The following is a 72,089-nucleotide window of genomic DNA, read 5'->3' on the forward strand; positions in this document are numbered from 1 at the left end:
AAACTTATAACTGACACGACCAAACTAGACAGAGGTTAGGAACTGAACAGCCATCACTAACAATTATGTGAATAAAATGTGGTAACTGCTATAGACTAATAAATACTGTACTGTATATATATATTAATACATATATATACAGTACTGTACATATATACATATCCTCAAATTATGCTACAATGTACCTGTTGATAACCCTTCAGTGTACCTACTATCTTGTCAAATTTTTATACAATGTATTTTTGTATACTTTTTTACAATGTACTTTTTATACTTTCTTACAATGTACCTGTAAACATTTTTTTTCAATTTTGCTAGAAATTACCTACATAAAATTATCTGTTGGATTAAGGACCTGCCCGAAATGCTATGCGTGCTAGTGGCTTTACAAGAATGTAGAACATCAATACTATGTACTCTCATAAACCTAATGTACCTTTTTGTATATAAATAAATATACAGTATATATACTGTACATATATATACATACTGTATATACAGTACATACATACACACACAATGTAGCAGAGTTACCTCTTAGAAGTTGGTTCTGTTATTACTTCTGCTTGAAGATAATTCATCAATTCAAGGTCACTTTCACTATCTCCAACATAAGTTGGACCAGTATCCTGCAAATATTAAGGAAGTACAGTAATGTGCAAAACAAGAGAAACATGAAAATAAATTGGATTAAGTTTGAGATGCATATTAATTAAAAGAGCATCTGATACAATGCATGCAATTTTATGAAACAATAAAATTTTAAAAATTCTTTTAGCCTGTCTATGGATATATGTATTCCAGGCAAGACTTTTTACAAAAAAAAAAAAAAAAAAAAAAAAAAAAAAAAAAAAAAAAAAAAATACTTATGTATGATACTCATACATATAAACCTGTATGCTTTTCCTAGCTGAATATAGAACTACAGTACTGACAGCTTTATTTTTTCTAAAATAAAATTCTATATTTCTAAAACAGCCAATCATGATATGCATCCTTGTCTCCTTGGCTATATCATACATATCTCACTATTCTTAAACATGCAAATTCTATCTAATAATGCAAATAATAATAATAAAAAAAAAGTCTCTTTGACTTGAAGTGGTGGGCATCTAGGCCACGAGGATGGACTGGAATGCTGGCACTCCGGGTCAAGCTACAGACACACGCTGGCGCTCCGGGTCAAGCTACAGACACACGCTGGGGCTCCGGGTCAAGCTACAGATATGTGTCTGTTACAGTAACCTGGACTGAGCTACACAGCAGTAACAGTATAGGACTTAAGTGTGGGAGTGGTGGAGGATTAGGTTATTACACTCTGTATTACTACTCCTCGGTGTCTACCAGTTTGTCAACCTAAACTCTGGGGATCCTACATCTGCCTGATAGGAACAAACACTAAAATTCTACACTGTATTTTGAATATAATAATATTTAAATATAAGCATATTTCTTTTAGAAAAAAATTTCTTTACAATCCTCATAAAATAAACATACACATGGATGTAAAAAATATTGGTCATACTCTTTCTCTCGAAATGTTTATTTGTAGAATTTGATGTTGTTAACACAGCCCAACTTCCAGCCCAAGCTGTAAGTCAAATGTTGACCTGAAGATATTAACAAATCAGTAACAGACCCATACATTATGAATTAAAACTGCAATTTGTTGATATTGGGTTATATTAACATATGCACTTGCAAGATGTATGCACTTGCATGATATAAGCATTTTCTGATGTGTATTGGACATCGCATCTTCAGCCACATTATTGTGACTTCATCTGCATGAAAGCAGAGGCTAAGTTTTATTTTAGCCGAGACAGCTGAGTGGACAGCGCTTCAGATTTGTAGTCCTGAGGTTTCGGGTTCAATCCCTGGTGGAGGCAGAGACAAATGGGCAAAATGTTTCTTTCACCCTGATGTGCCTGTTACCCAACAGTAAATAGGCACCTGGGAGTTAGACAGTTGCTACGGGCTGCTTCCTGGGGGTGTGTAACAAAAAGGAGGCCTGGTCGAAGACCGGGCCTCGGGGATGCTAAGGCCCGAAATCATCTCAAGATAACCTCAAGAAGAAGACAAAGGTGACATTTTGGTTTGGTTTTGTAATTATCATCAAAAAGGCACCAAGCCGACTCGTTTTGCTAAACGATTCATGAAATGTTTTAAACCACCGATGTCTGGAGACAGGCAACCTTACCCTAAGAAGTACACCTGCAATAAACACATCCACAATCCTTAGGTTTGGTTAGTATATATTATTTTAAAAGATTGACAAGGTAAAAAGGGAACAGTGCATAACATTTTCAGTGGGTTTACTATTGAAAATGGCCCTGACTATTTTAACTATCTCTGGACTGCTGGTCTTCCAGTACATCATGGCAAGTCACATGAGGCTTTACATTCAATATACCAAGTCAAAAATTTGTACAATTTATAAGGGGACCTTTGACAAGACACTGGCTTCTTGTCCCCACTGTAGCCACTACACACAGGGCGGTCCACACGTATACTGAGGTAAATTTATAGTGACATAAGCCTCCATATGCTACTCACCAACTTAAGCTGAGTTGAAATTAACAAATAAGGCATGCTTGTGGTGGCGCCTGTGCTAGACACACAGATACTTGGGGCTGGGATATCTCTCACTATTATCAGCTATCGTGTTCCTCCTGTTATCTGAGCTGTTAACGAGGTCGTCCTGCTGGCCTAGGCCTTGACTAACGTCTGCTTCTGATTATCTGCGCTTCAGGGGTGACCGTCCTCTGCTTGCCTGTGCTTCAGGGTGGTGTCCCTGATGTCAATGCTTTAGGGTGGTGTCTAAGCTTGATGTCAATGCTTCAGGGTGGTGTCTAAGCTTGATGTCAATCTTTCAGGGTGGTGTCCAAGCTTGACGTCTATAACTGAGACCGAAGACCGGACTGTAAAGTTTATGTTACACGGGACCCGTTCACACCTGCTCCTCCTCAGGCAATTTTGCACAACCTGAACCTAGTCTGCTCTGACCCCGCTAGCTACCCACCTGACGGCAGTTAACCCGATGTCTCCATGTCCCCGCGGTAGTGGGTCATCGCTGCTAGAGACCTAGGGAGGCTGGGGCTACCGCTGGTGCCAGGACAGTGAAGGGGAACAACAGTGCCACTAGAGGCACCTTATGGAGAGGTTGAGGCGCCCACTGGCCTCACAGTGTTGCTGTCTCAGACCCTGTTTATTTTTTATTTTATTTTATTTTTATTTATATATATACAAGAAGGTACATTGGGAATATACTGTTGTTACTGTACTGTATCTGTTGTTACTGTTACTGTACAGTATATCTAATATACTGTACTGTTGGAATATAACCAGTCTGTCAATCGGTCAACCCAAGTGTTGCGTTTCCATGCGTTTCCAAAAGGGTCGCCCATGTTGGAATCGGTGAACGCCCTAGTAATATTGTTGTAAACATCGTAATAACTTATTAAACCAAAGGTCTTTTTATGTCAGAAGAACGGCAGAAACTAGATCTATATAAAAAAAAGGCGGGAAACGCTGGCGGCTGGCACCGGCTCCGACACTGCTGCTGAAAATTCGTGTTAATTTCGTCTCCACTCAACGTTGCATGGCCTAACTGCTGCCCAGCGCGAGTTAAGTGCATGGAGACTTAATATGCCATAACTCACAGTGAACCCTAACAGTAATCAACCAAAATTAACCATTTTTCGCCTGCCTATCTACGACCCTTCTGCCAAGCGTTCCCCATGCGCCCATCCCTACTATAATTCATCAAGTATCTACCTTTAGAAACACTACCAAGAATCTATCGCCGAAAACATGCCCAAACATAACAACAAGCAAGGTAGGGGTGCCTCTCGCTCTGGATCCATTACTCCTAGAGATCTGAATGGAACACTGGCAACGCTGCAACCCTCGCCCATGTTGGTAAACACAGCATCCGCTCCCCCTCCTCACTCCGGATACAAGACACTCCGTACATTGACAACATCGCACACTAATATTTTTACCACTTCGGACACCAGCTTTAGACGTTTCGCATATGTGTACGTGTTCCATATTAAAACGACAATATAATGCTATTAACAATTAAAATCTTCTATTTAACAGGCATATAGTTATTAAATGAAGTTTAGTGATGTAATAGACATAATCCGGAGTTGGTAAGGACGCCGCCCGCCAGCGTAAACACAACACACCCGAATGCCCACAAACACGATACAACGCACAAAACACAACACTTCTGTCAGTTTTTGGATAAACTCCTTTTATATTTATTATGTGAGAGTTATACATGTATAAAATGATAACTATTATAGGTAAGCGCCTAATATTTAATATTAATCAATAAAAAAGAAGTCAGAAGCCACACGCCTGTCTGTACATGTCTTTTGTGTAAAAGTATTTTGGGCACTCATGTACTTGTGCGCTAGCTGGCGTTCACAACTGTTCTCGCCTACAAGCATTAGAATTAAACAAACATTTATTTTTTCATTTATATACAAGAAGAGAAGGCTACCCTTGAGTCTGTAATATTCATCTGATCACTGGTCTCCCATTTGGTCCTCATTGCTTTATCTTACTATTATTGAATGTCAATAACCGTATTATGCAATTTCAATTTCTTCTATTTCTTTCTTTATTATGCACCCCATACCCATCCCGTGGGCGGTGGTGTAAAGGATTACAGAGGCACATAATCAGTTCAGGAACTGAACCCTCTAGTTCGTTTAGCTAAGCAAATAACAATGTTTGACGCTAGTTACAAAATTATTAATGTTGTATACACATGTACACACACTCATACATATATATATATATATATATATATATATATATATATATATTTATATATATATATATTTATATATATATATATTTATATATATATATATATATATATATATATATATATATATATATATATATATATATATATATATATATATATATATATACGTATACATATATACATACACATACATATTTAATCACCTACACAAATACACACATCAATAATCTTTGTGTCACAGGTGATCAACAAGAGGCTCACAACAGTCACTATAAAAGGCACTTTGCATCTATAGTGAGTCACACAGTTACTAGTCTTGCTGCAAACCCACCCAACTGGGCGGCAGCTTTACAGTCATGTGCTCCACACCCACCCAACTGGGCGGGAGTTTTACAGTCATGTGCATGCATTACCTACAGTAAGCAAATTTTGGATTCTTCGCTAAGATTTCGGGCAGCATATCATTATGAATGAAGTACTTACACATTTCATTATGCAACTTTAATAAAGTTGTCCTTCAGCCTTTTGTAGTGTTCAGCTACCCTTATCTTCTGTATGTTCCTCACATTACCAGTATACACAAACATTGACATGTAGGGATAGAGACTCTCAGGTAAGTTAGTAATTTAAATGCACAGTAGCAGTCCTAGGCGTTCAATCCCCGACCGCCGTCCAAGTGGTTTGGCACCATTCCTCCCCATCCCATCCCAAATCCTTATCCTGATCCCTTCCCAGTGTTAAATAGTTGTAATATATATATATATATATATATATATATATATATATATATATATATATATATATACTGTATATATATATATATATATATATATATATATATATATATATATATATATATATATATATACTCTTCACACCTTACTCTGTACCCTTACTCTTCTGTCTTCCAGTGTCATGAGGTGCATTTCTCGCAGCCTGTCCTCGTAACTCATGCCTCTTAGTCCTGGGACTAGCCTATTGGCATACCATTAAACTTTTTCAAGCTTCGTCCTGTGCTTGACAAGGTGTGTGTGTGTGTACGTGTATAACACACACGTACTTATGTGGTACGTATGTACTACATAATTGTAAGGCGTTTGCTGAATTAGAAAAGTCGGCTAGCAGTCCACCCATAACGACACAATTAACTCATTACATAAAAAAAATACGTGGCTGTGCAACAGTGTGTGGGAATTGGGGAACTGGTGTGCATTTAGACGACTGGTGAGGACCAACAATGACGTAGAAGGATGGCACCAGCGTCTGAATCAATGGGCAGTGAGGGACAACTTGGCTTTATATATTTTAATCCCCTTACTGTACCGTGAGGCGTCCCTGGTAACCTTGCAATACCAACTGGTTTCTGATCAAAAGCTAAAGTCCAGTCGCCGCAAGAGCAATGAAGAGAAACAGGAACATTTGTGGAAGCTTTGGGACCGTTACGAGGAAAAACAGATAAGCACCTCACAGTTCCTCAAGGAATGTTCGCGTTTTATCCCAGGAAGTGCCTGAACTAGAATTAGAAAACAGCAGTCTGTTTACTGGTTGTTATTTAACTTAAGTTAGTTGTAAATGATAATGTAAAAATAGCCACTGAGAACTGATGAGTTGCCCAAGACTTTTGCTCGTAAAGAGGGAATTGATTACAAACTTGGACTGCCTTTGAGCAGCCTGAGGGCAGCAATATCCAGGAACATCAGCTAAATTTCGGAGACTTGAAGCAAAGTGAAATTCACACCAGTTACTCATCTATCATCATTCTATTATGCAGGAAGAACCGCACGTCTATGGGTCATCCAATAATGTTAGCAGACTTCTAGATGTTACCACTGCTAGGCTTAGGTTCGGCTACAAGTACCTCTGGGAGTTTGTAACATCTGCTGATGTAGATTTGACTAAATGTAAACTCTGTCAGCAGAACTATTCGCTTACTTTGCGCCATTATATAATGGAATGTGAAAAAATCGCGGAATTTAGGGATAACACCATCAATAGTGTCCAAGAAATGTGTAAGTACTTCGTTCATAATGATGTGCTGCTCGAAATCTTAGCGAAGTATCCAAAATTTGCTTACTGTAGGTAATGCTGCACATAACTGTAAAGTTGCCGCCCAGTTGGATGGGTGTGGAGCAAATGACTGTAAAGCTGCAAGACTAGTAACTGTGTGACTCACCATAGATGTAAAGTGCCTTGTATAGTGACTGTTGTGAGCCTCTTATTGATCACTTGTGACACAAAGATTATTGATGTGTGTATTTGTGTAGGTGATTAGATATGTATGTGCATGTATATATGTATACGTATATATATATATATGTACATGTATGTATGAGAGTGTGTACATGTATATATATAATATTAATAATTTTGTAACTAGCGTCACAAATTGTTATTTGCTTAGCTAAACGAACTAGAGGGTTCAGTTCCTGAACCGATTATGTGCCTCTGTAATCCTTTACACCACCGCCCACGGGATAGGTATGGGGTGCATAATAAAGAAAGAAATAGAATTGAATTGATCTGATTAAGATTTTATGACTATGTAATCTATGTTTTGCTCCACTACTTACTGGTTGAGTATGGGGTGCATAACAAATAATAGCCTCCTTCGGGGGCGCCTTGTTTCTAAACGTGTTAGTCTTAAATCCTTTAATCTCAAATCTTGCTACAATGTACCTCTTAATATATGTTATGTACTCTCGCAACCCAATGTACCTTCTTGTATATAAATAGATTTCAACTGTAAGGGGGTATGGTTTGCACCTTGTTATTCTAATAATGGATAAATAATTCTAATAATGGAAGCGCTAATTATATGAACAAATGCCATGTATTTATTCAGATGATAACAACAGCGAACACAAACCAGCGCATATACGAACGGAATGGTTTGTATGTACAAACTTCTCAGTGAACGAAGTTGTTTCTAGCCCGGTATCCGAAATTGCAGTATACGACTTGACCAGTCCCCGTTGGGGATATAACCAGTCTGTCAATCGGGTCAACCCAAGTGTTGCGTTTCCATGCGTTTCCAAAAGGGTCGCCCATGTTGGAATCGGTGAACGCCCTAGTAATATTGTTGAAAGCATCTTAATAACTTATTAAACCAAAGGTCTTTTTATGTCAGAAGAACGGCAGAAACTGGATCTATATATGAAAACTCTTTCAGGACAAAATTTAAAGTAAAACTAGATTATGTAAAACTAGATTAAAGTAAATTTATGTTCTATCTTTCTTGAGACGTATAAAAATCTTACGTTTATTAACGATTCTGCGTGAAATAAGCATTGTTCTGAGATGAATATTGCGGATTTCCGGCTCTACGACCGATGAAAAATGCAACTTTTATACAACTTCAAATATCTTTAGTTTTACTTTAAATTTTGTCCTGAAAGAGTTTTCATATATAGATCCAGTTTCTGCCGTTCTTCTGACATAAAAAGACCTTTGGTTTAATAAGTTATTAAGATGCTTTCAACAATATTACTAGGGCGTTCACCGATTCCAACATGGGCGACCCTTTTGGAAACGCATGGAAACGCAACACTTGGGTTGACCCGATTGACAGACTGGTTATATTCCAACAGAGTCTGAGACATTTGCACTGGCGGGCGGCGTTCGTGCCAACTATATGGCTGTTAAGTCAGGGGGGTAGAAATAGCCTAAGCTACTCTATCCCTTTGAGATGTATTATTGCTTATCTCAATAAACATACTTGAACTTGAACATAAATGGCTGTTAAGTTGAAAATTGTAACTGTTAAGATCATTCTATTGTGGTTTTAATATTGAACAATTATACATATAAGAAACAGACAAATCTGGTGTCCGAAATAGTAAAAATATTAGTGTGCGATGTGATCAATGTAAGGGGGATATTGGGTGTGCCTCGTATCCCCTACAACAACAAGAAGTTCGAGAGCGATGAGGCCGCCACCTACTAGCTTCAGGATGTCGTCGAATCTAAATCAACAATATACTACCGCCGCTACTTTCTCGGAAACGTAAGTACCTGCCGCTTTACTTCTCTCACCCTGCCTAGCCTGGCCTGGCCTGACCTGGCCTAGCCAGACCTGACCAGACCTGACCTGACCTGACCTGACCAGACCTGACCAGACCTGACCAGACCTGACCTGGCCTAGCCTTACCTAGCCTAGTCTGACCTGACCTGGCCTAGCCTTACCCAACACTAATCACCACACGTGACAGCCCAAACGAATCGCAAATAAGTACACGTAACAAGTCATATGCCCGGACACTCTTTCACCTTGGGGACTGAGTGGTAACTATTGTATAGAAGAGCCGGCTCCCTGAGAGTGGTAAGAGGGCGTGATAAGAGGCTAACGTGTGGTCTTGAAGGAAGTCGATAAAGCAGACAATTTCAAAAAGGAAGGGCAGCATAACGAGCAGACAGGAATGGACATACAGTCGGTTATCCCATAATGTGTAATACACCCCGCACAGCATGGGTGGAGTGGTGGGGGGGGGTGGTGTAGCAGGGCACAGTATGGTGATGGTGCGGGTGAAGTACACACCCACTGAATTCCTGCCATCAATAATTGTTTTCATAACCATTAGAACAATGGCATCCCTCCAGCCACCATCCTTCCACTGACCCCCTCCTCTGGTCCTCCACCTCAGACAATAACCCCCCACACCCCCTCTCCCTTCCAGACATCAGCATGTCAAAATCAGTACCATAGTGTGTTTAAACTATTTAAACTAAGTCATTGTGTATCAAGGTATCTTAATTCATTTGAAAGTGTACATGTGCATTCGTTCATATACTCGCCTAATTGTGCTTGCTGGGGTTGAGCTCTGGCTCTTTAGTTCCACCTCTCAACCGTCAATCAACAGGTTGTACAGGTTTCTGAGCCTATTGGGCTCTATCATATCTACACTTGAACCTGTGTTATGGAGTCAGCCTCCACCACATCACTTACTAATGCATTCCATTAGATATAATCATATATGATTACACATAATCATAATCATTCCATACACATAATCATATATGTGTACGTCAATGTATACATACATGCGTATATATACCTCATATTAAAATACTGATAACGAATGACCATGAACAAATTAATTTATAATTGTAGCATTATATATAATTTTAATAGACTAATTACGTGTTTATACATTTGAATGGTCCAGACAGGTGGCCAGCCTTGGACATATACACTTCTGGTAGGCACAATGACCTCATGTTAGACCCTTGATAGATTATGTGAGAGAGAGAGAGAGCTGGGGCAGGGAGGTGCGTGCCCCAGGAAGATAATCCCATGCCCATGCCCCCGCCTCGAGGTCAGTTCTCGAGTCACACCAAGAATAACAATCGAGCAAGTTGTCCTGACCAGGATGTGGCATATTAGGGAGGGTTGAGGAATAGGAAGCCTGTCTGATAGGGCTCTTGGCAAGCAGCTCTCCCTCAGTCTACCTATCTATATGGAAGAAATGTATCTAGGCCCTCCTCCCCCCCTGCCTATTCTCTCTCCCCCACCTTTCTTCCTTCATTTCCTCCCTCCTTCCCTCCACCTCACTGGTGAGAGAGTAGGAGTGTGAGAGTGGTTAGAGAACTCGTTAGTTCTCACGCTCGTGAAATTGTCTGCGACCCTGGAGGAGTAGAGCGGAGGGGGGGGTGAAAGTAGGTGACGATGGAGGAGTAGAGGGGAGCATTATATGCAGTGAACGTAGGTGTCTATGGAAGAGTACATCATAGAGGAGGGTGAAAGGAAGGTGACGATGGAGGAGGAGAAGGGAGGGGGTGTGAAGGTAGGTGATGATGGAGGAGTAGAGGGGAGGAGGGGGGCAAAGGTAGGTGTCTATGGAAGAGTACATCATAGAGGGGGTGAAGGTAGGTGGCGATGGAGTAGAGCAAAAGGGGTGGGGGTTGAAAGTAATCCTGAGTTTAATTTTTTTAGTTATATATAGTGGACACCTCGGCTTACGAATGAATGATTTATGAACTTTTCGTGGTTACGAGCCTAATTTCTTCGAAAAATTTGAATCGGGTTACAAACTTTGCCTCGGGAAAGGAGTTTGTTGATATACGTATGGGCTGACCTAGCGCGTGGTGGCATGGTGATCGCGCCTCAGTTTACCAGTGTCTCCTGCCTAGTAAGTATCGCGCCTGAATTCTTTGTAAAGCATTACATTTGTTTTGAGGATTTTTGGCTATTTGAACATCAAATTTGTTATGATATATCTTGCCATGAGTCCCAAGAAAGCCAGTGGTAAGGTTCAAGCCAAGAAAACACATGTGAGAATGACCATAGAGGAAAAACAAGAGAGCATTCATAAACATCAAAATGGTGCACAGGTTGTTGAACTAGCTAGGCAGTACAACAAATCTGTCAACAATATGCACTAGACTTGCTAAGAAAAAGGACATTATGAGCATTAAAGTGGCAAAAAGGCATATCAACAATCCCGAAACAAAGAACACAAACACTTGAGGATGTTAAAAAGTTTTTATTAATTTGGATACACAACAAGGAGTTAGCAGGTGATAGCATTTCAGAGGCCATCATTTGTGAGAAACCAAGGCATTTGCTTGAAGACCTTTTAAAGAAAACCCCTGGAACGAGGGGGAAAAAGATGAATCAAGTTTGAAAATGTGAAAAGTTTGTGTGACAATAGAGCCTCGGGGAAAACTTTTGCTGTGGTCATTACCTGGTGGAATGCACCCAGGATGGAGTATCAGGGCTATACATCTTTTAAATCATAAAAGTAATAAACATTTCCCATCAACCTTACAAACCATATTAACCTATTTTCATGTATTTCCCCCATGTGCATTTTAACAAAGTTACTAAATTGCCTTTATCATTCTGTAAAATTTCAATTACAGTACTGTATGTATAATTTTGTTAGTATAAATGGACTGAATATTCTGAAATTGCTATTAATTTTACAATTTCAGATTCAAAGGTGGTCTGGACACCCAATTTGGTCAGACAGGTGAAGAGAGCATTTAGGATAGTTCGAAGAGATGAAGATGGTCACAATTGTGTTCGAAGAGGCAAACGCCCCCCTTTGCTCCTGAACATTATGTTCAACCATTGACCTCTGCACACCTAACACAAGGTAGGTTGAAAACTCCTCCTTCATGTCATTGGTACATTAGCCAGAAACTCAGGGCTCATGTAGGAATATCCCTAAAAAAAAAAAAAGTGGCCCCAACAATGCATCCTCCAAGTCTGGAGGATGAGCAGGAGCATTGTCGAGAAGCAGGACCTTGAGTGTCAAACTTTTCTCTTGCAGATATTTTTTGATGGCAGGGCAAACCACTCCACATCACAGTTTTTCTGCACGTTATATATTTTTTAAAACTCTTGGATTTTCGGAATGATACACGAGCAAGGGTTTAATTTTCAAATCGCCACACAGCACAAGAGTTAGCCTATCCTGACACAAGTTAGCCCAAGTTAGCTTGTGTCCGGGCAGTGACGTCTCCTCTTGGGTAATGTATGACCTCTTCGGCAATTTTTTCCAGAATAGCTATGTCTCCTCACAATTAAACACTTGTTGTGGAATGTATCCATCAATACAGCACAGTGTATCTACAAAATTTTAATTTTTTACTTATATATAGTGTCACCTCGGCTTACGAATGAATATTTATGAACTTTTCGGGTTACGAGCCTAATTTCTTCGAAAAATTTGAATCGGGTTACAAACTTTGCCTCGGGAAATGAGTTTGTTGATATGCGTATGGGCTGACCTAGCGCGTGGTGGCATGGTGATCGCACCTCAGTTTACCAGTGTCTCCTGCCTAGTAACTATTGCGCCTGAATTCTTTATAAAGCATTACATTTGTTTTGGGATTTTTGGCTATTTGAACATAAAATTTGTTATTATATATCTTGCCATGAGTCCCAAGAAAGCCAGTGGTAAGGTTCAAGCCAAGAAAACACATGTGAGAATGACCATAGAGGGAAAAAACAAGAGAGCATTCATAAACGTCAAAACGGTGCACAGGTTGTTGAACTAGCTAGGCAGTACAACAAATCTGTCAACAATATGCACTATACTCGCTAAGAAAAAGGACATTATGAGCGTTAAAGTGGCAAAAGGCATATCAACAATCCCGAAACAAAGAACACAAACACTTGAGGATGTTGAAAAGTTTTTATTAATTTGGATACACAACAAAGAGTTAGCAGGTGATAGCATTTCAGAGGCCATCATTTGTGAGAAACCAAGGCATTTGCATGAAGACCTTTTAAAGAAAACCCCTGGAACGAGGGGGAAAAAGATGAATCAAGTTTGAAAATGTGAAAAGTTTGTGTGACAATAGAGCCTCGGGGAAAACTTTTGCTGTGGTCATTACCTGGTGGAATGCACCCAGGATGGAGTATCAGGGCTATACATCTTTTAAATCATAAAAGTAATAAACATTTCCCATCAACCTTACAAACCATATTAACCTATTTTCATGTATTTCCCCCATGTGCATTTTAACAAAGTTACTAAATTGCCTTTATCATTCTGTAAAATTTCAATTACAGTATACTGTATATAATTTTGTTAGTATAAATGGACTGAATATTCTGAAATCACTATTAATTTTACAATTTCAGATTCAAAGGTGGTCTGGACACCCAATTTGGTCAGACAGGTGAAGAGAGCATTTAGGATAGTTCGAAGAGATGAAGATGGTCACAATTGTGTTTGTAGAGGCAAACGCCCCCCTTTGCTCCTGACATTATGTTCAGCCTATTGACCCCTGCACACCTAACACAAGGTAGGTTGAAAACTCCTCCTTCATGTCATTGGTTCATTAGCCAGAAACTTAGGGCCCATGCAGGAATATCCCTAAAAAAAAAAAAGTGGCCCCAACAATGCATCCTCCAAGTCTGGAGGATGAGCAGGAGCATTGTCGAGAAGCAGGCCCTTTAGTGTCAAACTTTTCTCTTGCAGATATTTTTTGATGGCAGGGCAAACCACTCTACATCACAGTTTTTCTGCACGTTATATATTTTTTAAAACTCTTGGATTTTCGGAATGATACACGAGCAAGGGTTTAATTTTCAAATTGCCACACAGCACAAGAGTTAGCCTATCCTGACACAAGTTAGCCCAAGTTAGCTTGTGTCCGGGCAGTGACGTCTCCTCTTGGGTAATGTATGTCCTCTTCGGCAATTTTTTCCAGAATAGCCATGTCTCCTCACAATTAAACACTTGTTGTGGAATATATCCGTCAATACAGTATCTACAAAATCTTTAAAATCACGAACAAATCTTTCAGCCCCTACTTTGTCTGAGCTGGCACCCTCACCATGCCTCACAACACTATGAATACCACGTCTTTTTTCAAAATTTCTCAAACCATCCCCTACTCACCTTAAACTCTTTCGTATCTGCAAAACTCGTTCTAGGGGTTTTCTTTATAAGATCTTGCATGAAGATTTCATTGTTGACCAAACCACACACTGGAAATTGAATAGACGACGACATTTCGATCCGTCCTGGACCATTATAAAGTCGATTGTGATGAGATGAGGGAAGCAAGAGCATTAAGGTGGCAAGAGAGAGAGGTGAGGAGATGGCAAGTATGTACGTATGTACATGAATAAAACATGTACATACTTATACATAACGTGTGTAAATAGTGTAATAAACACAATAACAGTATTTTGGGAGGAGGAATGTTGGCGAGTAATGTGTTGGAGGAGGGAGGGAGGACTGGCAGGGTGTGGCAGCTCACTCATGTTTTTTGGGCTCACCATACCAAGATAGTGGATCGTTATGGTGAATACATACGTAGATGGGTATATACAATGTGTGTATATAGTGTAATAACAGCAAAAACACTGTTTGATTGTAGAATATGTTGCATATATGAGGCTCATAATTTTGAGCATAGCGATGTTCTATACTTTGAATTATATAAATTCCACAAATTACACACTTTTAAATAATATTACAGCAAAAAAAAAAGAAGAAATGAATGAGAAACTTCAAAATAATTGCGCAACATTTTATTCGCAGCAACTGCCATCGCACGGGGTGGCGGGGCCGACAGACCCCCATCGCTCCAACGCTCAGCGCCCATAATTTGCTCAACTTCCCAGCTCCATCGCAGCTAAAGTAAGTCACATACAATATTTTTTGTTTAGTTTCCCCGTGATCAGACTCTGCATTTTAACAATATAAGAAGAGAAAAAAAAATTTTGGAAAGAATTTATTTCTTGTGCACCAGGGTGTTATTTGGAGACAGAGCAGTTCAGTGGTTAACTACTAAATTTTTTTTTCTCCCACACACACACCCCCCTAGGAAGCAGCCTGTAACAGCTAACTCCCAGATACCTATTTACTGTTAGGTAACAGGGGTCATCCCCTTTTGTACAAAGAATCTGCTAAAGCTTTTAGGGCTAATCTTTGACACTCGTTTGTCTTTGTCGCCCCATATTTTTTACGTCCGAGTTGAATGCTCTAAGGCCCTTAGCTAACTTTAGGTCATGTCCCATACTTCTTGGGGAGCTAATCGACACTGCTCCTCTCTTTACATTCCTCTCTCGTTCTGTCTAAACTCGATTATGGCCCTGTTTACTCGTCTGCTTCTCCTTCTACCCTTCACCATCTGGACACACTGCATCATACTGGGTTACGGCTCAGCTCTGGTACCTTTCCTTCGACACCTACCCTAAGCCTGTATGTTGAAACTGGCGTCCTGTTTCTACAGGATCGCTACTGTCTTCTCCACCTTGCACGGTCCTTACAGCACCCTCACTCTTGCTTATGTCATGCCTTGACCTTTACCCATCCTGTGGTTCCTGTTCCCCTTCACCACCTATCTCTTTCTGTACGGTTGTCTCTTACAAAATGCTCTTTCAGTTTGTGTTACCAATATTTCCCCTCGTGTCAATTCCGTCTTTGCCCCTATGGAGGGGTCCCCGTTCCTAAATTCTGTAAGCCTTGACCCACATGACTAAAACTTTTACCCCTCCTACAGTTCTAAATCACCTTTTCCTTGAACACTTTTCTTCACACTTCCACTCTATTTCCATCTTCACCAATGGGTCTTAAGTCTGCAGACGGTGTAGGCTACTCTGTTGTTTTTCCTGACTGCACCTTTGTGTCTCCTGCCTCCGGAGACTAGCATCTTCATGGCAGAACTTTATGCTATTCTCTATGCTCTTTTCTCGCTGTCAATCCTCCTCTGTGTTTGTAGTTGACACTTGCAGTGCCCTCATGGCTCAAGAATCCTTTAATCCAGTCCATCCTTTGGTAGTTGAAATTCAACATTGGCTGTTTCTTATCTCCAGTAGATTTAAGACAGTGGAATTTCGCTGGATTCCCACCCATATTGGTGTGTTCTTAAATGAGCGTGCGGACACTGCCGCTAAGGAAGCTATCCGCACCTGTCCCATCTCCCGTAAAGGTATTCCTTATTATGACTTTTACCCAGTTATTCATTTCCCCATTCTTGCCCGTTGTCAGGGTTGTTGGTCTTCTGTTACTGGTAACAAATTGCGTGCTCTTAAGAGTAGTGTGTTCCCGTGGCCTTCCTCTTTCCACCGTAACCGGTGGTGGGAAACGGCTCTGGCGAGGTTGTATATTGGTCATACACGTTTAACTCACGGGCACTTAATGGAGCGCTGCCCTGCTTCTTATTGTCCAAACCGTTGTCTCTACGTGTCCTGACTTCCAGGACTTACGTGTCTTGCTTCCCGACCATCCCTCACTGTCAATTGTCCCTCGATAAAATTCTTGGTAAATTCAATACCTTTGATATTGTTCGCCGTATGCGTTTTTGTTCTTGTATTGGCGACGTTAGTGATATTTAGCGCACTATGATTATCACACACATTTGATGGTTTGATAATTACTGTACTGTACAGTACTTTGGTTTGGAATGTATCAAATAAAGTTGTTTCATGTATTCAAATGTGTGAGAAAATCCACTGGGGCTGTGAGATGAAGCGAACCTGTAACAAAGGCATTGCCAGTTGCATACTCTACCACCACTGATGGTAAAAGTCTTACAACTGGATATCTTGTGTGACGGGTTATGGTATCACAGCTATACTGAACCAAGATGGTATGGCTCTCCCTCACATAAATGAAAGAAATGCTGCTATTGGCCTTGCAGTGTGTAAGTTGCAGGTGGAAACGAATGAAAATTATCAAATAAATAATTAAACAATTTACTGAAATAGTAATGAACAAAAATAAGACATGACAATACTTGACTATCATGTAATGCAAAGGTGAACAAGTTAGTATGACCTTAAATGCAAAAAATAAACTATAAGCAGTGAATAAAAGTATGAAGATATACTGGTGTTCTGAAGACAGCTACCATACCACCATGGCATCAGTCACACGACGTTGGCTGGAAGTGGACGACGGGTTAGAGACACGAAGGTGATCCTAGAGCACTAAGGGAGAGATTGCCTCTCCAGGGAGGCAGCGCTCTTTATATAGTCCGGCGGTGATGACTCATCCAGTGTCAACACGAGGTGGACATGTGGTCAACTAGCAAACTGCTCGTTGTGGCTGGCGGTGCCTTTGTGTTGAGCTGTACCACTGTCAGTTGAAGGCGGCTAACTGCTTGTTTGTGGGGACAAACTGCCAGTTAGCAGTGGCGCCCGGCTTGCATCTGAGTCGTACCAGGCCGTGCCAGGCCCTGGGGGGTATGGAGAGGTGGCAGGACTGATGACTCTTCTGGGCTGGTGTAGATGTATACTTCCAGTGCAGAGGCATTGAAGGTGAAGGGAAAAGGCAGTTCCAGTGCTATGCAGGGGATTCACGTGACACTTGTGAAGCCACAGAAAGTCTGGAGGCCCTACTGAAGCCAGTCCAAGTATTAAATAAAACCCCTGAAGTACGCCGGTGAAGGGTGAAGCAAGACCGTATGCCCCAACTTCAAGCACACACAGAAAATCACGTTTTGGTCCCGCCTCTCAACTGTGTATTTGAAGTTGGGGCGTATGGTGTTGAACTGCTTCAGCCTTCACCCGAGTGCTTGTAGGTCTTACGTAAGACGTTGACTCAAGGAGGGGCCTCAAAACTTGCTGTGATTTATGGGGAAATCCGGTTGTAAGACTTTTACAAAGTCAGTAATATACTGTGGTAGAGTATGCAGCTGCCAGTGCCTTGGGCAAGGGTTTACGTCGCCTCACAGCTCCAGTGGCTTTTCTGCTTGGTGTATATCAGGTTGTGATTTTGTGTGTGTACCGTATTGTTATGATCGCCGTCTGATAAGTCCTTTCTGGCCTCAAGAGTCATTTTTACCCACCTAGAAAGATTGCAGATGGCCAAAGCAGTTATTTAAGTTAAGAAGGGACAAGTCTTAAACAGAATTTTGCATAATATTTGACTGTAAAGGGGTAAATTGAGGTACTGTAGATTGAAAAACAAAATGGTGAACCGGGCAGGCGGTACTCACAATTAGGCGAGTACACTCGAGAACTTTTAAAGTGCAACCAAACATGCTTTAGGCTCTCACAACAAGAGGTGAGTGGTGGTGGCTCAGGTGCTCAGCCAATCAGAGCACCTAAGGAGGGAGGGCAGGAGTGAGAGGGGGGTGGTATGTGGAAGTTTGGTGACAGTTGTGTGTAGTTTGTTCATCTTCATTGTAAGTTTCATGGCTTGGTGTGCATTTCCCTAGTAAATTTAATTAGGGAAAAATTCAGGTGTTTGATTTTTTAAATCCACTTTTTAAATGTTGAGTTGTTAAAGGCTCAAAGTGCATGGAGTTTGTTTGGGAGTATGGCATCCTCATGCTGTTGCGTGCTCGCGTGAGGTAGCAAAAGTGATGTAAAGTTGTGGGGTGTACATGCTTGGGACGTCCTCTCTCGGGATGGCTGGTGTTAGACCTGCGTGTTTGTCGGTTGTTGAAAAGCCGTCATCCTTTGCTGTTGTGGTATTGATTTTACATTGTTCATCTTGTAATTAATACTGTAGTGCGATATCTAGGGCTACCATTTGTAGGTTTAAAATGTCTAATACAAACAGTTGTCCAATGAGTTTTAATAGGAAATATCATCCACCAAGCACCATTGTACAATTATATTAATTGATAGTATATGGATTGTGCAGAACTGCTTAGAATGATCTTTAACACTTGGCTATATTGGTCATGTCAAATACCTGCACGGTGAATGCTCCAAGACCCTTTCTTTATTCAGTGTTGTCACATACCTCATGGGGGTATGGATAGGCAAACACTCATTCGGTTAAACTTGCCTTGTAGTACTTTCAGAGCTCAGTAATTTGGAATCTGGTTAGCACTTTCCAAATAAATTGACCTTTAAAGTGAATTCCTATTTAGGTTTAAAACATTATACCGAATGAGAAACTCGGATTATATAGCCGAACACCAGAAATGTTGTTATTCAATTTGGTTGCCTAAAGCACATTCAAGGACTACACATTACATGGCATTCCAGGATTCCTCTATACCTTGCCTTATGCTGTAAACATTGCCACAACCCTGTGTTTTATTGATTTAAATGGCCACAGGGAGGCATACAACACTGCAGATTATGATGTCATTAGTTATCCACTGTGCTGACAAGTGGGCTGACTGATGTTCGTTGACACCTGTATCGTGCTTCAATTTAATCGCCAGGAGATCACCCTCTCACTAGACTCGTCTGTAGGAAGTAGAGTATAGTATCTCCAATTACCTTGGATCATAAATAGCATAAGACTTGGGGGTAGGAGAGGGTTGCAGTGTTTGTCATGGCTCTCAGTTGTTCCTGGTATTAGGCAATTTAGTTCTGGAATCATTTTTGTTGGCCAATGTTAAACTTTTTCGAAAGTAGATGTTTTTCTGAAAGGGAAGGAGGGGGGGGGGGGGAACGTCTATGCTTGGATACAGTTATCTAAGTGAATACTTAGATTTATACAGTAGAATAACTACCTTCTTTTCCTTAGTCAAAAAGGTTGCTTGTTTATTTCTAGGGACTTGTATTTTCTTTTATTTTTAACTGCAGCAACTTTCAGTGAATGATAGATTCTTACTGAAAGGACCTTTACTTCATTGTTGTTGCTTTATGGTCATCTCATTGTGTACAGGGATTCCGCGAAGCTTTTGGGGTTAGTCTTTGACACTCGTTTGTCTTGGTCAGCCCATATTTCTTGCCTCCGAGTTGAATGCTCTAAGGCCCTTAACCTCCTTAAGGTTTTGTCCCATACTTCTTGGGGAGCGGATAGGCGCACGCTCCTCTATTTGCACTCCTCTCCCGTCCTGTCTAAACTCAATTATGGTTGCCCTGCATACTCTTCTGCTTCTTCTTCTACTCTTCGCCATCTTGATGCTTTGCACCATACTGGGTTGCGTCTCGGCTCTGGTGGCTTTCGTTCGACTCCCGCCCTTAGTTTGTATGTTGACACTGGCTTTCTCTCTCTTCAGGACTGCCGTGATCGCTACTGTCTTCGCTATCTTGCGCGGTCCTTCCAACATCCTTCCTCTCACCTCTGTCGTGCATTGACTTTTCCTCCTCCTGTGGTTCCTGTTCCTCTTCATTGTCTCCCACTTTCTGTCCAGTTATCTCGCTTACAGGATTCTCTTTCTGTTCATATTTCTAATGTTTCTCCTCGTATTGTTCCTTCATTACCTCCGTGGAGAGTCCCCCTTCCCAAGTTTTGTACGTCCTTGACTTGTATTACTAAAGCCTTTACCCCTCCTACAATTCTGAAAAGCCTCTTCCTTGAGCACTTTTCTTCGCACTCCCACTCTATTTCCATCTTCCCTGATGGGTCTAAGTCTGCGGATGGTGTGGGCTACTCTGTTGTTTTTCCTGACCGTACTTACATGTGTCGCCTCCCTTCGGAGGCTAGCGTCTTTACGGCAGAACTTTATGCTATTCTCTATGCTCTTCGTCTCTTGCTTTTTCATTCTCTTTCCTCCTTTGTGGTTGTAGTTGATTCTCGTAGTGCCCTCATGGCTCTAGGGTCCTTTAATCCTGTCCATCGGGTGGTCATTGAGATTCAACATTGGCTGTTTCTTATTTCTAGTAAATTTAAATCAGTAGAGTTTTGGTGGGCTCCCAGCCATATTGGTGTTTCAATGAGCGTGCGGATGCTGGCGCTAAGGAAGCTATCCGTTCTTGTCCCATCTCCCGTAAAGGTATTCCTTATTCCGACTTTTATCCTGTTATTCATTCTTCCCCGTTGGCAGAGTTGTTGGTCCTCTGTGGTTGGTAACAAGCTGCGTACTCTCAAACTTAGTGTGTCCCCGTGACCTTCCTCCTACCACCGTAACCGGCGGTGGGACACTGCTTTGGCACGGCTGTGGGTTGGTCATACCCGCTTAACCCACGGTCACTTAATGGAGCGCCGCCCTGCTCCTTATTGTCCGAATTGCGTTGTCCCTCTTACAGTTGTGCATATCCTTGTTGAATGTCCTGACTTCCAGGATGAGCGTGTGTCTTGCTTTCCGACCGTCCCTCGCAGTCACTTGTCCCTCGATAGAATTCTAGGTGAATCGGATACTTTTGATATCGTGCGCCTTATGCGTTTTTGTTCTCGTATTGGCATTCTTGGTGATATTTAGCGCCCTCTGATTATTTCGCACTTTGATGGTGCTACATGGCCTTCCCAGTTTGGTGCCTTCTTTTGGTCATTACCTTACCTTCATTGTTTTTTCATTTTAATGTGGTAGTTGTGATATGGATTGTTCTGGCTCACGTGCAAGGTCTTGGATTTTTGTCTGTTTTATATTAAGAAATTGCCAGTCTTTTTACTATTTGTAGAGTTAGAGATCTGCATTAAGGCCTCAATATTATTCTTTATTTTTTTTTATAACATGTTATCAGCAATTTTTGTGGTTGGTAATATTTAGATTGTCAGTGATGTATGACAAGGCTTAAGACCCCTTGTGGTATGACAGCATTTTTCCCCAGTCATTTCTTTAACAAATGAAAGGGTCCTCATAACCATTCTTTTGTCCTTTCTACCATGTACCTGTTTGTTGCTTCTTGGTCTTTCATTTGGTACTTTGGCTATTAAAACAATGGCCTTTGGTAATGTTGCAATTACCATTTCTAAAAAAAAATGAGCAGGTTCATTAGGCAGGGTTTGTTTTTAGCAAACAAAGTTTGACAAAAAAAAATTCCATTCCTTCAAGACCTTGCAGATGTTAGGTCAAACTAACCAACAGTAATCTGTTTTGCCCTTTCAAACAATGATGGTTTTAATCTAGGTAAAATTTCAGAATATCAGAAGTTTGGCAGACAAATTTAAGAGCTTTGATTAAATTTAAGTTACCAAAGACTTTGTGAAAACCATGTTGTATAGATGCTTAGTGTCACTTTTCTAATGTTTTGTAAATTTAAATGACCTTTAGTTAAGTTAATCATAATTTGTACAAAGCTTAGGTGTTGCATAGCTTTAAATTTACTTTCAAATATGGAAACTAAAATATTGACTAAAGTTTCTTCCACTTTAATATTTCAGACTAATTTGCAATATTTGTTAGTTTATGTAAATTGAATAGGTAGTCCACTTTTACATCTTTTCAATGCATTTTGCATGCACCTATGTAACAAGTTACAAATAGGTGTAAATTTTACCAAGTATTTATTTTCAAAGTAAAAAAATTTCAGATGTTTAAACATTGCATCAATAGTAGTAAACAATTTCCAGCATAATTTCAGGACAAGGTATATAAAGTAGTTTCATTAAAATTGTTTTATTTAATAAGTTTTACATATAGTACTTATAATACATATAATATTTATTACTGTTTCAGGTTGTGGGACAGGTGCTCCTAGATGAACAGAAGATCCAAAAGGCCAAGACAACTCCAGAGACAATCACCTGTAAAAGAAAAATAAACATTAAACAGGGACACTACTTTTATTATCACCAATGCCTAATAATAAGCACAAAAAATCCTAACATCCTATCTTTTAAGATAGGCTCAGCAAGGCCTATCCCTTCCTCTGGTTTCAGTGCAGAGCTTGTTCCCTGAATGGGTGCATTACATCCACCACTTTAGTGCCATCAACACATGGTACATATGCTTTACTGAAAGCACTGTACAATGCATGCCAGGCACTAAAGTTTTAGATGCATCCACCCATTCAGCAAACAAGCCCTGTGAGAATTAACAATGTAACCATTGTTAAGGGTCCCTACACCTATGCAAATCTAGTCCATCTATTAGATGGGTAGTAGAGCAAAGCTCTGAAAAAGCCAAGCCAGGGAAGTCTGCAGGACTGCCTGGTCCCCTTTTATGAAATGGGGTAGGATCAGTACAAACTGCATCATCCCCTGTGGGTTGTAACAGTAGGACATGGTTACACACCTATAAATGGACTAGATACAAGAATTAAGATTAGGTCATTGATATAGCTAAAACATCAAATTCAAACTCACCCACTTTTGTAGATTTCCTTTTGCAGAGTAAAGGTGCCTCACTCCAAGCCAGTCCATGCATCATAATCACCTGAAAAATATTTCAACAAATTAATATCAGATTTAAAGCCAATCTTGCTTTACTTCACAAATTCAAATAGAACAAATTTCTTTAAGGAATTTACCTTTCCTACACATTCTAGTAGCAGTAGTAAAGATCTAATTTAGCAATATAAATATATATGGCATCAATTTGCCAAGTTTCAGTAAATGTCATTTGAGAAACTATCCACAACTGCACTTCAATGGCAAATTACATTTATCTTTAGCCAATGCTATATTGTTTAAGTTATTACTATTTTTTTTTACTTATGCAAATCTATTCAGATTAACCTACAACTCACCTGATTCTGTTTAACCGATGAACTCTTCCAACTGACAGAGGGACTTCTGGACTTTCCAAACCACATTCTGGAAAACTATATAAATTTAAAAACCAAGCTAAACTAAACATTGATTATTTTTTTTACTTTCAAGGGAAAAATACCATCTCTTAGAACAAAACTTTTCCTGCCATTAACTTTGACTCATGATGACCCTTAAGTGTTATACATTTATAGATTAAAGCTCATTTAACAAACATTTAATGTTAACTAAACAAGATTTATATTTCATTAAAAGTATTAATAAAACACCCTCAACTATGCTGTTTAAGATCTAATGCCCCACATTACAATTTTCACAATTTCAACATACCATTCTATTCAATACATTCCTGAAAGGACTAAACTTGCAGATATGGTACCCACTAGCCTAAGCCTAGACTTCCATACCCCTAATATTTAATAGGTTTTTAGCAATTAACCTGTACCCTCTAATTCCAATGTACACAACACTACTTACTGTAGATCTGCAAGTATTTTCCTGCAGCTCTGTTGCCAGGACCTTCCACAACCTGTCATGTGAACAGTAAATATTACTAAAAGGTTATTTGCATAGCGATGTTATTTTGTTCATACCTGTACCACCAGTTTAACAGTTGCCGTTTTAAATGGCACACTAAGTATCGTGTTGTCCCATCTTTACTACAAACAAAGCTATAGTCATTTCAAGTCAACATCCTATACAAATTTTATTTTCCAACAACTTTAGTCATGAACATTTTTCTGGAACACTGCAAACAAACTTTAATTTAACAACCATGTATAACATTTGAATAAAAGCAATACAAAATTTATATATACAAATTTATTGTGTCGAATTATGTACCAAGCTTTTTAGTCTAAATTCATAATTAACCCAACTATACTACCAAGACAATGTGATTTTACTAAATTTAGTAATTTTTACACTAGCAACTATACAAGGCCATATTCTCTCCAGTTATCACCACACTTCTGCAGGTGTAAGGTTCTATCTCCCCCATCTGCAGCACTTAGGACCACACTTGGTCTTTATTATAAATTTCTTTATGAACCTGATACAGTACTGTTGTGGGAACAATTTAGCTACAGTTCTGCCAAAGGAATGATTAACACACCATGCAAGCCAACTAATATTAAAGTTAGAAGAATGGGTGGTGTGGTGGTCATGTTATGGTTGAGTAACATGGTACAAGAGGGCAAGTAGTTGCTGAGCAAGTATGCCAATTTCAATTTCTAGCAAACTGGCAGATACAGCAGAAGTGCACACTTTCTCCATGGATTCTAATGTCACTAAAGTTCCTACTAGAGAGTTACTGGCCACCATTCACTAATGAATAGGGGAAGTTAGCTCAGAGCATCTTTGATGTGCTTTGATGGCAACGAAAATGTTGCCCCCCCCCACCCCTTCAAAAGTTGAGCTTGTCTACAGCATTTCTTTTTTAATTAACTATGTAAGGGGGAGATTCTGAATAGCAAGTGCCAATAGGCACTGTCACTGGCTTATGGCAAAAGATTCTGTAGCAATAGAACTATAAGCCACACTTTCTCCCCCCCCCCCCTTCCTCCCAACTGTTCAGTGTCAAAAGGGAGGGGGGGGGGTGTCCTTTTACTGTACCACTTACATTTTAGTGTGGGCTTCATCCACTATTCTGATGTTAGCTGGAACATTTGTGCCAGCTGCTGGTTTGAAAGGGAGGCATACCATGTGCCAATTCAGGAAGCTTTCCACGTTCCTCACTGCATGTCAGCTCAGGACCTCACTACCATGTTGGGAGGCAGTTGAAGACTAACCAATCAACATTCCAGGCTGGAGAGCAGTGCCAGCTCGGGAAGAATTTACCACCTGCAAAAATTTTAAAACTCTTAACAATCTACACCATCTATCTCATCTTTACCTAGCCCCCAAACCTTACATTTGTCAGCATTAAACTGCATCTGGTAGTCTTAACCATTTCAAAACTATATAGGGCATCGGTATTTTCTATTTGCCAATTCTGCAACTATTGCAGTCTAAACCATAATCTTGCGAATAACCGAGGTCCAAGGAGAGCTTTTAGGCACTACTTACAACACTTCTCCCAACTTAACCCCATTTATACCGATTTCCTTTGGTATAGCCATGACCTAATCAACTTCAGTCAGCATTCCCAATGATCCGAGCCCCTATCAATGTTGCGCCACTATCAAAATCTCTGCTGAAGTCAAGGTACACAAAATCACAAACCTTATCACCATTTCCTCAACTATGCAACCCAATCCATGAACATTTAGTAATAAAACTATGCGATCCATGTATCTAGCCATGTTTCTCAGAAAGAGTAGAGAAATGGCACTTGCAATGTTAGATTCTAGTAACTTTCCTCACAATAGACTAAGCTAATTGGTCACTAACTTAAGCGTTAAAGTTAACTCAAACTTTTCCTTTAAAACTTGCTATATTAGGAACTTTCCACGACCGGCCTTTACCCGACATAATTAAATAGGGTAAAAACGGTATATTAAATGCAGTAAAACTACGGTAAATTCAATATGATAAACTCTCATTCTTTAAGCATGGGCTGCATAGTACGTGAACTAAACTAAATGTTAAGCACCCTGGCAAACCACTTCGTTCTATTTAATTTCTTTATTTAATCACTTTGTCCGCCTAGAATTTTTAGATTAGATTAAAGGAACACCCTCCCTGGTAACGGCTGAACTAGTTAACCAAATACAAATATTTAGGTAAAATACTTGCATAAAACCCGTCTACTTCCCCCACCAGTAGACTTGTTCAGCTAAAGGCATAATGTAATGTTCCACTTTAGTAAATAAAGACTTAAACACTACCCCATCTGTGTAGTTACCGGTTACCTGACATTCAACGCCTAAAATAACCCATCTATTCCCCATAATTGTTCGATATAACTTACCTCTCACCCGCTGGTCGAGTACACAGCAGTATATATCCTCCTCCATCACTCACCGCGTGGATACTATTTCACTCTGGCCGCAAATTGCCTCAAATCACCTACGTTGTCCATAAACATATATAGAAGAGCAACTGACCGTAACATCCGTATAGCGATCATCACATAACGTGGGAACATTAGTAGTACTGCTGTCAAAACATAGATGGCGCCAGGACAAACGGTAATTCCTATGGACTCGCCTAGTTATGCGTAGGGAATTGAGCTTCAGCTGTTTGGTCCCGCCCCTCAGATGTATTCACCTAGTTGTACTCACCTAATTTGTGCTTGCAGGGGTTGAGCTTTGGTTCTTTGGTCCCGACTCTCTCTTAAAAACTTTCGTTTATTACAGTATCTACATAAAATTAACATTTATCTTCATTAGGTTGTAGTTCTCATCAATAGGGAGAGCGTCGGTAAAAAAAAAAAAACATTGTTTTTTGCTCAGGAACCTGTACACCTGTTGATTAACGGTTGAGAGTCGGGTTGTGGAAGGTCCTGGCAACAAAGAGCTGCAGGAAAATACTTGCAGATCTACAGTAAGTAGTGTTGTGTACATTGGAATTAGAGGGTACAGGTTAATTGCTAAAAACCTATTAAATATTAGGGGTATGGAAGTCTAGGCTTAGGCTAGTGGGTACCATATCTGCAAGTTTAGTCCTTTCAGGAATGTATTGAATAGAATGGTATGTTGAAATTGTGAAAATTGTAATGTGGGGCATTAGATCTTAAACAGCATAGTTGAGGGTGTTTTATTAATACTTTTAATGAAATATAAATCTTGTTTAGTTAACATTAAATGTTTGTTAAATGAGCTTTAATCTATAAATGTATAACACTTAAGGGTCATCATGAGTCAAAGTTAATGGCAGGAAAAGTTTTGTTCTAAGAGATGGTATTTTTCCCTTGAAAGTAAAAAAAATAATCAATGTTTAGTTTAGCTTGGTTTTTAAATTTATATAGTTTTCCAGAATGTGGTTTGGAAAGTCCAGAAGTCCCTCTGTCAGTTGGAAGAGTTCATCGGTTAAACAGAATCAGGTGAGTTGTAGGTTAATCTGAATAGATTTGCATAAGTAAAAAAAAATAGTAATAACTTAAACAATATAGCATTGGCTAAAGATAAATGTAATTTGCCATTGAAGTGCAGTTGTGGATAGTTTCTCAAATGACATTTACTGAAACTTGGCAAATTGATGCCATATATATTTATATTGCTAAATTAGATCTTTACTACTGCTACTAGAATGTGTAGGAAAGGTAAATTCCTTAAAGAAATTTGTTCTATTTGAATTTGTGAAGTAAAGCAAGATTGGCTTTAAATCTGATATTAATTTGTTGAAATATTTTTCAGGTGATTATGATGCATGGACTGGCTTGGAGTGAGGCACCTTTACTCTGCAAAAGGAAATCTACAAAAGTGGGTGAGTTTGAATTTGATGTTTTAGCTATATCAATGACCTAATCTTAATTCTTGTATCTAGTCCATTTATAGGTGTGTAACCATGTCCTACTGTTACAACCCACAGGGGATGATGCAGTTTGTACTGATCCTACCCCATTTCATAAAAGGGGACCAGGCAGTCCTGCAGACTTCCCTGGCTTGGCTTTTTCAGAGCTTTGCTCTACTACCCATCTAATAGATGGACTAGATTTGCATAGGTGTAGGGACCCTTAACAATGGTTACATTGTTAATTCTCACAGGGCTTGTTTGCTGAATGGGTGGATGCATCTAAAACTTTAGTGCCTGGCATGCATTGTACAGTGCTTTCAGTAAAGCATATGTACCATGTGTTGATGGCACTAAAGTGGTGGATGTAATGCACCCATTCAGGGAACAAGCTCTGCACTGAAACCAGAGGAAGGGATAGGCCTTGCTGAGCCTATCTTAAAAGATAGGATGTTAGGATTTTTTGTGCTTATTATTAGGCATTGGTGATAATAAAAGTAGTGTCCCTGTTTAATGTTTATTTTTCTTTTACAGGTGATTGTCTCTGGAGTTGTCTTGGCCTTTTGGATCTTCTGTTCATCTAGGAGCACCTGTCCCACAACCTGAAACAGTAATAAATATTATATGTATTATAAGTACTATATGTAAAACTTATTAAATAAAACAATTTTAATGAAACTACTTTATATACCTTGTCCTGAAATTATGCTGGAAATTGTTTACTACTATTGATGCAATGTTTAAACATCTGAAATTTTTTTACTTTGAAAATAAATACTTGGTAAAATTTACACCTATTTGTAACTTGTTACATAGGTGCATGCAAAATGCATTGAAAAGATGTAAAAGTGGACTACCTATTCAATTTACATAAACTAACAAATATTGCAAATTAGTCTGAAATATTAAAGTGGAAGAAACTTTAGTCAATATTTTAGTTTCCATATTTGAAAGTAAATTTAAAGCTATGCAACACCTAAGATTTGTACAAATTATGATTAACTTAACTAAAGGTCATTTAAATTTACAAAACATTAGAAAAGTGACACTAAGCATCTATACAACATGGTTTTCACAAAGTCTTTGGTAACTTAAATTTAATCAAAGCTCTTAAATGATTTGTCTGCCAAACTTCTGATATTCTGAAATTTTACCTAGATTAAAACCATCATTGTTTGAAAGGGCAAAACAGATTACTGTTGGTTAGTTTGACCTAACATCTGCAAGGTCTTGAAGGAATGGAATTTTTTTTTGTCAAACTTTGTTTGCTAAAAACAAACCCTGCCTAATGAACCTGCTCATTTTTTTTTAGAAATGGTAATTGCAACATTACCAAAGGCCATTGTTTTAATAGCCAAAGTACCAAATGAAAGACCAAGAAGCAACAAACAGGTACATGGTAGAAAGGACAAAAGAATGGTTATGAGGACCCTTTCATTTGTTAAAGAAATGACTGGGGAAAAATGCTGTCATACCACAAGGGGTCTTAAGCCTTGTCATACATCACTGACAATCTAAATATTACCAACCACAAAAATTGCTGATAACATGTTATAAAAAAAAATAAAGAATAATATTGAGGCCTTAATGCAGATCTCTAACTCTACAAATAGTAAAAAGACTGGCAATTTCTTAATATAAAACAGACAAAAATCCAAGACCTTGCACGTGAGCCAGAACAATCCATATCACAACTACCACATTAAAATGAAACAACAATGAAGGTAAGGTAATTACCAAAAGAAGGCACCAAACTGGGAAGGCCATGTAGCACCATCAAAGTGCGAAATAATCAGAGGGAGCTAAATATCACCAAGAATGCCAATACGAGAACAAAAACGCATAAGGTGAACGATATCAAAAGTATCCGATTCACCTAGAATTCTATCGAGGGACGGTCGGAAAGCAAGACACACGCTCGTCCTGGAAGTCAGGACATTCAACAAGGATATGCACAACTGTAAGAGGGACAACGCAATTCGGACAATAAGGAGCAGGGCGGTGCTCCATTAAGTGACCGTGGGTTAAGCGGGTATGACCAACCCACAGCCGTGCCAAAGCAGTGTCCCACCGCCGGTTACGGTGGTAGGAGGAAGGCCACGGGGACACACTAAGTTTGAGAGTACGCAGCTTGTTACCAACCACAGAGGACCAACAACTCTGCCAACGGGGAACAATGAATAACAGGATAAAAGTCGGAATAAGGAATACCTTTACGGGAGATGGGACAAGAACGGATAGCTTCCTTAGCGGCAGCATCCGCACACTCATTGAAACACCAATATGGCTGGGAACCCACCAAAACTCTACTGATTTAAATTTACTAGAAATAAGAAACAGCCAATGTTGAATCTCAATGACCACCGGATGGACAGGATTAAAGGACCCTAGAGCCATGAGGGCACTACGAGAATCAACTACAACCACAAAGGAGGAATGAGAAAGCAAGAGACAAAGAGCATAGAGAATAGCATAAAGTTCTGCCGTAAAGACGCTAGCCTCCGAAGGGAGGCGACACATGTAAGTACGGTCAGGAAAAAAACAGAGTAGCCCACACCATCCGCAGACTTAGACCCATCAGGGAAGATGGAAATAGAGTGGGAGTGCGAAGAAAAGTGCTCAAGGAAGAGGCTTTTTAGAATTGTAGGAGGGGTAAAGGCTTTAGTAATACAAGTCAAGGACGTACAAAACTTGGGAAGGGGGACTCTCCACGGAGGTAATGAAGGAACAATACGAGGAGAAACATTAGAAATATGAACAGAAAGAGAATCCTGTAAGCGAGATAACTGGACAGAAAGTGGGAGACAATGAAGAGGAACAGGAACCACAGGAGGAGGAAAAGTCAATGCACGACAGAGGCGAGAGGAAGGATGTTGGAAGGACCGCGCAAGATAGCGAAGACAGTAGCGATCACGGCAGTCCTGAAGAGAGAGAAAACCAGTGTCAACATACAAACTAAGGGCGGGAGTCGAACGAAAGGCACCAGAGCCGAGACGCAACCCAGTATGGTGCAAAGCATCAAGACGGCGAAGAGTAGAAGGAGAAGCAGAAGAGTATGCAGGGCAACCATAATCGAGTTTAGACAGGACGAGAGAGGAGTGCAAATAGAGGAGCGTGCGCCTATCCACTCCCAAAGAAGTATGGGACAAAACCTTAAGGAGGTTAAGGGCCTTAGAGCATTCAACTCGGAGGCAAGAGATATGGGCTGACCAAGACAAACGAGTGTCAAAGACTAACCCCAAAAGCTTCGCGGAATCCCTGTACACAATGAGATGACCATAAAGCAACAACAATGAAGTAAAGGTCCTTTCAGTAAGAATCTATCATTCACTGAAAGTTGCTGTAGTTAAAAATAAAAGAAAATACAAGTCCCTAGAAATAAACAAGCAACCTTTTTGACTAAGGAAAAGAAGGTAGTTATTCTACTGTATAAATCAAAGTATTCACTTAGATAACTGTATCCAAGCATAGAGGTTCCCCCCCCCACCCCTTCCCTTTCAGAATAACATCTACTTTCGAAAAAGTTTAACATTGGCCAACAAAAATGATTCCAGAACTAAATTGCCTAATACCAGGAACAACTGAGAGCCATGACAAACACTGCAACCCTCTCCTACCCCCAAGTCTTATGCTATTTATGATCCAAGGTAATTTGAGATACTATACTCTACTTCCTACAGACGAGTCTAGTGAGAGGGTGATCTCCTGGCGATTAAATTGAAGCACGATACAGGTGTCAACGAACATCAGTCAGCCCACTTGTCAGCACTGTGGATAACTAATGACATCATAATCTGCAGTGTTGTATGCCTCCCTGTGGCCATTTAAATCAATAAAACACAGGGTTGTGGCAATGTTTACAGCATAAGGCAAGGTATAGAGGAATCCTGGAATGCCATGTAATGTGTAGTCCTTGAATGTGCTTTAGGCAACCAAATTGAATAACAACATTTCTGGTGTTCGGCTATATAATCCGAGTTTCTCATTCGGTATAATGTTTTAAACCTAAATAGGAATTCACTTTAAAGGTCAATTTATTTGGAAAGTGCTAACCAGATTCCAAATTACTGAGCTCTGAAAGTACTACAAGGCAAGTTTAACCGAATGAGTGTTTGCCTATCCATACCCCCATGAGGTATGTGACAACACTGAATAAAGAAAGGGTCTTTGAGCATTCACCGTGCAGGTATTTGACATGACCAATATAGCCAAGTGTTAAAGATCATTCTAAGCAGTTCTGCACAATCCATATACTATCAATTAATATAATTGTCCAATGGTGCTTGGTGGATGATATTTCCTATTAAAACTCATTGGACAACTGTTTGTATTAGACATTTTAAACCTACAAATGGTAGCCCTAGATATCGCACTACAGTATTAATTACAAGATGAACAATGTAAAATCAATACCACAACAGCAAAGGATGACGGCTTTTCAACAACCGACAAACACGCAGGTCTAACACCAGCCATCCCGAGAGAGGACGTCCCAAGCATGTACACCCCACAACTTTACATCACCTTTGCTACCTCACGCGAGCACGCAACAGCATGAGGATGCCATACTCCCAAACAAACTCCATGCACTTTGAGGCTTTAACAACTCAACATTTAAAAAGTTGATTTAAAAAATCAAACACCTGAATTTTTCCCTAATTAAATTTACTAGGGAAATGCACACCAAGCCATGAAACTTACAATGAAGATGAACAAACTACACACAACTGTCACCAAACTTCCACATACCACCCCCTCTCACTCCTGCCCTCCCTCCTTAGGTGCTCTGATTGGCTGAGCACCTAAGCCACCACCACTCACCTCTTGTTGTGAGAGCCTAAAGCATGTTTGGTTGCACTTTAAAAGTTCCCGAGTGTACTCGCCTAATTGTGAGTACCGCCTGCCCGGTTCACCATTTTGTTTTTCAATCTACCTCAATTTACCCCTTTACAGTCAAATATTATGCAAAATTCTGTTTAAGACTTGTCCCTTCTTAACTTAAATAACTGCATTGGCCATCTGCAATCTTTCTAGGTGGGTAACAATGACTCTTGAGGCCAGAAAGGACTTATCAGACGGAGATCATAACAATACGGTACACACACAAAATCACAACCTGATATACACCAAGCAGAAAAGCCACTGGAGCTGTGAGGCGACGTAAACCCTTGCCCAAGGCACTGGCAGCTGCATACTCTACCACAGTATATTACTGACTTTGTAAAAGTCTTACAACCGGATTTCCCCATAAATCACAGCAAGTTTTGAGGCCACTCCTTGAGTCAACGTCTTACGTAAGACCTACAAGCACTCGGGTGAAGGCTGAAGCAGTTCAACACCATACGCCCTAACTTCAAATACACAGTTGAGAGGCGGGACCAAAACGTGATTTTCTGTGTGTGCCTGAAGTTGGGGCATACGGTCTTGCTTCACCCTTCACTTTACCCTTCACCGGCGTACTTCAGGGGTTTTATTTAATACTTGGACTGGCTTCAGTAGGGCCTCCAGACTTTCTGTGGCTTCACAAGTGTCACGTGAATCCCCTGCATAGCAGTGGAACTGCCTTTTCCCTTCACCTTCAATGCATCTGCACTGGAAGTATACATCTACACCAGCCCAGAAGAGTCATCAGTCCTGCCACCTCTCCATACCCCCCAGGGCCTGGCACGGCCTGGTACGACTCAGAGGCAAGCCGGGCGCCACTGCTAACTGGCAGTTTGTCCCCACAAACAAGCAGTTAGCCGCCTTCAACTGACAGTGGTACAGCTCAACACAGAGGCACCGCCAGCCACATCGAGCAGTTTGCTAGTTGACCAGATGTCCACCTCGTGTTGACACTGGATGAGTCAACACCGCCGGACTATATAAAGAGCGCTGCCTCCCTGGAGAGGCAATCTCTCCCTTAGTGCTCTAGGATCACCTTCGTGTCTCTAACCCGTCGTCCACTTCCAGCCAACATCATGTGACTGATGCCATGGTGGTATGGTAGCTGTCTTCAGAACACCAGTATATCTTCATACTTTTATTCATTGCTTAGTTTATTTTTTGCATTTAAGGTCATACTAACTTGTTCACCTTTGCATTACATGATAGTCAAGTATTGTCATGTGTTATTTTTGTTCATTACTATTTCAGTAAATTGTTTAATTATTTATTTGATAATTTTCATTTGTTTCCACCTGCAACTTACACACTGCAAGGCCAATAGCAGCATTTCTTTCATTTATGTGAGGGAGAGCCATACCATCTTGGTTCAGTATAGCTGTGATACCATAACCCGTCACACAAGATATCCAGTTGTAAGACTTTTACCATCAGTGTTGGTAGAGTATGCAACTGGCTATGTACTCTCGCAACCCAATGTACCTTCTTGTATATAAATAAATAGATTTCAACTGTAAGGGGGTATGGTTTGCACCTTGTTATTCTAATAATGGATAAATAATTCTAATAATGGAAGCGCTAATTATATGAACAAGTGCCATGTATTTATTCAGACGAGAACAACAGCGAACACAAACCAGCGCATATACGAACGGAATGGTTTGTATGTACAAACTTCTCAGTGAACGAAGTTGTTTCTAGCCCGGTATCCGAAATTGCAGTATACGACTTGACCAGTCCCCCTCACTCCCCCCTTCAACTCACCTCGAATCTCTAGCTGTAGAATTCATTCAATCTATGGCTCCCTGTCTAAACTTCAAACCTCTCAGAAGTAACCCATGGCTTCAGAAACTGCACAACCTTGTGTAAATGCAATCTGAAGCTATTTCGGCCCTCTAAGCCACAGTCACCCGACAACAACATACCATAGACCGCCTCCTTGAATCGTTGACGAACAACAACCAAGAAATTCTCAACTTACAAACTGTTGCAAATGGTGCAATGGATCAAATACATAAGATTCAGGCAGAGGAAACCCTCTCAGCTCAAAGTGACCTCCTTCAAAAGCTGGAAAAACAGATCAATCTCCTTCAGATTCACCAGGCGGCTTCCGAAGATGACCAAGAGCAACAACAACTTCATGACTCCCTGATAATTAGCTCTACTGATCTACCTGATGAACAACAAGGTGAGAATTGTTGTAACATAGCCCACACCCTAATTAATTCAAAGATCAGAGTCAATGTTGAAATCAAATCAGCTATCAGGATCGATAAAAACAGTCCCCGTAGCAGCAGGAGAATGCTCATCAAACTTGCAAATCCCTCTGCGAAGTTTGACCTCATACAATCAGCTGCTAAGTATAAAACCAACCTCTATATAAATGAGTGTCTTACAAAGCAGCGTGGATCCCTCCTCTACAGGCTGCGTCAAATTCGCAAACAAAACCCTGGTCTTATCAAGCAGTGCTACACTAGGAATGGAACGATTTTTGCGAAGAAGGAAAATACAGGAAAAAGATATGAAATAAAATGTGACCAACAACTACTGGCCTTCTTTAGTGATTGTGGTATAGGTCTTTTTATGTCAGAAGAACGGCAGAAACTGGATCTATATATGAAAACTCTTTCAGGACAAAATTTAAAGTAAAACTAAAGATATTTGTAGTTGTATAAAAGTTGCATTTTTCATCGGTCGTAGAGCCGGAAATCCGCAATATTCATCTCAGAAGCATTGTTCTGAGATGAATATTGCGGATTTCCGGCTCTACGACCGATGAAAAATGCAACTTTTATACAACTACAAATATCTTTAGTTTTACTTTAAATTTTGTCCTGAAAGAGTTTTCATATATAGATCCAGTTTCTGCCGTTCTTCTGACATAAAAAGACCTTTGGTTTAATAAGTTATTAAGATGTTTTCAACAATATTACTAGGGCGTTCACCGATTCTAACATGGGCGACCCTTTTGGAAACGCAACACATGGGTTGACCTGATTGATATATGGGTCAGATTCCATTAAGGTTCGGAACATTGAAATTGAAATTGAAATTGAAGTTTATTGAGGTAAAATACACACAAAGGGATGAGGTAGCTCAAGCTATTCTCACCCCGTTCAGTACAACGTGTTAGTACATACATAGACACACATCACAAACAATAAACCTGTTACCAAACATTCTGAGAGATAAACATGTACATTTCCTCCTTCACAAGTAGTATGGTATCAGACGTACACAAATACTTTTATGACCTAGTTATACGGATAATTCAACAAAATATTACAGTCTTGGTGCAAAATTCTTATATCTCTCAAGAATATCATCAACCTTTCCTTTGTGACACATCCAGGCTATTTGCTCAGGAACAGTCCTTATCTCAGTGTTTCTATATACATTAATCAACGGACAATCAAGAACATAATGGGCAAGGGTGTGAGACCTTAACATACCACATAGTTTACACTTCGTGTCATTATCATGAACACCTATCCCATATTCCCATTAATATTTGTACCCAAGCCTGAGCCGCATGTACACAGAGTCACTCCCAGCATTTCTCCTTTTACCATAAGTGAAATGGGTGTTTTGACTCACATACATGTAGTGTTGCATGGTTAGACTTCTCTCATACATTATCCCTCTCCTCTCCACTCCTGCCTGTGCCTGAATATTTCTGATTTTGCTTCTTATTTGTCTCATTGTGAATTCACATTCAATGTCAATTTGTGGTTTTGATGTGGCACGTTTGGCCAAGTCATCCGCCACCTCGTTGAGCACTATTCCAACATGAGATGGAATCCACATGAATTTCACACTATGACCTTTCAGCTGTATCTCAGTTATTCTTCTCTTACAATCCTCAACTATAGACATGAAGACTGGGTTTCGACTGTTTAAGGACTCCAGTGCTCCTCGGCTATCGACAAATACAAAAACATTTTTGTCGTCATGACGTACTTCCTCCAAACACGCCAGAATGGCCTGCAGTTCAGCTTGTGTGGATGCTTTGATGTCCATAGGGAATGGAAAGGATGGGGGAGGTAGAGGGATGGGGAGATGAAATTCAGGAAGAGGATGTGGGTGTAGAGAGAGAGGAGGTTTGAAAGTTCGGTGGCCTGTCCACCATGGGTTGACATTTTTGTATGTGTTGTTTGTTTGCGTGTGTGTTATGTTGGGTTGTCAGTACATTGGCTGGGGGGGCTAGTGTTTGTGACCTTGTTGGTGTCCTAAAGCACTAGAGCCGATGGAGTTGGCTGAAGGAGGCTAATCTTAGAAACATCAGGGTAGTTACACTTCTGACGCCACGACAAATGGTTTTTTGGTTTTATATTTTTTTTGTAGGTGTTTTATTTATATATATATATATATATATTTTTTTTTTTTTTTTTTTTTTTTTTTTATTTATTATTATTATTTTTTTTTTATTTATTATTTATTTTTTCTTTCTTTCTTTATTCTTCATTTGGTGTAGATTGGGTCCGGGATGGGCCACTCATCTGGATCGTCTGGCAGACCGCTTAGTATCTGAGGGCTTGGGAAGGCCTCATCATGGATATGTCTGATCACTTTTTGTTGGAGAGTGATTCTTCTGGTTCTGTGTGGTGGTTCATGGAGCTCGTAGTCGCTGGTGGTGTTTTCTGCTACGAAGGGATCTTCTGGGTCTGGGACATACATGTTCTTCATACGGTACAGCTGTCTTCTGGCCAGGTAGCTGAGCCTAATGTTCATTGGCTTCATGTTGAGCGTCTCATGGATCAGGTCGGTTCTCACCCTGTCCCTCAGAGTCAGGCCCTCTGCAAAGCGAAGTGCTTTGTTTTGTACTCGTTGAATCTTCAACATGTTGGATTTGTTGGTGAGGTTCAGGGGAACGTATGGGTATTCCAAGCTAGGCCTTATGATCATTCTGTACAGGTGGAGCTTGATGTGGGATGGGGCTTGGTTGAAACGGAAGAGCCTCGCCAGTGAGCCCCGGGCCATCGCTGTCTTCTGGGATACGTACTGGGAGGAGTTGAGTAGCCTGTTGAAGTTGTAACCGAGCACTGTGTTGGAGTTTGAGATGGCTATGGGTTCACCCCTGATTCTTATTCCCCCCTCATTTTCAATTGAGAAGGCCATACAGCCGACAGTGCTTAATTGAATCTTTTCTGGGTTAGTGGTGATCCTCCATTTCCTTTCCCAGTTAGCAGTCCTTGCTAGTTCTACGTTTGCCTTACGGGTTGCAGTTGCATGTTTGGCCGCTTGGCTGCTAGGGTTAGATGTTATTACGTGCGTTACGTCGTCCGCAAATTGCACGATAATGGTGTCCCTATACTCTGGTTGGGGCAGGTCATTTACAAAGATGTTGAAGAGAACCGGGCTCAAGCATGATCCTTGGGGGACTCCAGCTGTTGGGGTGAAGGCTGCGGCCTCGTTTGCCTTGAAGCTGGGGGTGACTTGCCTATTCTTAAGGAAATTACTGATCAGCCTGAGGAGGGTCCAGTTTTGCGCTGGTAAGTCTGCTAGTTTGTACACCAGACCATCGTGCCACAGGCTGTCGAAGGCCTTGTGTACGTCCCTCGTCGCAATCAAGGCTACCTGTTTTTGCTTGCGAATTGAGCTTAAGGCGTCGTAGATGATGTTAATTGCGTGCTGGGTTGATCTATGTGCTCGAAAGCCAAACTGCTTTTCTGTGAAGAGGTTGTTGTACTCCATGTAGTAGTTAAGGCGGTTTGACATGATTTTTTCAAAGCACTTGCCTATTGAGTCTAAGAGTGAGATTGGTCGGTAGTTGCCAGGTTGGTGGGGGTCTTTCTTGGGTTTGGGAATGAATATCATCTTGGCTGACTTGAATGCTACAGGAATGTGACCCGATGCCAGCATAGCGTTGAATAGGTTGAGTATGGATTGCATAAGATTGCCTGGTAGAAGTTTGATCTGCAGCGCTTTGATCCCTGATGGTCCTGGGGCCTTATCTCTGGTGTTTTTGATGACTCCTCTCATCTCTAGCATAGTTATGGGTCTTGTTAAAGGGTGGTCGTCTTCTAGGGTTGTCAGGTCAATCAGAGGGGTGCTGTTAAGGGAGGCGGCATTTTCTGTTGTCCATTGGTTGACACGTTCAAAGTGAGTGTTGTTGAAGGCTCTGCTGTTTGAAGCTGTGAGTGTCTTTTTCCAAACTGCGCCCATGAGGTCAGCCTGATCCTGCGGGTCTTCTATTTTTTCTTGTTGCTCCTCTTCATCTTCGTCAAGGAATGTGTGTACAAGGTGGGTGAGGCTGGGGTTAACCGATCCCAGGAGCTGTCTGATCTTGCGCCAGAAAGTTCCCGGCTCCCTTTTGTACTGGTTGGCCTGTCTCACTAGGGTTCTCCAAATGTGGCTCTTGTGGGTCAGCGTAAGGTCTATGGTTTCCCTTCTGAGTGTTTGTAGGGTCAACGCTGGTGGCTGGCCTGTTTGGTAGTGGCTTTGGCAGGCTCGCTGGTACACATTCATTTTGCCTCTGATTTCTCGGGTCGGCTTATATTGGTGGTAAGTCCTAGTGGTGGATATTTCACAAGTGGCCTCGGTTGCAAGCTGGATCCGGTTGTGGATGGTGTTTACTGCTTGGTCGATTGTTTGGGTTGGGAGGTTGTCGAACTCAAGGATGGGGTCGCCAGCAAGGAAGGTGTCATAGTCACGGGCACGTATGGTTTCCAATCTGGGCCTGGATGGTGCCACATATCTGAAGGGGGTTGCTTGGAGGGATGTGACCACAGGGATGTGATCCGACCCCACGTTCTTGCCTGGGGTTACTCTGCAGTGGAACAGGTCACAATCTCTGTTGGTCAGCACTATGTCAGGGGTGTGTGGATGATATATAATTACTAAGCCGGAGTTCAATTTTCCTGTCCACAGTCCCAAACTCCGTATATTCCCTTATTAGGACACCACACCCTGCCCTGCCATCCTCCGCCACCGACCCGTCACAATATACATGTAAACTGTTGCCTCTTGGTAACCGAGATATCATGCTTCCATACAAACACCGTAATTGTCCCGGTTCATGATGAATCTTTTTCACCTTGAGGGGTACAATTTCGACGTCTATTTTCTGTACTTTCCAGGGAGCAGACATATTACACTGTCGAGAGGGTTTACAGCAGTCAAGTACATCGTATTCCCTGAGGTCATGAGCTAATCCCCTCGTGTAGCGTGTCTCCCTCAGTTTCCTGGAAGTGTGTACGTCACTCAAGCAGGTCTGAACGCTCTCAAACAGCTTATCCCCTCCTTTTCTCCGCATGAAACGAATAGCTACTCTAGTGTTAATGTCACGGACTCTATCACACACACTGTAAATTTAATTCCATTCTCATTATTTCAATCATTGCATTTTTTTGACATCCAAGAATAATCCTCATAGCCTCGTTCTGTATCAGCTCTATTTTTTGAATTCTACCTTGGCCTGTGTAAGACAAAACGGGTGCTGCGTAGTCTATCAGGGACCGAACAGTGCTTATGTATAACATCCGTAAGATAGGTACCCCAACACGTTTACCAGAAAAAGCCAGTGCTTTTAGAGGATGCAGACGGGCTTTACATAAGGTGCTGATATGATTTATTTCAGCATTTTTACTCTCACATGTGTATCCAACATGTTCGGAACATTGCCATCACCACAACACCCGGGGTGCTTGGTTGTAAGTAATAATAATAATAATATTATTATTATTATTATAATAATAATAATATTATTATTTTATTTACGAGATACAATGGGTTGGTGAGATTATATTAGAGTGTTATTTTTATATTCTTGCGAAGCCACTAGCACGCATAGCGTTTCGGGCAAGTCCTTAATCTAACATATCAGGTAGGGTGGAAAAGTAGATTGATTTATAAAGGTTAAGCCAACTAAGAGGTGGCCTCCACAGATCTCCAGTATCAGCTCTTGATACTGGTAATGGCTTAAAAGGGCCACCACTTACGGGCTATTTATGCCCGTGCCACCTTTTGGGTTGCTTCATCTTCATCTTAACACATTCATAAGGGAGACATCTCCCGTCATGCAGGGTGCATTCGCACCTCCACAGATCTCCAGTATCAGCTCTTGATACTGGTAATGGCTTAAAAGGGCCACCACTTACGGGCTATTCATGCCCGTGCCACCTTTTGGGTGGCTTAATCTTCATCAATCAATCAATCTAAGAGGTGGGACCATTTGGTCACCATTTGGCACAGGAGACATCTCCCGTCACGCAGGGTGCAGTCGCACCTCCACAGATCTCCAGTATCATCTCTTGATACTGGTAATGGCTCAAAAGGGCCACCACTTACGGGCTATTCATGCCCGTGCCACCTTTTGGGTGGCTTAATCTTCATCAATCAATCAATCAAGAGGTGGCATGATGAATAGCCCGTAAGTGGTAGATCTTTTTTTAGTACATGTATACTGTGTGCTGAGGTCGCATTTAATCGTCAGGCTGCTATCGCTAGGGAGGATACTACTTGACAATACCTTCTTAAAATTATGTTAGATTAAGGCTCTGCCCGAAACGCTATGCGTGCTAGTTGTTTTACAAGAATGTAAAACGTCAAATCTCTGTATTCTCATAAACCATATCATTTGTGACACTAGCTCTCCACATATGTCAGTTGCATAATTTAGAAACAGTACTTGTGGTCGATCTCGAACCCATTGTTGATTTGACGACTTATACTGAATTTTGTAACTAGCTCATCAAGATTGTAACTTGCTTAGCTAAATGAATTGTGAGGTTCAGTCCCTGAGCCCATTATGTGGCTCTGTAACCCTTTCCTCTACCGCTCACAAGATGTGTATGGGGTGCATAATAAATGAACTAAACTAACTCTCATAAACCCAATGTACCTTCTTGTATTTAAATAAATAAATAAACAAATATATGACGGTGTTTTTGTCACCCTCATTTATTTGTAGATTATATTAAGCAGAATAAAAATGACATCATTTCACTGCGACCCATTGAGGGTGTGGACACAATGCGACCCAAACGTCAAAGGGTTAAAGCTACTCCCCTTGACGGTCATGTTTTCGGGAAAAGCGATATTCTGAAGGTCCTGAAGGACGTGGCCGGCCTCACACCCACTTACATTAGTCGGGAAGGTGATGATATCGTGCTCTTCTTTTCATGTGAGGAAGAGCTAGAAAAACTCCTCACTAACGATGCCTTTCTTCGCAAGGAGCACCACCTACATCCTCACTTCCCACGTCAGTTCCTGGCCGGAAGAACTGTTCTTACCAGCAGGACCAGTCAATAGATTGTGGAACCAATTACCTCGTAACGTGGTGGAGGTGGGGTCCCTCGATTGTTTCAAACGCGGGTTGGACATGTATATGAGTGGGATTGGGTGGTTATAAATAAGAGCTGCCTCGTATGGGCTATAATAGGCTTTCTGCAGTTACCTTTGTTCTTATGTTCTTAAATGCGGGGAGGGTGTGGACAAGGCGATATCGATTATCAATGAATTGGCAAACTGCAGCAAAGTTCAGAGTGTTGGAACATAGAGGCAAAAATTTCTGCGTCTACTTTGTATTCTTCCCATATTGGTGTTAATTGTTAATCATGCTTTGTAACATTAGAACATAAGGATCTTAATATGCTTTCACATGCATTATTCATTTCTTCCCACCTTTTGAAGTGAGAGGATTAATTCATTAGCTCCCTCGCCTCTCATTAGTCTAATCGCTGAAGCTTCATTTATCTCTGAAATACTATCGCCAATACACACAATCACAATAAGGTGATGCATTACACACATAAATCACAATTGCGTGATGCATCAAATGAACAAAAACACAAGGGCCGTGATGAGGATTCCAACCTGCGTCGGAGAGCATACCAGTCTGGGATGCTCTCGAACGCAGGTTCGAATCCTCGTCACGGCCCTTGTGGATTTGTTCATTTAACGTGATGCATCGATGAATAAATTCACAAGGGCCGTGACGAGCATTCGAACCTACGTCTGTGAGCATCCCTACTTGTTGCATCACGTTAGTGTGATTTCTGTGTGTAATGAAGGAAGGGCGAAGCGGTAGAACGGCCTATTGACATACCTCGGGTGCAGGGGGGAGTTGTGTAAAACCCTGGTTTGTGTCTCGGAGAGGCTGCAGGATCCAGTAAGTTCAGTAGAACTTCGGTTTCAACTCTTTTTAACCATGTCGTAGCTCAGTCGATTAAGGCAGCGTCTGGGATGCTCACAGAAGTAGGTTCGAATCCTCGTCACGGCCCTTGTGGATTTGTTCTATCCCCAATACTCTGTAAATTTAATCATGCTCTGTAATAGTATTTCTTGGGTCAGAAATCAGAATAATCAGATCAGATGATTAGGGTCAGGTGATTATTCTCATGGCTTCATTTTGTACCTTCTCCAACTTCTTTAGTCTGCCTTTCCCAAAACAAGGCATGACAGGGGCAGCATGATCAATAAGAGATCTCACAGTGTGACATGTGATTACCATTAGAATGTGAAATATAGAATATAATTAATAACTGTGTACTGTATGAGTTTGAGGGACCTTATATAGACGAAGGTAGAAATAGCCCAAGCTACTCTATTTTGCAGGCGATGAGTCACAATAACGTGGCTGAAGTATGTTGACCAATCCACACACTAGAAAATGAAGTGTGTCAATTTAATCGACTTGTGAATGGTCCAGGACGGACCGAAACGTCGTCGTCCCTTCATTTTCTAGTGTGTGGATTGGTCTACTCTATTTTCTTGAGATGTACTTCCTTTTCTTAAACTTACTTGAACTTGAACTTGAGGAAGGAATTGAACTTACAGGAATTGAGGATAGAATTTCTGAGGTAAATGTAGATTCGGTGATTAGACTAATGAGTTATAATGCGTTATAAAGACCATCACAAACGTCTAGATAACTTTACGGGCTATTCATGCCCGTGCCACATTTTGAATGGCTTAATTTTATAAAATAAATAAATAAATGTTTATTTAGGTAAGGTACATACATACAAGAGATTTTACAAAGAATGATGGATTTATAAATAGGGCTAGTACATACAATGCCTATAGCCACTATTACGCAAACTGTCTATCCAGGCGGTTTGAAAGGGGTTGTTGTTTCTCGTGGTTTGAGGACGAGCGCAAGTGCCTTATCCTAACCTACCAGAGGACCCACGAACAGAAAATAGGACATTATGTCAATTTCGCGAACCGATACCATTTTCTTGTAAGACAGTTTTTGCTCTTGGGTGAAGTACTCGTCCGGTGAACTGTTAGGAGGCCGGGTTGTTGTAAGGTATAACAAGAGAGGATACATGAGAAGTTTATAATGTTACAAAATATGTCTTGGAAGAATGTATGTCATTGTTCCCCTGCAACAGAGAAAGAGTATGTCTGAGACAGCTGAGAGTAACATATGATTGTATCAACAAATCCACAAGGGAAGTGACGAGGATTCGAACCTACGTCTGAGAGCATCCCAGACGCTGCCTTAATCGACTGAGCTACGACATGGTCAAAAGAGTTGAACCCAGAAGAAACCATCTTGATCAACTTGAAAATGGTCCAGGACGGACCGAAACGTCGTCGTCCCTTCACTTTCTAGTGTGTGGTTTGGTCAACATACTTCAGCCACGTTATTGTGACTCATCGCCTTCATTTGAAACCAGAAGTTCTACTGAACTTATTTGGATCCTGCAGCCTCTCCGAGACACAAACCGGGATTTTACACACGCCCTTGCTAAGGCTGCAGTAAATAAAGACAGTATTGAACGGAATCTTGAGTTATCAAATAGGTCCCTTAAAAGTGTCATTAGGCGAGAACTCCTGGATGGATTTGAAGAAAGTAGAACTGCAAACTGGAACTAGAAGGTCCATTGTTCATCACAATGAAATGTGTGAAGTATAACATGTGTATGGGGCAAGTAACAAAGTAAGTAGACTAACAGATGTTGTCACAGCTCGTATAAGACTTGGCTACAAGTATCTCTGGCAGTTCGGCTTGTAGAGGGAGCTAGATGAAGTAAAGTGTAAAGTGTGTGGACATAGGCAGGGATACACACTCGAACACTATATCTTGGATTGGAGTAAAATTGAGCCATTTAGATATAAATCTAAGCTCACTCTGTATGAAATGACAACCTATCTTATTACCATGGATAAATTACCTGAAATCCTTGCACTGTATCCATATTTCACTTCCAGTAGATAAACGACATATGAGATGAAGAAACGAGTAGTGTATTGTGAAGACTAGTAATAAACAGAAGCTACCACATAAGTAAAACATAAGTAAATCTTTAAAATTCATAAGTCCACCTTTTACGTGTTATTCATGCGCGTGCATCTCTTGGAAGGCTTAATCTTCATCAATCATTAATCAGTCCACCTTTCCATCTCACTCCGCATATATAACCTCACACATTTCGAAGATTCAGACATATTACGGGCTATTCATGCTCGTGCCACCTCTTGGGTGGCTTAATCTTTATCGAAGAGTTGTTGTTGTCAACTTAGTGAGCGTCAGTTAATACACAAGATGACAAAATATTTCTTTGGCGAGCCGATCGTCACTGAAGAGGTGTACACGTGTGAAGATGGGAAGCACATTGATCATCACACCTTCACTGAAAGACTGACTTATTTCCGTCAGGTTTTGGAGAATACTTCCGAGTCGCAACCCTCAGGCAGATACATAGGGTTAACTATCTATCACTCCGTCATGATATGGATAAGGATCCCAACACTATGTTTGCGTCACCTAAAGGAAGCCATTAAGCTTGGCAATGACGTTATTTTATGGTCCTATGGCGACAGGCTCTCAAAGAACATAGGGAGGACTATGGGCTTTCTAGGGCTTGCTGCGCTAGAGTCTCTGGCTGAACGCATGTTGGAGTCGTCGGCTACAGTTAAAGACGAGTTGGAGGACCTGGCCTTTGACGCTATCTCTCTACTGCGGTTCTGGGAAGATGGCTTCAGCCACTATGTTAAGAAGACTCAGTCTCGTCGCTTGAAACAATGGGTGTTTCTCGTAGCCACTGATAGTCACATGTGTCAAAATGTCCACTTGAGATTGGAAATGATGCGTCTCATTCAAATGTGGTCAGATGAAGATATGGAGAGTGTTGTACTCGGCGAGGGAATAACAACATCTCTAATGTCCCTCAGCCATTATCTACAGGTCGACAACATCATGGAAACCTGCACCAGCTTTGACCTGATCCATCCAATAACCAAGGTGTTGCTGGCTCTTCAGCAACACAACCACCTGGACCCAGTAGCTAATGTTGCCATAGAGCAGGTAAGACACTTCAGTTGTTAGTTTTAAACTCGTTTATTTCGTGTTATGTTGACCAGACCACACACTAGAAGGTGAAGGGACGACGACGTTTCGGTCCGTCCTGGACCAGGACGGACCGAAACGTCGTCGTCCCTTCACCTTCTAGTGTGGGGACGTTATACTTTAGCCACGTTATTGTGGTTCATCGCCTGCATATTTCGTGTTATGTTTGACGTGGGTATTCTAAGCACATGTAATATTCCCCTTCTTATAACCTTTCACCAGATTGTATATTTCAGTAGTCTCACAGATTTGTTGTTAACTAAGACTAAATAAATATTAATTTTTCAGCTACGAAATTTGCTGGTTGGTCCTGAAGTTAGGTTTTTGGCCCAACTGGTAGAGCTGGCAAACCTTACGACGGAGAAGTTAAGGGAGTGCCTCATGGACTATCCCAATTCACCAGTGTCCTTCATAGTGCTCACTGACGTCGCCCTCCTACTCCATGCTCTGGCGGCAGAGTCGTCTACCCTCGCTGTCTACCAGAGACCTGGTTTGGCCCAGAAGACTGCTGTTGCAATTGCTGGCACCATGTCCTGCATCATGACTTTCTGTTCTGTTTTTGGAACCTCGGAGAACAGTGAAATGAGCTATGTTGTGTCTAGACTAGTGCACGTTTTAAAGATTTTACAATACGACGAAACACCACAGTCAGTGATGACATTTTTGCGGCGTGACTACGGTCAGCAGCTGTCAGCATTCTTCAAATATGCCGAAGGTACTGGAGAATCTTTTCTGAGCTTCTATATTCCACCTGAAGAGTCTACAGAGGAAGAGTTCCTGGACAGCGTGACGGAGGCGGTGATGGAGGCGCCGGTGCTGCTGCATTCCTCCAAGATGGTGGTGGACGAGTCGACGCTGGTCCATCTGCTCCTGCAGGAGTTCCCCTCCGACCCCTTCACGCGGTGCCCTCTGGACCACGGCTCCTACAGTCGCCTGCCCAACCTCCAGGCTGATATTCTTGCATGGAAGAAGGCCACCAGAGACAACCGCAGCGGCAGTGAAGGCAACAATAGCAGCAACCAGAAAACACAACAACAGCAACATGACAGTGTCATCAAGGATGTCATGCACGGTATCACAGTCGGCAATAACACAATGCTCGCAAATGTCCACAGTGGAAGCAGCTAACAGGTTGCTGTAACTTGAACTTAACTAATTACACGAATAACATATTAACAACATGACTTTTTTTTAGCCGTCCAAAAGTCATATCTTAACAACAGTCCACACAATCATGACGACCCACTTCAAGTCGAGTCATAAACCCATTTGGGTTATTTCTCCTGTAAATCTTAAATCTTAAATCGTGAGGAATTCCTTACATAAAGGTAACTTGTTTATATACTAAATAAGTTCCATTAATGTTTACAATATAATGATTTGTATTATTTATATAATGCTCAGTAAGTGTACTGAGGAAACTACTCCAAGCCTGCACTAAAGAGGCACCCTTCTTGAGCACATGTATAAGCAAGTAGATGGGGTCGCCATGGGTTCTCCCCTAGGTGTCCTGTTTGCGAACTTCTACATGGGCACCATTGAGCAGAGGGTCTCAAGTCCCGCAAGTCATCTATATATGTATAGATATATAAGATATAGCTATACATATATCTAAATGTCTGTAAATCACGAAAAATAAACACGTGATTAAAAATGTGACAGTGTCAGACCACGAAGGAAGAATTGAAACAGGAATTTCCTTACGAAAGTACGTAAGGAAATTCCTGTTTCAATTCTTCCTCCGTGGTCTGACACTGGCATATATCTAAATATAAAGAGTTGCCTCGTATGGACTAAATGTCTTCTCCAGTTTCCTTAATTCTCATTTGATGATTTTTCAGAGGAAGATAGATCACTTGTGTCGAACAGTGATGCAAGTGTTCAATTAGCTTAACGTCTACTGTAGGCGGAATGGTTGAATCGATAATCGCAAAAGCAGCTCGTTTGCATCTTGAAAACAGATTGCATAAGGATTCACAACATGGTTTTACTGGTCATACTGTACCAGTATAATTGTCGTTATGGCAAATTACAAAAAGCAGTGGACCCAATTCGCAAAAAGATTCCGTGCCTCTTTTTTTTACATCGTTGACAATGTTGTAGTAAGGTTGGTTGATTGATTTAATATTCTTATTACCGTAGTAATAAGCAAAAGTAAAAAAAGTAATAAGTAAAAGCTGCTTCGCACTATTGACGTAAAAGGTCCATGCAAATTTCTCAGATTCAGGCTCAGCTGACCTTTTCTCCAGTCCTGTCAACAGAAACAACACTAAATAATAAGTTGGTAGTTTCAAGTGCTGCCTCACAGCTCCGCTCCTGTGCCAGGTAATCCACTACGGGTTCACTATAGCCCGTGCTGCTTCCATTTCTGTAAGCTAGCCTCAAGAAAACTAGCAGCATAAGTATCATCAGCGCGAGCACTGGCAGCGACGACAACGAACACCGATTGTGAGCCAGCAAGAATAAACAAGTCTCCCTTGAGATATCTTCCTAATTTTCTACCATTTAATGACGCAAACCGCCTCCTTCCCGCTTGGGTAATCAACTCCTACCTCCAGTGCAGTTGCGGACTATTTTCGCTCTTGTAAGTTCATAATTACTTAAGCTACGACTCCTTTGTGGCAGAGTCGGGTCTAAACAAGACGACAAAAGACACTTTTCTCATTTGCCGCCGGGGACCCGAGGGAGCGCGCCAACAACCAGCCGCCCAGCACTTTACATGGCGGGAAAATTGACGTTCGGGTTTTTTTGTTGTGCCAGACGGAGGCGATGGCGGGAAAACAAAGAATGAACGATTAGTGGGTCCCTCAAAGCTGACAGTCCATGGAAGGGGTGGAGAGGAGGAATGTAAGGAGTAGAGGAAGGGAAGAAGGGATCGAGTGTCATATATTTTTATTATTTATTTATTTATTTATTTATACAAGAGTTTTTACATTCTTGTACAGCCACAAGCATGAAGAGGGTTTCAGGCAAGACCTTAGTCCTAATTTTCACACACACACACATCTCCAAGAGTATATTGTAGAATGTCAATAATATACTCGCTCCAAAGCGAGTCCAGCGTAGGATGATAAAGTTAATTCCCCAAATTAGAAATCTTTCATATTAAGAAAGATTAACACAGCTTAAATTACATTCACTGGAAAGGAGAAGAGTTGACATGATAGAGGTTTACAAGTGGATGATTGGACATAACAAAGGGGATATTAATAGGGCATTAAAAGTATCAACACAAGAAAGAACACGAAACAATGGGTATAAATTGGATAAGTTTAGATTTAGGAAAGACTTGGGTAAATACTGGTTCGGTAACAGGGTTGTTGATTTGTGGAACCAATTACCGCGTAACGTGGTGGAGGTGGGGTCCCTTGATTGTTTCAAGCGTGGGTTGGACATGTATATGAGTGGGATTGGGTGGTTATAAATAGGAGCTGCCTCGTATGGCAATAGGCCTTCTGCAGTTACCTTTGTTCTTATGTTCTCACCGTAGCCCGTGCTACTTGGACCTTGTTCCGAGTAGCTGACTCTAAAACAACAACAACGAATAACCACCCAAATCATACAAAATCACACGCACATCTCCTGTGCCAGGTAAGTTCACTACGGGCTCACCATAGTCCGTGCTACTTGGAACCCATTATTCCGAGTAGCTGAATCTAAAACAAGACTACTAAATATGAAAACCCACTAAACTGTTTTTAATCTACCAAACCAACCAACGTGACATAATCGTAGGTTACATAGAGTGTCAACCGCACGTAGCAGGTTATGACGGCTACACGGATTTTTCAATTTCTTTCTTTATTATGCACCCCATACCCATCCCGTGGGCGGTATTGTAAAGGATTACAGAGGCACATAATCGGTTCACGAACTGAACCCTCTAGTTCGTTTAGCTAAGCAAATAACAATCTTTTGACGCTAGTTACAAAATTATTAATGTTATATATACATGTACACATACTCATACATACATATATGCGAACAAGCCTGAATGGTCCCCAGGACAATATGCAACTGAAAACTCACACCCCAGAAGTGACTCGAACCCATACTCCCAGGAGCAACGCAACTGGTATGTACAAGACGCCTTAATCCACTTGACCATCACGACCGGACATAATGAGGTGATAGCCGAGGCTATTTGAACCACCCCACCGCCGGCACTCGGATAGTAATCTTGGGCATAGCATTTTACCAAATCACCTCATTCTTTGGGGCACACGTGAGGAACACAAATGCGAACAAGCCTGAATGGTCCCCAGGACAATATGCAACTGAAAACTCACACCCCAGAAGTGACTCGAACCCATACTCCCAGGAGCAACGCAACTGGTATGTACAAGACGCCTTAATCCACTTGACCATCACGACCGGACATAATGAGGTGATAGCCGAGGCTATTTGAACCACTCCACCGCCGGCACTCGGATAGTAATCTTGGGCATAGCATTTTACCAAATCACCTCATTCTTTGGGGCACACGTGAGGAACACAAATGCAAACAAGCCTGAATGGTCCCCAGGACAATATGCAACTGAAAACTCACACCCCAGAAGTGACTCGAACCCATACTCCCAGGAGCAACGCAACTGGTATGTACAAGACGCCTTAATCCACTTGACCATCACGACCGGACATAATGAGGTGATAGCCGAGGCTATTTGAACCACCCCACCGCCGGCACTCGGATAGTAATCTTGGGCATAGCATTTTACCAAATCACCTCATTCTTTGGGGCACACGTGAGGAACACAAATGCGAACAAGCCTGAATGGTCCCCAGGACAATATGCAACTGAAAACTCACACCCCAGAAGTGACTCGAACCCATACTCCCAGGAGCAACGCAACTGGTATGTACAAGACGCCTTAATCCACTTGACCATCACGACCGGACATAATGAGATGATAGCCGAGGCTATTTGAACCACCCCACCGCCGGCACTCGGATAGTAATCTTGGGCATAGCATTTTACCAAATCACCTCATTCTTTGGGGCACACGTGAGAAACACAAATGCGAACAAGCCTGAATGGTCCCCAGGACAATATGCAACTGAAAACTCACACCCCAGAAGTGACTCGAACCCATACTCCCAGGAGCAACGCAACTGGTATGTACAAGACGCCTTAATCCACTTGACCATCACGACCGGACATAATGAGGTGATAGCCGAGGCTATTTGAACCACCCCACCGCCGGCACTCGGATAGTAATCTTGGGCATAGCATTTTACCAAATCACCTCATTCTTTGGGGCACACGTGAGGAACACAAATGCGAACAAGCCTGAATGGTCCCCAGGACAATATGCAACTGAAAACTCACACCCCAGAAGTGACTCGAACCCATACTCCCAGGAGCAACGCAACTGGTATGAACAAGACGCCTTAATCCACTTGACCATCACGACCGGACATAATGAGGTGATAGCCGAGGATATTTGAACCACCCCACCGCCGGCACTCGGATAGTAATCTTGGGCATAGCATTTTACCAAATCACCTCATTCTTTGGGGCACACGTGAGGAACACAAATGCGAACAAGCCTGAATGGTCCCCAGGACAATATGCAACTGAAAACTCACACCCCAGAAGTGACTCGAACCCATACTCCCAGGAGCAACGCAACTGGCATGTACAAGACGCCTTAATCCACTTGACCATGCTATGCCCAAGATTACTATCCGAGTGCCGGCGGTGGGGTGGTTCAAATAGCCTCGGCTATCACCTCATTATGTCCGGTCGTGATGGTCAAGTGGATTAAGGCGTCTTGTACATACCAGTTGCGTTGCTCCTGGGAGTATGGGTTCGAGTCACTTCTGGGGTGTGAGTTTTCAGTTGCATATTGTCCTGGGGACCATTCAGGCTTGTTCGCATTTGTGATCTGGTCACCACTTGGTCCAGGAGACATCTCCCGTCACGCAGGGTGCAGTCGCGCCTCCACAGATCTCCAGTATCAGCTCTTGATACTGGTAATGGCTCAAAAGGGCCACCACTTACGAGCTATTCATGCCCGTGCCACCTTTTGGGTGGCTTCATCTTCATAACACATTCACAAGGGAGACATCTCCCGCCATGCAGGGTGCATTCGCACCTCCACAGATCTCCAGTATCAGCTCTTGATACTGGTAATGGCACAAAAGGGCCACCACTTACGGGCTATTCATGCCCGTGCCACCTTTTAGGTGGCTTCATCTTCATCAATCAATTCAATCTGTTTAAATCACGGAAGACATCTTCCGTCACGCAGGGTGCAGTCGCACCTCCACAGATCTCCAGTATCATCTATTGATACTGGTGATGGCTCAAAAGGGCCACCACTTACGAGCTATTCATGCCCGTGCCACCTTTTGGGTGGCTTCATCTTCATAACACATTCACAAGGGAGACATCTCCCGCCATGCAGGGTGCATTCGCACCTCCACAGATCTCCAGTATCAGCTCTTGATACTGGTAATGGCACAAAAGGGCCACCACTTACGGGCTATTCATGCCCGTGCCACCTTTTGGGTGGCTTAACCTTCATCATCATCATCATGTAAATTGTCACCACACTTGGTCCGGGAGACATCTCCCGTCACGCAGGGTGCAGTCGCACCTCCACAGATCTCCAGTATCATCTATTGATACTGGTGATGGCTCAAAAGGGCCACCACTTACGAGCTATTCATGCCCGTGCCACCTATTGGGTGGCTTCATCTTCATCTTAACACATTCACAAGGAAGACATCTCCCATCATGCTGGGTGCAGTCGCACCTCCACAGATCTCCAGTATCATCTATTGATACTGGTAATGGCTTAAAATGGCCACCACTTACGGGCTATTCATGCCCGTGCCACCTTTTGGGTGGCTTAATCTTCATCATCATCATCATCGTGGCGCAGTGGTAAGACACTCGCTTGGCGTTTCGCAAGCTCCTTGCCTTGGGTTCGAATCCTGGCCGGGCAGGATTGACCGGGCGCCTATCCGTAACTGTAGCCTCTGTTCACCCAGCAGTGAATGGGTACCTGGTTGTTAAACGATTTGGCGGGTCGTATTCCAGGGAAATTAGGGTTAAGGACCTGCCCGAAGCGCTACGCGTACTAGTGGCTTTACAAGAATGTAAAAAACTCTTGTATGTAAATGGTATAAAACTTTATCATAAGCCAAGGGATTTGTAGATCAGTGTTTAAAGGGAATTCGGAAGCAATAATAACACAGCTGATGCCATCTGTCGGCAGAAGAGAACACTATCAACTGGCTGGTCAACAGTGGCCATAAGGTACAGCTTACGCCATCTGTTGACATCAAATTACACTTATAACAAATTACCCTACAAAATACAACTAACGCCATCTCTGTTTTTTCCAACGCACTATAAATAGCCAAACAGCAACCCATAAGGCGGGTTGTTGTGCTCGGGTAGGAGGTTCCAAGCTCCGCCCACAGATGGTATGGGGTGCATAATAAATGGGATATCATTGGTAGATATTCTTTTTACTGGCTATTCATGCCCGTGCCACCTCTTGGGTGGCTTAATCTTTATCATCATCAGATATTCTTTGTTGACATTCACACAACAGCCAATCACAGGAAGGGATCAGCTAAAGGCTCCATCCACTTAATAAATCATCTTTATTCAGCACACCATCCTTGCTTATGACATTCTGCTACAACTTTAATCTACCTAAAAAGTGAAATGTTAAGTATTTAAAAATATTAATATAGTGATAATTAAATACTGCAGGACGTAACGGGTGTTACAGAAACATGGGCTGGCTACCTAACTTGTGACGTCATCAGTGGGGGTTGCCTCACACAAATAATATCGGGGATACAATGCCTCCGTCCTCTTATTGGTCTACATTATTCAGTTAGATGGAAATTTCTGTCTTGTATAAAACAGAAATTGTTGTTCTTTTGTACAACAACACGAAGGTTAATGAGCAAAAGGACGTATTTCTTATTTTGCATTTTATTCATATAAGCGTTGGCATTCCCCGCAACAGCCAATCGCAGGAAGGTATTTGTTGGAAACTCTGGCTTCAACAAAGTTGATTCCTAATGAACTCCAATCATAAATTCGTTTAATAAACGAGTATTTAGGGTCAAGCTACACATGAACATTATACGATAACGGTGTTTTAGCTTGCAGTTTCGTTAGACAGAATCCCTGGTCTTAATTTTAAAAATAAAGAACTAGAAAGCGTATTTTATTGCTAACTTTTCGAGAAATAAATCCCAGCCTCATATTTGCGAACATTTATGCCTTGATTTTTTGGCTTAAGTTCTTATCATAATCCCTTTTGCAATCTCAACACCATCTGGCTCGTATCTTGTAACTATCTTCGTTACTTAGCCTCAAAACCTTACATTTGTCTTACATATCCTCAACAGTAGATAAAAAAAGTAATTGCAGAATTCTAGTTACCTAATACCAGCAAGGTATAAAACCTTATTATTTATTTATTTATTTATATATATACAAGAAGGTACATTGGGTTTGTGAGAATACATTGGATATTACAGTATTTACACTCTTGTAAAGCCACTAGTACGCGCAGCGTTTCGGGCAGGTCCTTAATCTAACAGATAATTTTAAGTAGGCAATTTCTATCAGTATAAGCTACCAGACGTATAGATCAGTGTTGAAAGTAATAATAATACATTATTATTAATGTAATAATATTATTAAAATAATAATAATACAGCTGATGCATCTGTCGGCAGATAAGAACACTATCAACTGGCAGGTCAACAGTAGCCATAAGATACAGCTTACGCCATCTGTTGACATCAAATTACACTTATAACAAATTGCCCTACAAAATACAACTAACGCCATCTGTTGCTTTTCCAACGCACTATAAATAGCCAAACAACAACCCATAAGGCGGGTTATTGTGCTCGGGTAGGAGGTTCCAAGCTCCGCCCACAAGATCTGGGTATTGGGTGCATAATAAATAAAATGGTGGCATATCATTGGTAGAAACTCTTTGTTGACATTCACACAACAGCCAATCACAGGAAGGGATCAGCTATAGGTGCCATCCACTTAGTAAATCATCTTAGTTCAGCCCACCAGTCATGCTTATAGAATTCTGCTTTAATTTAATTTACAAAAAAGTGAAGTGATAATTAAATATTGCAGGATATAACAGATGTTATATAAAAATGAGCTGGCTACCTAACTTGTGACGTTATTATTGGGGGTTGCCTTGACACAAATAATGATACTCTGCTCTGCCCTCTTATTCGAGTAAATTATTCAGTTAGATGGAGATTTCTGTCAGGTGAAAAACAGAAATTGTTGTTCTTTTTCACAACAACCTTGTTGTTGTGCACAAGGACCTATTTCTTAGTCTAAATTTTATTCATAAAAGAGTGTTGGTATTCCCCGCAACAGCCAATCACAGGAAGGTATTTCTGGAAGCTCGGCCTCCTTATGGACTCAGCACACAACCCGTCCTCGACTCAAGACCATTACATTCAGCGGTCAACCCCACAGACGCATTCATCAATTTTAACATGCTGTTCATTCAAAACGGGAATTTTCGCAAGTATAAATTAATATTATAATATATTTGCATATTGTGTATATATAGGCATAGGATAGGTTAGGTTAGGTGTTTAGGTTCTGTTGGCGATTATTTGTATTTGTAGTACTTGGGTGAAGCATTTATAGCGTTGTGATTCGAACAAAATTCGTCAGTGAAGCACTTGTTCCGGATATGTTCGAACGTTAGCAGTTGTGAGTCGTGTGTAAACCGCTTTTCATTCATAAACAGGGGGTTTGGCGGGTGCATGGAATCACTTTTGGATCTTTGGAGGACGGGCTGCAGCACATCGAACTAGCTCATGGCTCTCTGTTTCATCTCTTGTATATACAAACTATGACTTTTTCCATTACTGTTATAATTAATAATATGAGGTATAAAAGTTTTTTCACAAAATGGCTAAATTCTGCCATTAAATGGACTTTGTCTGGTATCTTGGTTATCTTAAGATGATTTTGGGGCTTTTTAGTGTCCCCGCGGCCCGGTCCTCGACCAGGCCTCCACCCCCAGGAAGCAACCCGTGACATCTGACTAACACCCAGGTACCTATTTTACTGCTAGATAACAGGGGCATAGGGTGAAAGAAACTCTGCCCAATGTTTCTCGCCGGCGCCTGGGATCGAACCTGGGACCACAGGATCACAAGTCCAGCGTGCTGTCCGCTCGGCTCCAGAAGTCTCATACATACACCAGTTTGTTACCATTCATCCATTATTAATTTCAAATGTAATGTATACTGTCTAGTTTTTTCCTCTCGCCATTACTTGGTGCAATATTTGAAAGTTGTCTATATATTTATCGATCTATCTATTATCTTGTATTTATATTTACAAGTTTCTGTGCTTGGACGAAAACTCTGCATTCAATTGGGACTAATTTATTAAATATTATTATTTAGTATTAATTAATATTTACATTTATTATTAATTACAATTATTTATAGCTTAGTTACTTTCATGTAACTCGTAATCGTACAATCTTAACATTAATAGCCCAAATTAGCACATCTTGCTTTTAAATTAGCCTAAAAAAGTAGCAAGTAGCGAAATTAAAAATTTGGGAGCGCGGGGCTCTCAAAAGTAGCCCAATTCGCTATTTGTAGCCCAATCTGGCAACACTGTTTCTAACCACCCAATCCCACTCATATACACGTCCAACCCACGTTTGAAACAATCAAGGAGCCCCACCTCCATCACGTTACGTGGTAATTGGTTCCACAAATCAACAACCCTGTTACCGAACCGCTATTTACCCAGGTCTTTCCTAAATGTAAACGTATCCAATTTATACCTATTGTTTCGTGTTTTGTCTTGTGTTATTACTTTTAATACCCTGTTAATATCCCCTTTGTTATGCCCATTCGTTCACTTGCACACCTGTATCATGTCACCTCTAGTTCTTCGCCTTTCTAGAAGTTTCTTTTAGTCTTTGTCAATCTTTCTTCATATGACAGGTTTCTTATACACAAGAACTTGTTGGTTTGTAGAACCATTTACCGCGTAACGTGGTGGAGGTGGGGTCCCTCGATTGTTTCAAGCGTGGGTTGGACATGTATATGAATGGGATTGGGGGGTTATAGATAGGAGCTGCCTCGTATGGGCCAATAGGCCTTCTGCAGTTACCTTCTGCAGCATATGTTCTTAACTGCAGCATATTGTACGTCGACGCCGAAGCATTAGTACTGCATCTCAATAATACGCAAGGAATACTACGACCCCGAGTACTAAAAGACCTACCCCGATGGACAACCGGAACTTCACGACGATCATGATGCCCCGACGACGAAGAAACGTCGATTTAAGCTGAGGACAGCAGACGAAACGCATCCATCCACAAGCGACCTGGCTGAAGAGCCAAGCCTCCTGCAGGCTCTTCAGCCTGCAGACATAAACTGCGAGCTACCATGAAGTACATCCACAGATGTACATTATCAGCTACTGGTACTGGCAATGGCTTCAAACAGCCTCTACTCACAGGTTATTCACGCCCGTGCCACCTCTTGGGTGGCTTAATCTTTATCAATCATCAATCAACCAGTACCAGTACATTCGGGAACCTTTACCATTTAGCTGGTCTATCACATGTCCCTCTGTTCAAGTAAGTTTATTGAGGTAATGAAATACATCTCAAAAGAATAGAGTAGCTTAGTTAATTAATCCAACTGCTGATTAATGATATTTACGAAATAAAACATTACAGAGAGAACCGTAACAGTATTTCTGTTAATACTTTCTTCTTTATTGCAGTGCAGTTGTCCCCGAAGACCAGTAGCAACTACACCAGTATGCTGTAGCGGCTACTTCAACGAGCGTAGAAATTAGAAGTTTTTTAATTAGAAGAAATTTGAAATTAAAAATCGGATTTTGTAGGTAAGTCCACTACGGGCTCACCATAGCCCGTGCTACTTGTGTCAGGTAAGCTGCAGGCTCACCATAGCCCGTGTAGCTACTTGTACTTGTTCCGAGTAGCTGAATCTATAACAACAACAACAACAACGTCCCACGATTAAGAAGTTTCCCGTCAACCAATCAATGAGCAGAATTGTCCCAAACTAAGTGAGGTGGGTGAGGATATATACTGCAGTCAACCAAAATATAGAACTCACACAGCACTGCTCCTGTGCCAGGGAAGTCCACTACGGGCTCACCATAGCCCGTGCTAATTGGAACTTGTTTCGAGTAGCTGATTGATTGATAAAGATTAAGCCACCCAAGAGGTGGTACGGGCATGAATAGCCCGTAATTCGAGTAGCTGAATCTATAACAACAATATAGAACTAATCTGCTCCTAACTTTGTTGTTGCGCGAGGTCAGGCGTCCTCTTCTGCGGGCAGTAGCACAGCCAACCCTCCTCACATATTTATTTATTCAATTCTTATATTATTGTACAGCACGCATAGCGTTTCGGGCAAATCCTTAATCCTAATGTTCACACACATTAGGAAGCAGCTGTCTAACGTACTGGTGCCTATTTACTACTAGGTGATCAGGGTGAAAGAACATACACAGGTAACCTTCGCACTGACAATTTGAGGCGTTGCCAGACGGGAACTAGGGCCATGACTTACAAGATGAAAGTGAGAATCCGAGTTGGTACACGGCCAACAGAACGGTGTTCGCCAGCAAGGTGTAGGGCCGGTTGTCATTGTTCTTGATCATGTAGGCAAATATAGCCGTCAGTGATGGGTTTTCCTCGTTAAATCTGTCTCAAGATTACTTCCTGGGGTTCTGCCGCTATCCAGGCTGAAGCCCAGGAAGTAATCTTGAGACAGATAAACGAGGAAAACCCATCACTGACGGCTATATTCACATGTAGGCAAATATGTGATCAAGAACAATGACAATCGCCCCTACACCTTACAAATAATGTTTCAAAGCTTCGACAGCCGCCAACGCACCACCAGAGCCTGAACCTGTTCATCCACCACCACAGGTATATTAGTGTGGTGATTAACTACGAAAGAACATAGTTATATTAGTGTGGTGATTAATGTGAACCTGTTCCTCCGCCGCCACTACAAGTTCAAGTAAGTCTATTGAGATAATATAATACATCCCAAAAGGATTTAGTAGCTTTGGTTATCTACCCTCCTCTATTTCAGATGCATCAATGGGCTGATTGATGCACCTGAAAATCAGTATATTACACATTTACACAATCAGTATATTATATTTACATTAATTGAGTAGTAAGTAATCTCAGCAGGTATGGTTCTGCAGCAAGTATATTATGCAAGTAATTATGTACTTGCTGTAAATTATGTAAGTAATATACTTGATCCATGTTCTCATTAGCTTATGTGCAGATAATGTTCTACATAACCTATCTCTATCACATTCCAAGAAGTCCTACACTGATTCTTGGTCCCTAATGATTAAGATTAAGCCAACCAGGAGGTGGCACGGGCATGAATAGCCCGTTAGTGGTAGATTTTATTTTTTATTTTTAGTATACTGCAATTTGCACCGTCAGGCTGCTATCGCGGGGGAGGATACTGCTTGAGTGTTTATGAGGGTGTCCAGGTGCTAGACATCTTTTTTGAAGTGTTGATAGCTTCAGGGTGGTTACTTCAGGGACTCTTAAAGCTCTTAAGGTCCATGGTTGCTTGACATTCCAGGAGATAGTGAAGTAGTGGCTTTTCTGTGACTGGCAGAAGATGCATTCCCTCTGTCTGGGTTCACCAATCTCCCAGTTTAGATTGACTTAGACGTAGTTATATAGACTACGTCTAGGCATCTGTAACCTAGTCGTATATAACCGTATATAACCTATATTCGGTCTATATAACCGAACTATTTCCATGTGGTTTTCTTCTGGGATGTTTAACCTGAAGGCCTGAAGGTGGCCTGAAGATACCATTTTGCAGAGGGCGAACCTTCTGCAAACCGGCCTGGTGCAGATGGACCTTGTTGATGGTGTTTTTTATGTACTGGGTTGGATTGTTTTATGGTACACTGGATGACGAGTTGTCAATTTAGCAATTTCATTCTTATTTAATGGGATTCCAAGACGGAATTAGCTACTGCTCCAAGATACAAAATGGTGGTAATTATTTCCAATTTGTTTTTCCAGTGCTTTTGTCCTAATATTTGAAGTGCAGCTTTTGAGTCTGTGGGTATGATTGCATTCTGAGTGTTTTGTGCAATCACATATGCGATTGCATGTTGCCTGCCCGTGCAAAGAGCAGCGCCAGCACTCTCAAATTCCGCGTCAACCGGTCCTGTGAAGATGTGGGTGCAATGCTGCTCATTTGCTTTTCTATGATGCGGAAGAAGAATTTCTTCTTTTCTATTTCTTCTTTTTCATTGGAAGACCTTCTATTACTATTTTGAAGGTAGGCTTCTTCAAAAGGTAGAGAACAGGTGCAATTTGGGTGTGGTTGATCTCCTCTTCTATAAAGGATCATGCGTTTTAACTGTTGTCTGTTTAGGACTTTTCTGGCAGCCCAAAAGTTTCCGTTGTTATGGCCAAGTCAAACCACCAAGACCTGCCGTACTGGAATTGGATCAGGGGAAACAATTATCTTATTGATAATTGTTCTTTGCGATATTCTTTCTTGTAGAGAGGGCAAACCCGTTTCCTTGACAAAACTAAGACTTGTAGAGTCTTAGTTTCAAGCCTGGTCCACATAGGGTCTCCCAGGGCAGCTCTCATAGCATTGTTTTGGGCAACTTCAAGCTTTTTCCACTTGTGATAGGCTTGTGAGTGCAGGTGCGATCACTGATCTGACTCTTGCTTCTGTTTATGAGACAGTTTTCTGTCCAGAAGAGCAGGATGCCTTAGACCTCTTTGTCGATGAGGCAGAGAATAACTGGGGCGCTAGCCAGTTCAAAGGCTTTCTCGAGGTCCAGGAATATCAGCATTCCTGGTCTGTCAAATTCAAAGTAGGCTAACATTCCACTGTGCTAACCCCTCTTCTATCGGCATACATATCATGCACCAGTTGCATAGTGCATGGGTTCCTGGCAGTATGGGTTCGAGTCACTTCTTTGGCTGAGTTTTCGGTTGGGGAGCATTGTTCGCATTTGTGTTTCTCACGTGTGCCCTAAAGAGGAGTGTGTTTGAGAGGAGTCTTGTAGAAACTGGTAAGAGTAATTATAATTATAATCCGATTCAGTGTTTACCTTTTGTGAAGTCGTGAAGTTGTTAGTCAGGTTGTTGATTTGTTGTTTGTATTGAGCAGGTATTTTCTCTCCTGATTCCATGTAAGACTAACTATCCTGAGAGGTGGTTGAAGGTTATACGTACTTGCATAACTGCTGCTTATGATTAAGCAGTTATATATGGCAGTTATGTTCTACCTTTATTTTTTGCCCTAATTTTTTTTAGCATGTCGTGGTACAACTGACTAAGGCGCATCAGGGAACATCCCGTGCATAGGTTCGAGCCCTCGTCAAGGCCCTTGTGGGTTTGTTCATTTGTTCTTTAATGACCTTGTTGGGTAGGAAATGGGCAGTAATTTGGAAAAAAAAAATTGGTGAAATTGAAATAAGTTTATTGAGGTAAAATACACACAAAGGGATGAGGATGATCACAAAGGGATCTCACCCCGTTCAGTACAGTGTTAATACATACATATACACACATCACAAGCAATAAACGTATTACCGAACATTCTGAGAGATAAACATACACATTTCCTCCTTTACACAAGTAACAGAGTATGGAGTATATCATTTGCTCCATTCAGAGCAAATAGTTAAACAAGGTTAAATAGTTTAAAAGTGGTTAAATAAGTCGAGTAAATCTAAACTAGTGACACTACTGTCACTAGTACTGACATTCACTAGTGTCAAGGTTGTCACTACATTCACTAGTGTCATGGTTGTCACTGTCACCGTCAGCAATGTGGCCTGCGGAGGTGTTCCTCCAGGCAAGAATATCAGCCTGGAGGTCGGGCAGGCGACTGTAGGAGCCGTGGTCCAGAGGGGACCGCGTGAAGGGGTCGGAAGGGGACTCCTGCAGGAGCAGGTTGACCAGCGTCGACTCGTCCACCACCATCTTGGAGGAATGCAGCAGCACCGGCGCCTCCATTACCGCCGCCGTCACGCTGTCCACAAACTCCTCCGGGCACTCTATCGACATATCAGATATATGACAATTAACTAAGGTTTTCCCAGTTTCGTTTGCATGTTTGAGGAACTCTGACAGAATGCAACCGTATTCGCGCCTCAGGAAGACGATCACTGACTGCGGTTTATCATAATATTCTAAGTCCCGTAATATAACTATAATAGCCACTATATGACAGCACAATTTGTTGTCCTTGTTGATGGGTGTGTCGTGGCTGTCTTGGAAACAGACAGCCAAGGCACACGACATGGCGTCCACCATGGCGACAGCAGCCATTTGTAACAAACCAGGGCACTGGTAGGCCACCAAGGTGGGTGTGGTCACCAGTAGCACACGTAGCATACAAATGGCGTACTGTAAGATGTCTAGTGTAAACATCAAGTCACGGCGATCGGCACTGTACATCTCCTTGATATTCTTCGCCATACTGCCAGCAAGCTGCACAAGATGACCCAGACACCGAGTTTCCCCTCCAAGCTGTAGGGACTTTACCTGAAACGTTGAAACGTTATGCCAGCAAGAATGAAAAGTAAGGTAGTAATCCTGTGTGGAAAATTGAGAAAAAAAGAATTGTCTCTCTATAGGCTCTTGTCATAATTATAGGCTCCATACGGTATAAATACTAGGGGTTACATCAGCAATATGTAATAAAAAGTTACTAAGTAACTCTAAGTAATAACATTTTTTTTTATTAACATATTTAGGTACATCTGCATTTGTGCAGCTACCCTAGTCTATATGAAGGGAAGTACAGAGTTTGTCAAAAAAAAACTAGCTACGTGATGCTAAAATTCCCCATCACACAGGATGGTTACTCACACAGGATGGTTGCTCACACAGGACGGTTACTCACACAGGATGGTTGCTCACACAGGATGGTTACTCACACAGGATGGTTACTCACACAGGATGGTTACTCACACAGGATGGTTACTCACACAGGATGGTTACTCACACAGGATGGTTACTCACACAGGATGGTTACTCACACAGGATGGTTGCTCACACAGGATGGTTACTCACACAGGATTTGTGTTGCTCACGTGGCCGTTAAATAAATAGGCCAACATTTTTTAATACTCAGTGTGTCACATCACAGGATTCGAACCCAGACAGCCAGGAGGACTGTGTACCTTGGCGTACCTGGCGAACAAGCCTGAATGAATATTTATTCATGTAAGAATATATATGTATACATATATATGTATACATAAATATATACATATATGTATATATAAATATATATATATATGCGGAAAATATATATACATATGTATATGCAAACAAGCCTGAATGGTCCCCAGGACTATATACAACTGAAAACTCACACCCCAGAAGTGACTCGAACCCATACTCCCACAACTGGTATGTACAGGGACGCCTTAATCCGCTTGACCATCACGACCGGACATAAGGAAGTGATAGCCGAGGCTATTTGAACCACTTCCCCGCCGGCACTCGGATGGTAATCTTGGGCATAGCATTTTTATCAAATCACCTCATTCTTTGGGGCACACGTGAGGAACACAAATGCAAACAAGCCTGAATGGTCCCCAGGACTATATACAACTGAAAACTCACACCCCAGAAGTGACTCGAACCCATACTCCCACAACTGGTATGTACAGGGACGCCTTAATCCGCTTGACCATCACGACCGGACATAAGGAAGTGATAGCCGAGGCTATTTGAACCACTTCCCCGCCGGCACTCGGATGGTAATCTTGGGCATAGCATTTTTATCAAATCACCTCATTCTTTGGGGCACACGTGAGGAACACAAATGCAAACAAGCCTGAATGGTCCCCAGGACTATATACAACTGAAAACTCACACCCCAGAAGTGACTCGAACCCATACTCCCACAACTGGTATGTACAGGGACGCCTTAATCCGCTTGACCATCACGACCGGACATAAGGAAGTGATAGCCGAGGCTATTTGAACCACTTCCCCGCCGGCACTCGGATGGTAATCTTGGGCATAGCATTTTTATCAAATCACCTCATTCTTTGGGGCACACGTGAGGAACACAAATGCAAACAAGCCTGAATGGTCCCCAGGACTATATACAACTGAAAACTCACACCCCAGAAGTGACTCGAACCCATACTCCCACAACTGGTATGTACAGGGACGCCTTAATCCGCTTGACCATCACGACCGGACATAAGGAAGTGATAGCCGAGGCTATTTGAACCACTTCCCCGCCGGCACTCAGTAACTGAGTTTTCAGTTACATATGTATATATGCGGAAAATATATATACATATATATATATGCGGAAAATCCACAGAGAAATAAGAAATGAGGTGAACGTTTCGGCTTGTTAAAGCCTTTGTCAACACCAGACTGACTGAACCTGTATATATTTATATATATGTATATATATATATATATATGTATATATATATATATATATATGTATATATATATATATATATGTATATATATATATATATTTATATATATGTATATATATAAATGTATATATATATATATATATATATATATATATATATATATATATATATATATATATATATATATATATATATATATATATATTCTACCCACCTCAAGACTCCGCTCCAATATAGAAGCATCAAGAAATATGGACCAATAGGCTTTCTACAATCACTTCTATTCAATACCCATTGTTTCATGTTCTGTCTTGTGTTGATGAAATTAATACCTTATTAAATACCACCTCACCCCATCCACCTCACTCAAATGTAGATATAAACAAATCGGAGATGTGTAAGTTCTATTCAGTTGTGTATGTTTAAACTAAAGTCTTTGAAAATGTAATAAGTTTTACGAAACGCGCTCAAGTGTCGCGTCAGACTAGAAATAAAAATGAATTTTGGAGAATTGATTTTTGAATTACCACCAACAGTGAAAAGAAATGTACGAAAGATTGAGAAAATTCGTGTTAGAATTATTAATCTTACTTTTTCGGTCATATTTAATAATATATGTCTACAGGAAAGACTGCTACCAAAATATACTAATATATATATATATATGTGTATATATAACTGAAAACTCACACCAAGAACTGCACATACTGCCACTCACACTGGCAGTATGGGTTCGAGTCACTTCTGGGGTGTGAGTTTTCAGTTGTATATAGTCCTGGGGACCATTCAGGCTTGTTTGCATTTGTGTTCCTCACGTGTGCCCCAAAGAATGAGGTGATTTGATAAAATGCTATGCCCAAGATTACCATCCGAGTGCCGGCGGGGAAGTGGTTCAAATAGCTTCGGCTATCACTTCTTTATGTCCGGTCAAGCGGATTAAGGCGTCCCTGTACATACCAGTTGCGTTGCTCCTGGCAGTATGGGTTCGAGTCACTTCTGGGGTGTGAGTTTTCAGTTGTATATAGTCCTGGGGATCATTCAGGCTTGTTTGCATGTGTATATATATATATAAATATATATTTATGTATATATATATACATATATATATATATATATAAATATATATATGTATATATACATGTATATATATGTATATATATACATAAATATTTATATAAATATATATATACACATTTTCATAAAAAATGTGACAGTGTCAGACCACGGATGAAGAATTGAAACAGGAATTACCTTAAAAGTACTTTCGTATATTAATACATCTTCAGAAGGAACGATTTACATGTAAAGTATTGGACAAATATATAGGCAGGAGAGAGGTGAAGTGAGGTACAATGAAAAATTAATGGGAATTAGCTGAAAGTAAATAAGAACTGCACATTTTTTTTTGTATTTTATGGGCCTCAAAACCATTAGTGGGTATAAATAGGAGCTGCCACGTATGGGTCAATGGGCCTTGTGCAGTTCTAATGTATTCATGATAGGTTGTTCTATTTTTATGTGGATTGCTTTAAGAATTTATAATCTTCTTACATCTTGGGTTTTGTCTATTATACTAGAAAACGGCGGTTACTTCGATATTTGGGGCGACAATACAACAAGTATTTTTATTCATTTCTTTTATGCATTTCTTTTGTTAGGGTGATGTCATAGGCTTGTCATGAGCTAGGGTTTTGAAATGGTCAAAGATTGGCTGATGCAGCTTAATGCTGATAAATGTAAAGTTCTGAGGCTAGGTAATGATGATAGAGTTACAAGATACGAGCTTGATGAAAGGATGTTGAGATTGCGAAAGGGATCTGGGAGTTATGATTAATAAGAATTGAAAACAAAAGGATCATTGCATGAATGTTCGTAATAAGGCAAATAGGACACTGGGATTTATTAATCGAAGCGTTAGTAACAAGACACCTGGTGTGGTTCTTCAGTTCTCTTGCTCTGTTTTCTTTGTTTTATCAACCACCATATAAGCCTTGTGGTTACTGTCACGAGGGGCGGGGCTTCTCTTCACCGAATGTTCAATGTGGCTGGCACGTTTATGCTGAAAAATATAGCTGGTTACTTTAATGGGCTGAATGTCTATGTACGAATGTCTATTATATTTGAGAATATAATTTCTAGTGTTAGAAACCCTAACCATTTCAAAACTCTAACATTTTCTAACTCTAACATATCTAACAGTGGTTGTGTGGCTCCACAGGTAGCACAAGTGTTTGCGCTGCTTGTAACAGTAGAGACTACGCTACAAGGGGGGTAGAAATAGCCTAAGCTACTCTATCCCTTTGAGATGTATTTCTTTCTTATCTCAATAAACATACTTGAACTTGAGACTACGCTCCGCGATATATACATTCCTATTTCCTTTTTACATGCCAACGGCATGCGACATAAATTAAAATACAAAAGAAGGCACCGAAGAACCACTACAAAATACTGCACAATAGCTACATTACAGAATACAGCACACAAGCAACACAAGAACATAGTTAACAACACGGGAAATACTTTAAAAGACAAAAAGAACAATCAACAAACATGCAAACAAGCAACGAACACAAGACACCGGCTCCTTGCCGGGTTCCCAAAATACATAAAAAACACAGAACAGAAAAACCAGGTCATTCCGTGTCCTGGTTATATGAACTTAACAATATGCCTTCAGCCGAACAAGTCTATGTGGGTGGGGACTAGTTTAACAGTTACCAGGGAGGATGTAATTAAACAAATAGTAAAACTAAAACCAAACAAATCCCCAGGGCCGGATGAAGTGTTTGCCAAGGTGTATAAAGAATGCAAAGAGGAGCTTTGCGAGCCATTGTCTACCAATGGCTCAATGTTGTACCAATTTTTAAGAAAGGATCACTTGCGTCAAACTATCGACCAATTAGCCTAACGTCTATTGTGGGAATGTTACTTGAATCGATAATTGCAAATACAATTCGTCTTCATCTTGAAAAACATAAATTAATAAATGATTCGCAACATGGTTTTACAAATGGCCGTTCATGTTTAACAAATTTGCTATCATTTTATTCCAGCATAGTTGAGGCAGTTGATAGTAAGGTTTGTGATGTTGTGTACCAAAGCTTTTGATACACAACACATGAAAGATTGATTAAAAAGATAGGTTCATGGTATTGGGGGTGCTATATTAAGTTGGATTAGGTATGCTGCCTTCCCAGGCAGCCCAGTCATCTACCCGTAGCAGCTGGTTTTAAGGCGCCAGAAGGCACGCCCTCGCCCCTTCTCCTGTCGGTAAAAGCAGTTCCGCCGGGCTTAAAGACTAAGCCACCCGTGCAGGCCAGGAGTTGGACTTGGTTGTCAGAGGCTATTGGAGACGCATGCCATATAGGAGCATTTTATACCCCCTGGCTATGACAACCCTTTGGAACCAACCAATCAGCATCAACCTAAACGTATGTTATATAACAGGCATTCGCATGTGATTGCACAAAACACTTAAATTGCAATCATACACACAGCTGCACAAGCTCAAAAGCTCCACTCCAAATGGAAAAAGGTGGAAAGACAACATTGAAATACTTACCACCATTTTGTATCGAACAGTAGCTAAAGGCAAAAGACTTAACGTAACCAGACTTGACCAGACCACACACTAGAAGGTGAAGGACCATTCTCAAGTCGATGTTATTCCTTTCGATAATAATGACAGGATAATTAACCTGTCTAACCATATTGCCCTCCGCAATATGGTTAGACAGTACCCTATCCCATATTGCCCTCCGCAATATGGTTAGACATATTGGCTAAATTAGACAGGTTAATTATCGTAATTATCGGAATATCAGTTCAGTTATATAGCGTCGTTGCATCTTAACGTCTAGGTTAAGATGCAACTGGGAAATTGGTGGAATGCATCTTCTGTGAATGCAAACAATCACAGAAAAGCCACTACTTCACTATCTCCTGGAATGTCAAGCAACAACCAACGACCTTAGAAGAGTCCCTGAATCTTGAAGTAAGGTATCAACACAGCCACTCTTCTGGTCAAAAAGGTGTCCAGCCTCATAAAGACTGTCAAGCAGTATCCTCCCCTACGATATCATCCTTGACGATTTAAATGCGACCTCAGCACACAATATACATGTTGTTGTTACCATTGCACGGACTATGGTAACTAAGTGAGTGAGCTGTTACCAATTGGAAACAATTGAGTGAGCTATCAGTGAGCCCGTAACTTACCTGGCACAGGAGCGAGGCTACTTGCCTCGCTCTAATCTAAATGTACCTAATCGTAACAACACGGGCTATGGGGAGCCCGATTTTAGTCAGGTTATCTACAGGATAATAATTATTTGCGTAAGATAAAGTGTCTTACCTGGCTGACAGCAGCGCAGACGACGGGATTCAGGTAGCCATGTTTTTGAAGATTGTAGAGTAGCGACACCAGAGGCCGGGCCAGGCTTCGGTACGGGCGATCGTCCAGTAGGTGGTCGAGGTGAAGGAACGTACTCAAGGACACCAGCGCTGCTGTTGCTCCCTCACCCAGCACAGAGTTGAGCATGTCCTCATCGTTCCACATTTCAAAGAGGCGCAGCATTTCCAACCTTAAGTGGAAGTTGGGACACATTGAAGGGCAGGTGGCAACACGGACAGTCCAGTGCTTCAACCGAAGAGACTTGAGGTTAATAAACAGGTTGAGCGTAGGATCCCAAAACCGTAGTAGACTAATAAAGTCATTGGTAAAGGTCTCCAATTCGTTTATAACGGTGGCCGACGATCCTTCCATGCGCAGAGCCATACCTTCTGCAGCAGCAACACCTAGATTCCCTAGAGTTAATATCAGTCCTCTTGACCACTCCTTGCCATAGTACCAAGCTATAACTTTCTTACCTAGAGTAATAATTTCTCTCCGGTGAAACATACAAATTGTTGTCACCCTTAGCCAGGCCAAGACGGAACAGTAAACATATAATCCTGAAGTACCGTCTGAAGACGGCCAAGGGTTATCTAATAATGTTTCAAAGGTTTTCAACATTTCCTCCACTGGGTGATCTTGGATGTCCATAGTCTCTCCACAGGAACCCATGACGTGAGACTTTCCACAAAAACAGACCTTATTAACCATTTTCAAATTTCAACAAAATTATTGATCACTGCATCAAATTAATCACTCTGTATACCAATTACCGTTGGTATATATATACCAATTACCGTTGGTATATATATAAACAGTACCGTTGTTGTTGTTGTTTTAGAATTTGATACTCAGAACAAGATGCCCATGTAGCACGGGCTATAGTGAGCCCGTAATTGAGATGGTCATTCTTCTTTTCTTCGATATCCTTCTTTATGTGATATCTGGGTCAAAGTTTTAAATGAAGGTAGAGTTCCTTCTTTTCACACTGATTTGTCTTGTCAAAATAACGTTTTAAAAACGTTATTTTGGTGGATATATATGTATCAAATAGATGCATATAGATGCACAAAATACAATACCGTGAAATTAATAGTGAGCACGCTGTTGTTCTCGGTATATATAATTATCGGTATAGATAGGTCACGTGATAGGATCGTACCTATCTATCGTACTATAGATAGATAGGTCAGGTGATAGGATCACCTGACCTATCTATCCTATAGTGATAGGATCACCTGACCTATCACTATAGGATAGATAGAATACCCTATCCCTATTATACTATATATAGTATACCCTATTATAATTATTATATATAGAGTAATTAATACCAAATAGTGGTATATATCAATAGTGATAGGGTATTAAAAATGCATAGGGTATAATGGATTATAGTGATAGGGTATTAAAATGCATAGGGTATAATGGATTATAGTGATAGGGTATTAAAATGCATAGGGTATAATGGATTATAGTGATAGGGTATTAAAAGTATCCCTTACAACTAAAATAGGGTATTATGTAGTAGTAGTTGAAAGTTGTAAGTCAAGGTAAGTCCACTACTGGCTCACCTTTAGCCGTGCTACTTGGAACTTTTTGTTCTGAATTGCTGAATCTAAAACAACAAACAACTGCTGAAGGCTTCTTGGTGAGCAAACCACACGCCAGAAGATGAAGATACGAGGACGTTTCAGCATCAACTCAATTGTGATGAACATCTTCCACGGCAGAAGATCTCTTTATCTTCTAGTGTGGGGTTTGGTTATCATATCTTCAGCCACGTTATTGTTTATGTAATAAACACGGAAAAAGACTCACTATCACTTCAAGACGATCTACATAAGATTTTGAAATGATCAAAAGATTGGCAGATGCAGTTTAATGCTGATAAATGTAAGGTTTTGAGGCTAGGTAATGTTGATAGAGTTACAAGATACGAGCTAGATGGTGTTGAGATTGCAAAGTCGGATTGTGACGTCTGGGAGTTATGATTAATAAGAAATTAAAACCAGAAAAATCAATGCATAAATGTTCGTAATAAGGCAAATAAGACACTTGGTGTTGTCCTTTAGCAATATCTTGCTCTGGTTAGGCCCCATTTAGATTATGCAGTGCAGCTTTGGTCGCCGTACTATGGAATGGATATAAATTCACTATAATGGATATAAAGAATTTGGGGGTGATATAATAGAGGTGTACAGTGGGTGAATGGACATAACAAAGGGGATATTAATAGGGTCTTAAAAGTATCAACACAAGATAGAACACGAAACAATGGGTATCAATTGGTTAAGTTTAGATTTAGGAAAGACTTGGGTAAATTTTGTAACAGGGTTGTTGATTTGTGGAACCAATTACCGCGTAACGTGGTGGAGGTGGGGGTCCCTCGATTGTTTCAAGTGTGTGTTGGACATATGAATGGGATTGGGTTGTTATAAATAGGAGCTGCCGCGTATGGGCCAATAGGCCTTCGGCACCTACCTTTTTTTTTAGGTTCTTATGTTCTAGGGCTTCTGCAGTTACCGTTATTCTTATGTTCTTATATATGGTTACTACACCCTCTTATGAGTGGTTCCAGTTTCTCCCATTGGTTATCACTGAGGGGTGTAAGAGCAGGTGCAGCATGGTCAATGAGTGACCTAACTGCTTGAACGTAGTACTATTTTGAGTACTGGTAGAGATGCACCATATCTAAGACTTGTCAGGGAGCGCAAAGCTGAGTTTCTGGGTTAACAATGTTGCCGAAGATATTCAATTTCTTGAGTGGGTTTCAACTGGCTGTCTATTATGATTCCAAGGTATTGAAAAGACATAACCCAATTTCGTGTCCCTGTATTGCGAGTCTGATGTTTTGAGTTCTCATTTTAACGGCCATTGCTTTGGGTTTATTGCTGTATATTTTCACTGCTATGCGTTTCGCTTCCATGCTGATTATGTCTAAGCATTTTTGTGCAAGGGTTCTTGGCGCCTTTGCCATTGATGACCACAAAGTCGTCTGCATCGCAGACTCACCATTCATCCACCACACCCATCAGTCTCAGCAGAGAACCTTCCCACAAAACATCCATTGCGACCCGTAGAATCGCAGAGAGGACACA

At 41.1% G+C, this 72,089-nt stretch overlaps 1 protein-coding gene and 3 long non-coding RNA genes across 7 annotated transcripts; 2 read left to right on the plus strand and 2 right to left on the minus strand.

Annotated features, from left to right (window-relative positions):
- The first annotated feature begins 8,505 nt into the window (after window positions 1-8,505).
- On the plus strand, window positions 8,506-22,600 carry LOC138353976 (uncharacterized). The gene is made up of 5 exons (XR_011223349.1): window positions 8,506-8,789; window positions 11,717-11,880; window positions 13,377-13,540; window positions 14,788-14,886; window positions 22,502-22,600. It is a non-coding gene; the product is annotated as an uncharacterized lncRNA (long non-coding RNA).
- LOC138353975 (uncharacterized) lies at window positions 22,426-26,549 on the minus strand. 4 transcript variants are annotated; one of them, XM_069307558.1, is made up of 6 exons: window positions 26,447-26,549; window positions 25,157-25,377; window positions 24,013-24,064; window positions 23,514-23,580; window positions 23,135-23,200; window positions 22,426-22,569 (listed from the first exon to the last, which is right to left on the minus strand). In XM_069307558.1, exons 2-6 carry the CDS (start codon window positions 25,173-25,175, stop codon window positions 22,498-22,500), a joined length of 276 nt encoding a protein of 91 aa, XP_069163659.1. In that variant the 5' UTR covers window positions 25,176-25,377; window positions 26,447-26,549; the 3' UTR covers window positions 22,426-22,497. The 4 variants fall into 4 exon arrangements, with proteins under 4 accessions (XP_069163659.1, XP_069163660.1, XP_069163656.1 ...); XM_069307559.1 differs by having other exon boundaries at window positions 23,131-23,200; window positions 26,447-26,548; XM_069307555.1 differs by having other exon boundaries at window positions 23,514-23,588; window positions 26,447-26,548.
- Window positions 26,550-26,682: 133 nt separating this feature from the next.
- On the plus strand, window positions 26,683-28,608 carry LOC138353977 (uncharacterized). Its single transcript, XR_011223350.1, has 4 exons — window positions 26,683-27,021; window positions 27,454-27,520; window positions 27,834-27,903; window positions 28,465-28,608. It is a non-coding gene; the product is annotated as an uncharacterized lncRNA (long non-coding RNA).
- On the minus strand, window positions 27,929-34,661 carry LOC138353978 (uncharacterized). The gene is made up of 2 exons (XR_011223351.1): window positions 32,752-34,661; window positions 27,929-28,532 (listed from the first exon to the last, which is right to left on the minus strand). It is a non-coding gene; the product is annotated as an uncharacterized lncRNA (long non-coding RNA).
- Between the last annotated feature and the right edge of the window lie 37,428 nt (window positions 34,662-72,089).

This window comes from Procambarus clarkii, chromosome 60, assembly GCF_040958095.1.
Source record: "Procambarus clarkii isolate CNS0578487 chromosome 60, FALCON_Pclarkii_2.0, whole genome shotgun sequence".
Lineage (NCBI taxonomy): Eukaryota > Metazoa > Arthropoda > Malacostraca > Decapoda > Cambaridae > Procambarus > Procambarus clarkii.

Coding starts and splice junctions, on each gene's coding strand:
- LOC138353975 (XM_069307555.1), bottom strand. CDS start 25,239: ATGGTATGCCTCCCTTTCAAACCAGCAGCTGGCACAAATGTTCCAGCT. Junction 24,065..25,156: donor GATGAAGCCCACACTAAAAT/GTAAGTGGTACA, acceptor TTCACATGACAG/GTTGTGGAAGGTCCTGGCAA. Junction 23,589..24,012: donor AAAATACTTGCAGATCTACA/GTAAGTAGTGTT, acceptor AAATTTATATAG/TTTTCCAGAATGTGGTTTGG.